General features: G+C 26.9%; 2 protein-coding genes across 4 annotated transcripts; one reads left to right on the top strand and one right to left on the bottom strand.

Moving 5' to 3' along the window:
• Positions 1–374: 374 nt before the first annotated feature.
• Positions 375–10,695, top strand: LOC135928090 (engulfment and cell motility protein 2-like). Of its 2 annotated transcripts, none has more exons than XM_065464422.1 (21): positions 375–562; positions 605–680; positions 722–772; positions 6,370–6,821; positions 6,901–7,006; positions 7,049–7,140; positions 7,192–7,257; positions 7,305–7,386; positions 7,424–7,474; positions 7,520–7,642; positions 7,692–7,823; positions 8,420–8,521; positions 8,567–8,681; positions 8,722–8,864; positions 9,073–9,242; positions 9,529–9,647; positions 9,701–9,805; positions 10,111–10,184; positions 10,231–10,311; positions 10,350–10,394; positions 10,449–10,695. In XM_065464422.1, the coding sequence occupies exons 1-21, from the start codon at positions 420–422 to the stop codon at positions 10,599–10,601; spliced, it is 2,481 nt and encodes an 826-aa protein (XP_065320494.1). In that variant the 5' UTR covers positions 375–419; the 3' UTR covers positions 10,602–10,695. The 2 variants fall into 2 exon arrangements, with proteins under 2 accessions (XP_065320494.1, XP_065320495.1); XM_065464423.1 differs by lacking the exon at positions 375–562 and adding an exon at positions 6,184–6,222 and having other exon boundaries at positions 645–680.
• A 2,398-nt stretch (positions 10,696–13,093) lies between these two features.
• Positions 13,094–27,827, bottom strand: LOC135928368 (NADH dehydrogenase [ubiquinone] 1 alpha subcomplex assembly factor 2-like). 2 transcript variants are annotated; one of them, XM_065464823.1, is made up of 6 exons: positions 27,684–27,827; positions 27,565–27,648; positions 27,485–27,525; positions 27,377–27,445; positions 13,492–13,516; positions 13,094–13,440 (listed from the first exon to the last, which is right to left on the bottom strand). In XM_065464823.1, exons 1-6 carry the CDS (start codon positions 27,799–27,801, stop codon positions 13,409–13,411), a joined length of 369 nt encoding a protein of 122 aa, XP_065320895.1. In that variant the 5' UTR covers positions 27,802–27,827; the 3' UTR covers positions 13,094–13,408. The 2 variants fall into 2 exon arrangements, with proteins under 2 accessions (XP_065320895.1, XP_065320896.1); XM_065464824.1 differs by having other exon boundaries at positions 27,565–27,637; positions 27,684–27,806.
• Between the last annotated feature and the right edge of the window lie 23,595 nt (positions 27,828–51,422).

Here is a 51,422-nt window from a genome sequence, read left to right on the forward strand (position 1 = left end):
AAGAAACGGACGATTTATAGAAAATATTTTAATTCATATTTATTTATTTTTAAATTTGTATCGGCGGCATTTCCAGGATAATATTTTTTGATAATATATTTAAAAAAATTATAGCCCCCACTAACCTAACAAAATTATTTTGCTGGATTTGCTTGAAGTATGTTCCCAAAATTTAATTGTAACAACCATGATCGCTCATTGGTAAATCAGTCTGGACTATTATATTTCAGGACTGTGGATTTTTTAAATTAAAAATATTTTCAATATTTTACTATCCAACTACAGCCCTGGGGTTATCATTTCATATTAAAATATTTTTAAATATTAATTGGCATTTATAAATGTCAATATTTGACGAATGTTATTATGACATGTATAATTTATGAAGTACATGATATGATATGATATGACATATAAACATGAGTGTTCTTCCAATAGTTAATCGCGTACAATCAAAAGAGATTGTTAAAGTTGCTATACAAAAAGAAGGAAAAATACCTCAATTAATAGAATTAAATCAAAAGAAGCCAACTTCTGAAATAATTGAAGAAATTTGCTCAAAGTAGCCATGTTATTTGTTATTTTATAATATTAATAAAATTAGTTGGGATATTAAGGATTGTGCTAAATACTGTTTAGAGTTTTCCGAAAATTCCAATTCAATATTTGTGCATGATAAAGTATCTTACTTTTTTTAAACTTTTATTACTTAAAATTCTAGAATCGTAATGAAATCATAAATGGGACAATATTATCATTGCAATCATCTCCTGTAATATATATTTATATATAATAATTAAATTGAAAACTTAAGTCATTTAAATAAATTTTAATTTACTGCTATTTTTACATTTAATAAAAAAAGTAAAAAGCATCTGTATTCTAATTTAACAACCTAATAAAGAAATAGAATATTGATGATGATCATATTAGCTTTAAATAATACATATATTATATAAATAGTTATATATTCAGGGTGAGACTTTAATGGTTTTCTTGTGATCATTTTATCAATATACTACAGACCTGGCCTGTGGCCCAAAAATATTAATGCTATATTTCCTTCCACCACTGGTGTATCTGGATATTTTTAAGGGGTGTGGGTTTTTATCATATTATTGGATATTTTTATGTCCACTCTTTGAAGACTTTTAGCTGGTTTACATATTTTATATTTTGGTTTTTCATTTTAATGTTTTCCTACTATTTTAAAAAAATTTGTATTTGTCTGAAATCATAATAAATACAAAATGCTTTAATTTTTTATTATTTAAAATACAAAAATTATCTAAAATATTCAATTAAATACTAAATACAAATATTCGCGTTACTGCCTAACCTGTTAAATCATACTTGTTTACTAATTTATACCATTAATTCATTGTAAATTACGTAAGAATTTATAAAAAAAAGAAGTTGTTTTGTTGTTATATTAAAAACTATTATTAACTAAAAATATTTTAGTGAACAAAAGGAATTATAGAAAGGAGTAAAGCATGCAGTGGCTTAGACAAGGGGGTGGGGAGGGTTTCAACGTTTGCATTTGCCCACCGTATGTTTTAAAAATTTTTTAACCCACCCATAGTTTTCAAAAAAATATATACCTGCCTGCCCCGCCCATTTGTTTAGAATTCTTTACCCACCTGCCCATTAGTCTAAATTTTTTTACCCGCCCGCCCATTATTTATAAAAAATTTTAACCCAAGTCCACTTAAAATTTAATAATGGTCATTCTTTCAATTTTTTAAACATCTAATAAAAATATTTCAGCATTACACCTCTACAAAAAGTTTATAATTTAGGAAATTAATTTAAGCATAAAAAAATATTCAATTTAAATTATGAACAATTTATTTGATCAAATAGAATATTTATGAAATAAATGTAAATATAAAATTGATATTATATGTAATTATTATGCAAAAATAATAATGAATCAACATTTTCTGGATTCAAACACGTTCTTTGTTTTAAAAACCTTCCAACAATGCTAAATCCTCTTTCAGAAAAAGCACTAGTTGAGGAATTGCCAATATTTTTTTTTGCTAATCTTGATAGCTTTGGTAAATCTCTTGTGGTTTCCACCAAAGTAGGATATCCATCTGAAGTATATCCTCTTCCTCAAGTGAGATCCGATATGTAAAACTCTTTTTTGAAGTGAGTACGAAGATTAATCTGCCATTCCAAAATAAAATACCGTGCTATTTTCGTAATCGTTTCATGCTATTCGGAATAGTAACAGAACAAAATACTATACAGTTTTATAAACTAGACCTCGAGTTAATATTAGAAACAGATGCATCAAACCAAGAATTAGGAGCTGTATTCATGCAAAAATATGATAATGGTAACGAATTTCCAATAGCTTACACCTCAAGAACTTTACGAGAAGCTGAAAAGAATTATTCTAGAATAGACAAAACAAAAGCAATAATGGCGTAGAAAAATCTCATAAATATTTATATGGACGAAAATTTAAAATTTTAACAGACCACAAACCTTTATTAAAGATATATGGTAATAACAGAGATTTTAGCTCATTAACAAACCAAAGATTATTACGTTGGGTTTATAAATTATCTGTATGCTTATAATATAATGTACATGAATGGCGCTAATAATATAATTGCAGATGCTTTATTGCGAAACCCAATAGAGAAAAATGATGATAGAATAACAAGTGAAAATAAAACAGTGAAATATATAAGAAATCTTACTTATGACACATTAGCTCTATCAAGTAAAGAAATGGTAGAAATATACAAAATCAGATTTACAAGCTTTTAGAACATGAATAGATGAAATAGAAAATTATTACGGTATTTTATTTTGGAATGGCAGATTAATCATTCCGTACTCACTTCAAAAAAGAGTTTTACATATATTGCATACGGGACATCCAGGTATTACAACAATGAAATCCATTACGAGACATTATATACGGTGGGAAAAATTAGATAAAGATGTCGAAAAACTAGTAAAGTGTTCTTCACTTAAATAAAACGATTGGTACAATAAAAAAAGAAATATTGTTATTGATCATAATTAATTATTATTATAAATGTCAAATACTAAAATGTTTTAAATGTCAAAACACTAAATATATTTTAAATGTTAATACTAAATATTAATGTAAAAATTATACTGTTTATAATTAATGTTTTAAAAGTCAAATATGTTCTTACTTGATACCTTTCCATGAAAATACCCAAAAACTATACCATGGACCAATTCTAGTGATCCAATCCCAACCCATCACCGCTTCCATATTCCAATTAATAATCCATAAATCCAATATTTCAACCCTTTCCTCCGATGTCGCCACTATCTTTACCCTACCCATAGCTGCCAACAAGGTTCCATCAAACTGCCTTATTCTCAACCCCTCATTCTCTATCCTTTTTCCAGGCCAAATACTTTGATATCCATTATAACCAATTACCGAACGGGCTGCTCCTGTATCAAATAGCATAGGCACCATTCTTCCCCCCAAATTTATCATGACTCTAGGACAAGGATCATGGACTAACCCCTCTTGTAGCATATTTAATATTCCCACTTGTGACATATTTACTCCTCCCTCTTTATTCGTTTTTCGCTGATTAAATCCCTCCTCCGTCCCTCCTAACCACTCTCCCCGACCTGTACTGCCATTTTTTCACCATCATATAGTCACAAATTCTCACAATCCCTCGCCACATGCCCACCCTTTCGGCATCTAAAACATTCCATATTTTTCCCCTCTAACTCTCCAATATTAATTGCTCGCCCCTCTTCCCCTCTCTCCCGCTCAATAGTCCTCACATTTAAAGCATTTGGACTCATCCCTTTCTGTAGGAAACCCCCTTTGTTATTGTAATTGTTCGCATTACATTCCTCCTTGTTATGCCCAAACCTACCACAACCAGCACATCTTAATCTCTCTTGTCTATTTGGACAATAAGGGGCTATATGTCCTTATTTTCCTCAACCAAAACATTTCGCCTCCCGGCAATCTCTAGCATATGACCTGGTTTACCGCAATTATAACAGCTCTCGAGATTCAAAATTTTGTCTTAATTCTACTCTCCTTCCCCGAGAATTCTCTCTGGGCTCTCTATACGGTCGCAATATTTGATTATTTTAATATTTTGTTTATCAGTGCTATATATATATATTACTGTTTATATCGCTATCCGTCTACCCTTTAATTAAATCTTGAACCGGTAACTAAGTAACTTTGCCCATCATATCCTCTTTTCTATTATGTCCCTCAATGGTCAAAGTTTGTCCTTTAATTCTTACGCTGCGACTCCTTCTCATTCTCCTGCCCTAAACTAAACTACATATCCATATTAATAGTATAACCAACGCTCCAAAAATATTATACTGAACCTCCCAGTATTTAACAAACTTTAAACTTTTCATCACGGCGTTATAAAAAATTTATGATCAATTTCAAAATAAAAATTTTGGTTATCTGTAATGTTAACAAGTAAGATATTATAAGTAACGTAAATAAGCCAATGATGCACATATACATGCACACTTAATAGGTTAATGGATGACAAATTCTTGTAAATTTCTTGTAACAGATTTATGTTTAAAAATATTTAGGCAGCACTTTCTACAATTTTTGATAAATATCGCCTAACAGCTTTATAATTGCAAAAATTTGGGCAGCACTTCCGCGTATCTGGCTTAATTTTTAATTTTTTTGTGAATTTGTCTATCAGAATTATATTTGCAAATATTTGGGCAGCACTTCCGTGTACTAGGCTTAATTTTTAAAATTTTGGGTAAATTTGTCTAATAGATTTATATATGGAAAAATTTGGGCAGCACTTCCGTGTACTATGCTTATTTAGTAAAATTTGCGCGAATTTCTAATATATTTATTTTCGGAAAAATTTGCGCAGTACTTTCGTGTAACAGATTTTTACTGGCCAAAAATTTGTGCAGCACTTCCGTGTACTAGACCTTTGTGGTTACAAACAACCTAATAAAGTCCGAAACTCTCGGATATCCTAACCTAATAACTTCCGAACCAATCGGGTATTTTACACCTAATAACTTCCGAACCAATCGAGTATTTTATACCTAATAACTTCCGAACCAATCGGGTATTTTACACCTAATAACTTCCGAACCAATCGAGTATTTTACACCTAATAACTTCCGAACCAAGGGTATTTTCCTAATAACTTCCGAACCAATCGGGTATTTTACACCTAATAACTTCCAAACCAATCGGGTATTTTACACCTAATAACTTCCTAACCAATCGGGTATTTTACACCTAATAACTTCCGAACCAATCAGGTATACGCGAAGGCGCAAGTAATTGGCCACTAATATTATAAATGTCAAATACTAAAATGTTTTAAATGTCAAAACACTAAATATATTTTAAATGTTAATACTAAATATTAATGTAAAAATTATACTGTTTATAATTAATGTTTTAAAAGTCAAATATTTTCTTACTTGATACCTTTGTTCTTATTCCTTAACCTTTTCTTTTTTGTTTTCAAGAAATCTCAACTAATAATTTTTCCCTTTTTTTCACAAGACACCAGAAATGGATGAATAATTTTTTTTAAAAAAAATATAAAAAACGCAATAATAATTTTATTTCTTTTTTCTCTCTCTCTCTATATATATATATCTATTTAATTAATGCATAATAATAAACAAAAAAAATAATAATTTTTTCTAATTTTAATAGCAATTTTTTATAATATATCACAAGAATGAATGCGCAAAAAAAATCAAAAAATATTAATCACAAATAAATTAAAAGAATGAATGCACAAAAAAAAATATTAATCACAAAATAAAATGCTTATTACACAAAATAACTCCACGCTAACACGATACACATAACAATTATGATTTTCTTTAGTTTGTTTTTGAACAAAAATTTTAAATTTCCTTAACCCGCCCTCCTATTGTTTAAATTTCTTAACCCGCCCGCCCATAGTTTCAAAATTTTTTAACCCGCCCACCTGCCCATTCTCGGAAATTTTTTGGGCGGGCGGGCCGAAACCCCGCCCAATGCATTTCAAACCCCCCCCCCCCTCCTTCTCATAACCATTTTTTATTGCAAATAATTTTATTTAAAACCTGTTTCAATTTAGAAATGAAATATATTTAAAATAAAAAAATAAGAATTTTCAATTTTAAATGATCACATTGTTTAAGGAGTCCGTGCAGACCTCTAGCGACACCCCCTGATTTTAAGTATATTATAGAAAAAATCTTATAATTTAAAAAAATTATTGGATAATGTTGAATTTTTATAATAGTAAGAATGGAACTTTCTTTTTTATAGAAATTTTAATTCCCGAGTTTAATTGCTTATTATTGGTTAATTATTTGTTTATTAAGGCTCGCATTTCAGAAGATGTAATAAAAATATTGAAGGAATATTTATGTGATCAAAATGTGCCAACGCTAAGCATTTCGTCTACGAATATGACATCAACAAATACTAAGGGCATATATCAAGGAACGCTGGCCTCAAAATTAGGAATAATGACCAACTATTATCACATTATCACAAATACCAATAATAATGTTAATAAAAATTTGTCTTTGGCAGGTCTAAACAATGACAATGAACGATACTCTACTTTAAATCATCAAGATGTCGTGGATAATTTACGGAAATTTCTGCGCCTTTGTTCCGATCAATATTTTGCTTCAATATACATAAATGATTATAATGGCCTGTATTATTTATTAATGGCTCTAAATAATGTAATAACGAATGGCTATAAATCTGACAAAGATAGAAGTTTTACCAACCTGTCTTCTTTTTTCTTACTTAATATAAAGGAGTACAAATTTTTAATGAATTTATAGCCATAAAATTAATTTAAAAAAATAATTTCCAAAAATTTTTATTATAAATTTAAGGTCTTTGAAGACAGATTTAACCATGTGTTTAGCTATGAGCATCAACGAATTTTTGCAAAATGGATTACTCGATTGGAATCCAGAGACGCAAAATTTATTGATAAAAGTTTAAATACAGTTTGTTTTTAAATTGACTTATGAAAATTAGATATCTCATTTTTTAAATAATAGAGACATTTTGAAAAATCCTCTTATCATAAAACCTTTCTTGGAAATTATGGAATATTTCTTGATCAACATGTAATTTTATTTTAAAAAATATATATTTTACTATTAAAACCTATATTAAAGACCAGGAAGTTATGATACGATTTCTCAAGAAATAAATATGGGAGCATTTATCGACCTATTACAAATGTAGCATGCTTTAAATTTTATGAAGCTTATACTAATATTATAAATAGCAATGATTATCGTGTACAAATTGGCACTTTACAATTAATCAATGTCACATTGAACAAAGCTCTAGAATTTAAAAAACATGAGGTCTTTTATAATGAATGTCTTTAATATTGATTTTTAGAAGTTTATCAATGAGTTATATGAAAATATCATCGGAGATGTTATTAATAAAGTTTAAGCGGAATTTTGGAATTATAATATTAATTTTTCTTTTTAGGCATTTATCAAAATTAAAATCAACCTAAATAATGAGGTAAGTCAACAATTGTGTATACTGCAAAGGTTTTTACTTTCGAAAATCGAAACTGATATAAATACTAATTTTGATGTTCTGGAACAAGTATTTATCAATGGTAAATTCTTAATTTTATTAGAGATATCAATTTTAGAAGCACAAAGAATTATTAGCTTCAATTAAAATTCATGTCAATGATTATAATGAAATCGATGTCGTACGCGCAAACTCATTGTCCAATTCTGAAGCATTAATTAACATTAATTTAATAAATGACAATTGCGAAGTATACAATCATAATTCACTCTTTCATGTATTTTAGTTAGTTAAACTAATATTCATTGTAATTTGACCTTCATGGTTAATTATAACATTCTTCCTAATTTATTCTTGTAAGATTAATTTATAACTGAACAATTTAAACTTTGATACTGGCACCAGCCATCTCCATTTTTATTCTAAAAAAATTACCCGCCTAGGTCGACTTTTCTAGGTCTTTTTAGGTTTTCACAAATCTTTAGCTAGCACACCCGGTCCGGATTATACAATTTGCTTTTCAACTCCACCCAAAAAAAAACTTTCATTCCTTGAATATTAAAATTCCGGAGAGCAATGAAAATAATTGATCAATCTATGAATAAATTTTCATTTATATAAATGATCTGAAACGACCAAAAGAACAGATATTATTTAACAGCTCGGTTTGAGTGGGGTCATGTAATGATATCTTCGTTTTAAACAATGTTACCATTTAAGTATATATCCCCCTTCTCTCCACAACCTCGGATATTAAGTCATTGATTCTACCATCCTAATATAATAATTTTGTCTAGTAAATATTATATTTTAAAAAACTTTTTTTTGCTAATATTTTACTTTTAGCCGATGTCTGAAATATTGTATACTTTACATCAACCTTACGGGTATCTGGCTATTAAAAATATGAAATATTACTCAACTAATTACAACGCTAATCTATCAAAAGTTAAATATTTTAAATTTTAATTAAGTATTTATATAAATATCTAGGTTATATATGAGAATGTCCTAAAAAATAATTCGTACGGATTTCCAATTTTTAAAACATGTGTTTATATAACCAAAATATTGTGTGAAACACTTAAATTAGGAAAATTTATTAATAGTAATAATCAATAGTTTTATATGCTATAATACCAATGTAGATCAAGAAGATGATATACCACAATATTTTTTAATGTTTTATACTAAACCATATTCTTTTTGCGAATTATTTATCATTATTTTTAATTTATTCCATAAAACTTGGAAAGAAATGAGAGCTTCTTCAATGGAGGATTTTAACAAGGTACGAAACAGATATCATTTTCTAATCGCATCTTTTATATAATCTCAATTGTGTTAAATAATAAAATGTTTATATTTGAGGTCGAAAATATGGAAACGGTCTTTTAAATAAATATTTAGTTTTAAAATAAGTTAAACCCTCATTTAATTTTCTTCATTAATATCTGCTAATTGTAAAATTTTACGTACACTATTTTAAACTTTTGTAGGTTTGTATTGTAATTCACGAGCAACTCAATCGAGCCCTTGCATGCAATCCCATAAGTTTTGACCTTTTAAAACAAAAGTTAAACGAACTATCATATTCAAATTTAAATTCAATTTGGCTTCAAGAACGTTATTATAAAGAGGAATTAGAATCTCAATCACCCGTTATAAAGTTAGACATTTATCAATTAATTTTTTAAGTGAATTATATAAATATTAGAAACTTGTAGGCCTGTACCAAATCCTTGAATAATTATTTTAGAAGACCTGGCAAAAATATAGTTTAGGCGATATTAACATTTAAAATTGTAACTAGCTGATAAATCAAGACAGACATTTAAACAATTAGATACTCATTCAAATTTTCGACTTGAATGACTAAATTTTAACAACTAGGGTCGGGCCTGAATATGGGTGTGTCTGCACGTTTATAAATATCTAATCATATTTTTTAATAGAGAATTAAGGGACCATCTAAAGCCTAAAATTGTAAAATTAGTCCTTGAAAATCGATTTTATTATATGGAATCAGGAACAATTTTTGCTAACTATAATAATAAAAACAATAGGATTAAAGGTATGTTACCATTTTTTGGTTTAAAATAACTTTTTGCTTTTTACAACCTTTAGATAAATATACATACATTCAGTTATCCTCTAATCATAAAACTTTACTTTATTATGTATGCGAGGAAAATAAACTTTGTGAAATAAATCTGAATTTAGTTCAATCAGGTAAACATAATGTTCCTTTGGCTTTAACTTGTACATTTATATAAAAATTTTAATTTAAAAGTAAAAAAAATATTTTTTAATATTTTGCGATTTAAGGGACGAAAAATATTTTCTAAAAATAAAAGGAATAATATATTTTTTGAACTCGAGCTGAAGCCTTTTTTATGGATTTAATTTTGAGTTGATAATAAAAATTAAATCAGGTTTATCATAAAAACTGGCTTACGGTTCAAGTTCTTTTCAAAACCTTGAGCTTTACTAACTTTATATTTTAATTTATTCCGCTTTAATATTATAAATTGAAGTTTATCTCAAAGATATAGCATCTATTGATTGTGGCAAAGATATCCAACAGTTTAAAGATATAAAGAATAAGAAAGTAATTATCTAATTTATTTATATTTTTGTGTAAAATTTATTCCAAGGCACTATTGTCATTGGTATTAATCATTAATTTGAAAAATGATCTGGGATATATTAATCTTATTGCTCCTGATATTCAATCGGTAAAAAAAAAATATTATATGCTAAAATGATATTTTAGTTAAATAAATGGATGGATGGACTATCTTTTTTGATAGGAGAAGAAGTATAATTTATATATATATATTAATGTTGAACATCATAAAAATATTTGCAACAGATTATGAGTCATGAATTCAAAAATGACTTGGAAACTCTTTTGAGTATGGAAATTAAAGTACATTTGTTAGAGATACAAAATATTGTTTTACAAGATACACCGCCTGATATACCAAAAGATCCGCCTCATTATAATTTTATATCTTTATTATAACTTTTAAATATAATTACTTTAATATATATTAATATCATAATGTAAAGATATTACTAAATTTTATATTATAAATTATCAGGATGTGGAAATAAAAATTAAAAAATACGAATTACTTGACATTTTACAATATTTAAAAATAAAAAAAAATTTCATAATGCCATGGTTTAAATTTAAAAAATATATTTTTTGTTGTAAAATTTTACGTTTAAAAAATCAAGGCTATAATATTTGAAATTTTGGGCAAATTATTTTGTCTATTTCGGATTTCTTACAAATTCACACCAAGACGTTTACACAACAGGCAAGACCACGTTTGCACAAGATTTTTTGCAAGAACCGGCAATCATTTCTTGCACTACTATAGGTGTCCGCATTCTAGCATCTAAAACCCATTTTGAATGCATCATTTCCCTTTTGAAAAAAATACTGACTCTCATGACTTGGATAATTTTCTACTGTTTGGTCACAGAGCCATTAAAACTCCTAATATTAATATCAAAATATCCTTTACGCAAGTTAGAAAACTAATGTGTATGGCAAATTTTTCAAGACCAATGAATCAGAATGCCCGAGCTAAGATAAGAAAACATTAAATTACCATTTAAATAAAATTGTGATTCGTAAGAAAATCTAAATATAAAAAGAGCACTACTTGGTAACTTCAACCTAAGCTGTAGCTCAATTCAACATGACAATAAACCAACAATTCCTTAACAATCAAGTATCACACAGCCGTTTGATCTATCATATAATTAAAACTTATTATCAAATGAGTTATCATAAAAAAAGCTCAAAAATTCAATCCTTTAATTTCAAAAGGATGCAACCAACGTGAAGATATATGGTCTATCTTTTTGCAAAACTTACCCCTTCCATATTAATGACCAAATACATTTGCCCCCTCACTTTACTGTGCAACAAATATTGTTGTTAAATAAACGCCTCGATTTGGCCAATTTTTACCTAAGCCTTCCTGCCCTCTATGAGTTTAATCACCAAGCTTGCCTAATATTTTTGTCAAAATATTGGGTTAGCCGTTTTTAAAAATCGAGCCATTATTAGCAACAATGCATTTGGTGATATTTTACAATTTTTTTTTTGTTATCATTTGGGGCCAAACTAATTGCCCTCAACAAAACTAATCGCCATAGGAATAGTCTCGAATAACCACAAAAATTATCTCGACCCGGTTTGTTGGTTTTGCTTCTGTTCTTCTTGAATCACGCAGCTAGGTGTTGGTATAAAAGGTGGCTGTGAGGCAGGGGTTCATGCTGCTCGAATATATATTTTAAATAATCCCTCAAATACATAAATAAAATAGGCTTTTACATTGCCTACAATACACTTCATATGAAACATTTTATCAGGAATCCAAACTATGCTATACGAATACTAAATTATTTGTTTTGTTACAATGCGAATAAAAAATCAATTGAATAATTCTTTTATTCGAATCAAATTATTCAAATAATTTGATAGAAAATTTGAATCATTCGGAATAATCATTAGTTTTTTAATAAAATTTAATCATTTGTCATTTCTATTTACTTATAAATCTGACAGGTGTATGTGACCAACATGTACATGAACTGCTTGAAGGATTTTTATGTTGAAACTAATTTTCTGGCATAAACCGCATGTCTTATAAAGAAGAAATAATAAGAAAAACACCTTAGCATTAAATTAATATGCATTTTAATTTCTTTAACTTGATTGCCATGTTTTTTATCATCAGTATAATAATTTTTAGTTTAAATTTAACGTGTAAAAAAAATGTTAAAAAATCCTGTCATTATATTTTTGTGTAAATTATTTTATATATTTTAAAAAAATATCGAATTGAATACAAATGTTAAATTAGCAAATCGAACATGAATAGTGAACTATTCATATTCGTTTTTGAATAGGCATAGTTTTACTCATAAAACCGAATATTAAATAAATTCCTAAAATTATTGCTTTGAAATATTCAGAAAAAAATATTTAGACATGACTTAATTAAAATGTTGACTTTCGTGCGTGAATGAGTGATAGAATAAATAAAATCAAAGCCAATTTGTTTATTACTAATAAATTTTGATATAATTTAGTTATTATATACCTCGTCCTAGCTAGACTAAATCAGTTCAAATTTCGCCATTAATATTATCAAAGTAAAAGTCACTAATTTAGAAACCAATTTTAGATAACTAAATTTGGGAATCATATGTTATTAAAACAATAGGGGGGATAAAAATGTAATTAATAAAAAGAGTTCTACTTGCATATTTCAGCATATAATTTTTTAAATAAAACTATTTAATCAGATGTAAACATTTTAAATTAGTTTGGAATGCTCTTGGGAAAACGAACACTATATTCGTAACTTATTTAATTGAATAAGGACGAGGTAATAAGATTGGTTGATTTAAATTTTACAACCCTAGTAAAATGTTTATGATTTTTATTTAAAAATCAGCATTATATCTTCCTTTTTATAAATAATTTAAATATTATTTTGATTGAATTGCCAATTTTATTATATCAACTATATTATAAAATTTGAAAATATTTTTATACTGAAAAATAAACCCATATTTATATAATATATTATAAGGCTGATTTATCTAAGGCTAGGATATATGAATCCTTAAATATTTTGCTCTATAATATCAATTGAGATCCTATACTACCCAATTGTTTGAAAATTGTAACAAAATTTTTAAAAAAAATTATATTAAAAATAGAAATGGTTAGGTGTTTGCGCTGTAAAGTTTTTTATAAAATTCGATATGTATAATACATTACAATATACTTAAATATATATCTTATTTAAAATCGGAATATTTTGGAAACGAGCCTTTAAAAAAATATATAGATTATATCATAACATTTACATAAATTTAAATACCTTGTGATTCATTTTCTTTTTTGATCTAAATATATTTTTTTAATTATAAATAAAACAAATTATAACCAATAATTATATAAACAGGGCCGTAACCACAGAAAGTATTTGGGAGCGCAACTCCTCTAAAAAAAGTTTACTCCCTCTCCTTCAAGAAAATTTTGCAAAATTGAGTTTTGTACCATTTAATTAATTTTAAAATGTTTAAATATTACATAAATTATCCTTTATATTACTAATTCATTCATTTATTACTAGTGATGTACACATTTCTTACGAACGAATTCGTTCGTTGTTAATTATCAAAAATCGTCATGTTCTTATCTTATCTAGCACGTTGGTCATAGACCTGCCCAAAATAAGCGAACGTGAATTTTATGAAGGCCCACCCTTCATAAAACTATGCCGATTTTTTTTTCAAGGACACCAACAAACCTTGTACCCAGTTGTAATTTAACAAAAATGAGTGGAACTTACCCTTTCAGATTTTGTAATAGTGAGATTTAGTAATGAGTATTATAAAAGAAAATATAAATTTAGTAATCATTATCTATTTTTTGAATCCATAGAATAACCACATCAATAATATAGAATGAATTAAGAATATATAGTAGTTTCCATTTCATCGTTAATTTTAATTTATTGAGTCCCCGCATTCGTACTGGATAGTAGCCATATCTTTAACTTTTGCTAACGGTTGATGCTGATGTTTTATAAAAGGTGGTTCCAAAAAATAAGCAAACGGGATTCAATGCATAAACTAGGGATAGTGAGAGTCATTAACCTAACATCAAATCCATTACAATATTAGGATGCTTTTTTCCCTCATTCATGCTGACTATTTACTATTTCTCTAATCCTTGGATAACTTATGCCGGCTAGCTTTAGTACAAGAGGTCCTAAAAATAGTTCCTAACGGAATCGAACATCCTTTAGTTCACTTGATTTTCAACTCATTAATTCCCACTATCAAAACGGCTAATAATTTCCATTCAAACAAGTTTTCTTTTTAGTCTCACACTGTTATATAACATTACCCATTACTTCATGTAGGTTCACAGGTTTTTATAAAATTTATGCAAAAAGGTGCACATTGGCTACGTATTATCTTTAGCCAAATATTTTTTTAGCGAAGAAAGATTGATACAGGTGTGTGGAAGAAATTAATATTTTTTTAAGAACTTCTTTTCTATGCATTTTAAAAAGTTATTAAAATTTGGACATTTTTGTCCGAAAGTATTTTGGTTTAGCGTTTTTTTGTACTAAATACTATATTCAGCTACATATGACCAGGACACTTCTAACCGCTACCGGTGTAAAATAGACGATTTAAACTGATTTTTCTTGAACAGAATTTTATTTTATATGTAATATTTCTATCCTATTTTAAATTAAAATATGAGACTCGATGTCTCTGGCTCAGCTTCTACATGAGCGGGAGAGGTAGGAACAGTTTGCATCCTATTTTTTTAAGGAGGTAAGCTGCTCTAATGGGGGTAGGATAAATTTTTTGTGGAGTTATCTATTAAATTTTGAGATGAAATAGGACAAAATTTATTGCTGTAAAAATTAATACTTTTATTATAGTATTATAATGCAATTCATCGACCAAATCTATATATTGCAAACAATCATACACATTGTTTTCCAAATAAACTATCCTTTTAAATGTAATTTAAAAGATTTAGATATTTTAGAAAGCTCATAATGCCATAATAATTAATTCATTGTAAAAATGGAGGTTTTAATTGAATTAATTATCTAAAAAATAAATTCTTTATATTCACAAAATATCGATAGTTGGTAGTAGAGATAAATTAATTTAAGTTATCCTTTATAAATTCTTGGAAAAGAGTATCAATAAATAAATAGGTAAAAATAATGACAATTTTTAGAGGGGTAGGCAAAGGTTTTTGAAGGGGGTTTCAGCGTCTACATGACAGGATTTTCACTGGATGCAAACCCTCTTCAAAAACCTTTGCCTAACCCCCTTAAAAAATTTCTAACGGATTTATTTTTTAGATAATAAATAAAATTAAATCCTCCATTATTTACAATGAATTTATGATTATAACTTTATGAGCTTGCTGCAATATCTATCTTTTAAATGTAATTTAAAAGGATAGCAGAAAGTTTTATTTGGAAAACAATATGTATAATTGTTTGCAATAAATAGATTTAACCAATGAATTGTATTATAATAGTTCTATTATAAAAGTATTAATTTTTACAGCAATAAATTTTGTCCTATTTCATCTCAAAATTCAATAGATAATCCCCGAAAAAATTTATCCTACCCCCATTAAAGCCGCCTTTCTCTACCCCCTCAAAAAAATAGGATGTAAACTGTTCATACCCCTCCCGCTCATGTAGACGCTGGGGGGTTTGCATCCAGTGAAAATCCTGTCATGTAGACGCTGCTCTGGCTGTAGTTTTCACACTTTTATAATTTAGTGGAGGTAGCATAAAAAGTAACAAGTAGATTTGTGGCATCTTTATAAAATGTGATACTAAAATAAGATGGATTGGGAGTGAAATTAAAACTATTACAAAATATTTTTCTACCATCAATCGCAAAAGGTTTAGCTATTTTTTAGTAAATTAATACTAATACAAAGTGCGCTTTACTTAGAAATAGAAAAATCAAATGTCGATTCCATGCATACGTCATTGGTAAGTGTCTCGTTTTTTCTATTATCTTTTTTAAATATATTTACAGAGTTGTAAAAAAATGTTTTTTTTACATGGATCTAGATAAATCGTTTAATACGTATCTAGATGAATATACATTTTAGCAAGTATTTAGATATAGATACAATTTTTATTAAACTTCTTAATTTAGGATTCTCTCGTCATGTTCAAAATTCATTTACAAAAAAAAAGGAACTTGTTTAAATTGGCAAACGCGTTTCCTCAAATCTATAAGTATATCTTGAAGCATTTACTGTAGATAAATGCCTAAACAGCACCAAGTTAGCTAATAAAATAGTTTATAAAAATATGACATTTTCATGATAAGCAAGAGTCTTCGTATTTAAAACGGAATTCGCTATGCTAAAAATGCGTTCGACAGGAGCTTAAAATGGTATTGCCTTGTTGTATTTGATAAATAAGGGTTTATTTCAGGAAATCTATTGGAAATATCAATGTTTTAGTTTGGAAAAATTTCGATAAACAATACCTTTTTTTAATTTTCCACCACTATTCTAATTTCTAACCTGGCATGATCAAATTAAAAAAGCTGGGCTTTTCTACTATATTAAATTGCTCTAATTTTTGTTATCAAATTTTATAAGCAACTTTCATATGTGATTGTAAGACATTGTATGCATACTTTTTTAGAACATATATATTTAGTTGCCTAAATCTATCAACTCTTAATACTATAATTTGCCGTATATTTATTTATTACTTCTAACATAGCATAAAATATTATAAAATTATAATTTATAAAGGTTGAAGTAAAAATTTTGATCTTTTTTACAACATTTTTATTTATATAAGTGGCGTAACTGACCATCGTGTTGTGTTAATAAACAAATTGAAATAGCATAAACTTCTTTTTTTTTAAAAAAATGAATTTTATAACACATTGGCATAAATATTACCAAATTCATATTCTAATTTGTTAATTCAAGAATCCATTTTTAAACATGACAAATCAGGTGTATAAGCATGATAAAAAAAATAACAGAAAGAGTGGGTTCATAATGCCCTTTATCTGACATAAGTTTTTATTACAGCCCTGTATACAAATAATATATTTAAGTCTTAAAGATTGCTGAACATATTTATCAACAGTATAATTTTCATCATAATTTGGTTTAACCTTATATTTAACTCAATCGACCCCTTTAAATTGTTAAAATTTTCTGGAATTATTTAGATACGATAGGTAAAAAAAATGAGAAATGTTTATTTTAGCTCGCTAACACACCTGGTTCTCGAGCTACAGGTCAAAAATAGAAAAATAGGGACATTTGTATCTGAAATTTTTCTAAAATACTTATATCATTGTTGTATCTGTTAATATGTAATTGAAAGATATGGACGTTTTTCAATATATTTTTTCGATAAGAAATATTATTGCTTTTTAAATCACGTGATTCTTTTGTTTATGAAAAAAGATTTATGAAGAGAATATTATTATGATTGCGTTTGTTTTGACAATAAAGAAAATATATAATTGGGAATTTATGATGATTATTTAATGTTTCGATTATATATATATATATAATAATTATAGATGTAAAATTCCCGGGAAAATTGGTTCAGGGGAAATTTCCCCGGGAAAGGGAAAAGGGAAAATTGGGGAAAAAATGGGAAATAACGGAAAATTAAAAAATAACCACAAAATATACTTTAAACCTTTCAATTTTTTTTATGGAATAACTTTATTAAATTTGGGGAACTAAGGGAAAATAATATAATTAAACAATAAAGACAAAAATAAATACACTATAAACATCATTTTTTGAATAACTTTATTAATTACAAAAAGCATGTATCAGAAATTACATTTAAAATTCTTGGGATGCTAATGAAATAGCATCAATATCTTCATGGGATGAAATTGAAATATCATCATTATCACTTGATATTGATAAATCGGAATCTGAACTCTTTTGATGATATCCCGAACTTGATGTATTTGTATGATCCTTTAAATGTATGTTATGCCTTATTGATATTAATTTTTCGACTCTTTCATTCTTTATTCTATTTCTCGTTTTTGAATAAATTTTTCCAAATGCTGACCAGACTCTTTCTGACGAGGCACTTGAGGGTGGTATCGAAAGACATCTTACTGTCACTTGACAAAGGGGTTGATTTGTACACAACCCTTTCCATCATATGAGTGGTGTGGTATGGATTGAGCTCTCTCATATGCCAGCTCCTTTATAGAAACCTTGTTTTGAACAATATTCTGCTAAATTACCCATAATTTTTCCAATATCGCAATTAATTTGGCCTGAAATAATATTTATTATATTTAAAGCTGCTGTTAATTCACGGTCTGTTAATTTCACACGATAATATCGAGGATCCAGAAGATTTGTTGCATAATGATATTCTCGGCAACAAAATTTCTTTCGTTTTTTAATATGCATCTTAACACTTTTCAAATCATTTTCATTAAAAATAAAAGTTGATGAATTGAGTTTATTTTTTATGTCCCAAAATATTTCTTGAACGTCAGATAATACCGCTGAATCCGATTCTACAAATATATTTTTCTTATAAATAAATTCCAAAAAGGTCAGTACAGACTCTAATTTATCCCAGTATCCTTCTTCGTCTAATATAATAAGCCTTCTTTGTTTGTTTGTAAATAAACTAGAAATTGCAATTTCTTGCAAAACTTCCTTATTTTTCACAACACTTTGCAACATTATAACAACCCCCCCCCCCATCTTGTCGGACTTGGAATTTTTAAGGAAGATTTATATCCTTTCAATATTTGCCTTTCTTTAAAAGTTGCTAATAAAATACCATGAAATTTTATATATTTAATTATTTGCTTGGTTTTTTTGATGATCTTTTCAATAAAAGGTATTTGGCATAAATCTTTAATAAGCAGATTAAACCCATGTGCGGCACATCCAAAGCATTCAATATAATTATCTGCCTTAACAAGACTCCAGGCCTTTTTCATATTCTTTGCATTATCAGTTACTAGTGAGATAAATTTTTGACAACCAATTTCTTCTATTACCTTGATCAACTCAGATGCGATATATTCACCAGTGTGAGCACTGGAACATATGTCAATGGATTTTAAAAAAATTGGTTCTGGAGCAGAACTCTCCGCGAATATTTGTCCAGCCATCGCTTATGAGAGTAAAATCTTTAAATTATTGAATTATAATATTTTTCACTTTAATGTATTCAAAATCTAGTAATGTTTTACTAATTGCATGTCTAGAAGGAATTTTATAGGCTGGACGCATTAATTTTAAAAAAGTGATGAAATATTTATTTTCAACTAAATTAAAAGGGCAATTTGACATAAAAATAGCCAATGCCAAAGCACCGTCAAGTTGTGTTTGATTTTGTTCGGTTATAGTGTCGAAAAAATTTTTAATTTTAGATGTGCCAGCATTAAAATTATTGGTATTTTCTTTAAAAGTATTTAGAATGGTTTTATTTATGTTTTTTTGGGATATAATTTTATTAGGATTATTGGAATCTGGTAAACATACTACAACATCCTCTTCAGCAGAATTATTATTATCACGATCAACTTCATTAAATTGTAAACTGTTAATATACCCTTGACATTTTTTGATATGCTGAGACATCTTTGTTGAATTTGGGAAATTATATGTTAATTGACAATATTTGCATATTGATATATAACCTTTCTTGTTATTAGCTCTATCTTTAATAAAATGTTTCCAGATATTGGAAGATTTCCGAGGCATCTATAAAATATTGCAATCATATTAATTTAAATTAAACATCAATAAATCATTATACCAGTTATATAGTATGATTAAAATATATTAAACATCATAAATCATTATATCAGTTATATAGTATGATTAACATATAATGATACTTATAGTGAGCACAAATTGAGCGTTGCAACTCTCCGTTTTAAAAGCTAATATGGTAAAGTGCAGCTTGGATTTTTTTACGGCAAACGTTAATAAAAAAGCAAACTGGTTAGATTTTTTCTATGCTTTTTAATTTTACGCTAAAATTTAAAAATGGATACAAATTGTAGGTATAATTTATTTCATATATTAATTGATATTATATTATTTAGAATATATTAATTGATATTTATATAATTTTAGAAATGATTATTTATATAATTTTGGAATTTATATTTATATAATTTTTGGATACATATTATAATTTTAGAAGGGATGATAAGGTTACTAAAAAATTTTGTACCATACTGGAAACTCAACAAATGGTCTGGAGCCAGCAGCGTCCAGACCATAAGAATTCTATATTAGTATTAGATGGTTTATTAACCAGTAGTTTAAGGTAAATATATATAAATAATGATAAATTATATTTTTAATAGCTTGGGGATGGAATTTCCATTGCATGATACAACTGTAGCATGCATAAAGAAGAAGTTGCAAAACTTTAAAGACCAAGATAATTGTGCAAGGTTTGAGGAGCTTCTGGCTCTAAACTCTCATACAGATGGTATGATTACATTAAATTCATGGAGCCAACAATAGAGGATAGTTTTAGTCCTAAAGAAATTATACCAAAGGAAGGCAAGTGGGTTAAAATTAAATGCATTGTTGGATATATTGACTCTTTTGGAAAGGGTGCCTTGAGAGCCAGTAAAATATATATTTATCTATAAATTTAACATTATAGAATGTTTCTCTATAAAATATAAATCAAACAAATATTTTTTCAAAAATGAAGTATCTCCATTGTATTATACTTTAATGGAAAATTGAATTGTGGCCTCCAAATTCAACAGATATACCTGCAAATCAAACCTCATTATTTAATGAAATTATATCTATGAAAATTGATTTGTTTTTTTTGTAATTCTATTTATTTTATATATAATAAAATTATATTATTCCATATTCTAGTGTCCATTTTTGAAAAATATAATTAAAATTATTTTATTAAATAAGACATTTAATATTCTTATTATGGTGTACATTTTCATAATTAAAGATTGAAAAATGTAATTAAAATTATTTTGTAAAATATATATAAATAAGCAACTATTCAAAATTTATTTAGCAATTATTAGATAGATTTAATCAAATTATATCATAAATTTGAAATTTGATTAGCAATATTTTTAAATCTATTTATTTTTATATCTAGTGTCTTGAAAAAAATATAAAATATATAAATATGCAGACTATTCAATTATTTCACATTTTTATTAAAATATATAGATTATTATAAATATATAAATTAAGGTAGGATAAACAAAGAAACATTTATATACATATGTTTTGCATCCAAGGCCACAAAAAAATTTGAAAACCCTGATTGAATCATAAATTCTTAGGAAATCTAAATAAACAAATATAATTAAACTTCCTTATTTTACCTTAAGGTAAGAAATAAACTCTTTTTGTTTAAGAAATTATAAAAAAAACTTTAATAAAAAACATACTGCTTTCAATCTAAACAAAGATGCGTTACATTAACAAACATACTGCAAACGCTCAATTTGTGCGCACTATTATATATCAAATCTAAATATATCATTAATTATTAATAATTCTATAATATATCACATTAATATTATGTATGAGAATATAATGTGAAACATTTTACCTTTATTTTTGTACTTTTAAAAATATAGATTTGAAAAATTGCACTCAATGAATAAAAAAAATAAGTTTAAAGACTCACGAGGAAAATAAAAATTATTTATAAATTAAATTATAAATCATAATTATTGAAATAAAATATTATATTATAAAATATAAATCATAATTTTTGCAAATAAATAATATATTTATATTAAGGGAAAATTCGGGAAATTTCCCGGGAAAATATGAATGTTCCCGGGGAATATTCCCGTTATTTCCCGGGAAATTTCCCTACCTTTACATCTCTAATAATAATCATAAAAACTATTTATAGTAAAAATAAGTATAATAAATTAGTTTTATTAAAGTAACAAGTGATTGCAAAAAATAACTTTAACTAGTTATATTTTTTGGAATGTAACTAATTACTTTTTAAAATATTCATATATATATTATAAATATATTAAAATAATTAATTTTAAATCTGTTATAATATATTAATTTTAAATTCTTATGAATTAAATTTTGATTAGATATCTGATTCTATATAATGGGCCTTTTTTATATAATAGTTAATAATAGTGCTGAGGAACGCCATTCGTTACCTTCATCTAAAGGTAATGAGTAACGGTAACGCGTTTCTTTTTTTTGAGTAACGGTAACGCAAAACGTTACTTTATATTTTTTCTTAAAAAATATTAATAAAAAGAAAAACATATTTTATTGTATTATAAAATTACTTTTATCTATTTATTAATTCTTAATATTAATAATTTAAGCCGAGTTTTAATTCATATTAACCACATCCAACATTTTTTTTTAAATTCTAGTTGCTAAATTATCAGTCGAAATTAATATTCAATCAAAATTTAAAATTTATTTTAAAAGAATATTATGTCCATAGTACTTACTTCTTCAGATGAAGAAGATTTAACACTTCCCTGGCCCCAATTTGAATTATATTTTAAACCAATTAAGAAAATTAATGGTACCAAGTCTACACTTTGTAAATGCAAATTATGTCACAACGCAAATATTTCAACGTCAATGTCAAGTAGCTCTAACTTAAAAAAACATTTGAAGGTAAAGAATGAATTAATATATAATTATTTTAAACATATAAAAACTTAATGAAATGATTTTAAAAAAATTTATTTAATTTTCATTATAGATTTTATTATTAATACTATATATATATAGCATCTTATTATTTAACCATGTATTCGATAGCTACGGTTCTTTCAATTTTAGAGAGCGAAGAAAATATGCATTTGGGAACACACTCCCACTATAACCATTATAATATCAAAACTTAAAAAAATGGCTTTAAATAATTTTAAGTTTTGTAAGCCACTTATTGATTCAATCCTGGAAGCGGTAGATAAAAGGTATACAGTTCAAATATTGCTTATAATTTATAATTTGACTATCATATTTTCAATAGATTCAAACACATTTATAATGATGAATATATACTATCGGCAATAATTCACCCACTATTTAAATTGGATTGGCCCTGGATAAAATTAGAGGTCAATAAAGGAAGAATGCTGGAACTTCAGTTTGAGAAAAGATATTGATAAAGAAAGAACAGGCTTGATTCCTTTATCCAACATAGAATATTTTCAAATAAAGATAATTATTTTTTGATGAGGAAATGAATGAAGATCTCTGTGAAGATAATCTTTCAAGCTTTTTTCAAAATAAAGATTCCTAAAATATTTTTAATAAATTCCCCGAATTGAAATTTTTGTTTATTAAATATAACACCACTTTCCCATCCTCTGCGCCAATTGAACGTGTGTTTAGCACGGCGAAAGCTGTGTTGAGTACTAAGCGCTCATGTTTATCTGATCAAAATTTTGAAAATCAATTGTTGTTAAAATAAAAAATTGTTACATAAAGATGTTATCTTATAATATATTATTTTTGTATAATTTTAATCATATTATAATTATATATGAAAATTTTATTATAAAAAGATCTTATCTTATATGTTCTTTTTGTATAGTTTTATTTTTTTATATATTGTCGGTGCATTATATATAATATTTAATTTTTTTAAGTAACAAGTAGCCCGTTACTTTTTTGAAAAGTAGGTAACGCGCGTTCCTTTTGTAAAATGGTAACGAGCAACGGTTACGAGTTCAAATGTAACGAGTAACTAACGCGTTTCTTTTTTGTAGTAACGTTTACAGCACTAGTTAATAATGATAAATGAATCAAATATATAGAATCATAGAGCCTGAATTTTGCAAGGGGAAGGGGGGGGAAGAACTATTAAGTGGGTTTTTGTTCCATAAATTTTATTGGTAGATAGACCTTTAGCTAGCTTATATTCTTATAAAAAATAAATTTGGTTTTTCACTTTTTCTATAAATTTTGAATTAGTCTTTATTTAAAAAAATTTTTATTTATTTTTCATTCAGATTCTTGTTTGTAGTGTGATATATTGAATATATTTTGTGGAGAGAGTGGGGTAGTGGTATGTATAGATAGCTTAAAATTATATTTACAAGAACAGACAAATTTCTGAAGGGAAGATTTCCCCTGGATACACCTGTGTACGAATTTAATATGAATTCTGATTCTGACTCATCATTTAGGATGCCATTCAAATGATTCAGAATGACAAATAAAAATTCATCTTTTCTAAAAGAATTACCAAAACAACAGAATTAAATATTAGTGGTTAAACAGCTCGATTTTGGTCAATTTTAAAAAGGGCCCGATTAAGGTTTTAGCCAAAGTAATAGCCTGATGAATTCGCTAATAGATGACAAAAAGATTTGGACCTCTATTTGACAAATCTCGAGGCATACACAATATTATTTTGGCTAGATCTTATTCGTGCCACTTTTAAAAGTCGACCCAAATCGTGCCGTTTATCAGCACTACTCCTATGCCTTCCAAAAAAGGTATATTTCAGCATCTAGTATATCTATAGCCAAGCTATGGATACACATCTTTATTAGAATATTTTCACATAATATGTCTTAATGCATGTAACAAGATTTTTGTTTATCTAAATATTATATAGAATTTTCTATTAAATTAAACTTAATAATTAAAATTAACTTTGACTACCTTCCCATTGAATGATGATATTATTGTTATACATTATACTTAGTAGCAACATAAGATGCTAATAAGATCTTTTTATATTATTAATTGTAAGAAAGTATATAACATTACCATATGAAAATGCCAACCTTTGTGGAATTAAAATAAACTGAGCCATCATCTGAACTAATTAAAAAGAAATTAAATTATTACTTCTTATTAAATATAATGTTGTCCTCATACCAAGAACGTTTTTTCACTCTATGGGAGGCTACTTTTTGAAGAGAAACAAGTGCATCCTTTAGACAGAAATTTTTAAAATAGTTTATTATTAAAGGTAAATTAAAATTTACTAGCCCAAATTTTTATAAAAAAAAATAATTTAATTTCAGCGTAAATACATTTTATTCTCCATATTTTCTTTTAGTGTAATTTTATTTTTATATAAATAAATAGTAAATTTTTTAAAAATTTTGTATATTTTCTTTTAAATACTATTGATTAAGATGTATAAATCATAATTTTTTTTATATTATATAAATAAAAGTGATGCATTATATAGATGATTTATAAAGTAAGTAACTAGTTATTTTTGAAATATAACTGTAGTACCTAGTTATATTTCAAAATATGTAACTAATTTTAACTAGTTACCTTTTTATGAATGTAACCAAGTTAAGTTTAAAAAGTAGCTTTTAACAACACTATAATATATCATAAAATAGATAAAAAAAATCTCTAAAGTTCTATTAAAAGAAAAAAGTTAACTATATTTTTAATCAATAAGGGGAGTTGGTTCTCGAGAATAATTTTGCCTTTCTCTTCCAATTACCAAAAATTGAAACTCTTGCATAAAATAGATGGTGCTTTCCATTATGGTTAATTGTTGCTAACTTACCAATAACAGAATATTTTCACTTTTTATAATAAAATATTTAGAAAGGGGTATCATTTGCATATGGTTTTATATTTTTAGGCCTAACCCAAATTTATTTTTAAAAATAATTTTTGGCATGTCCAACTTTTTAAATATATTTTATTTATTTTTAATTTTAATTTTAATAGATAATAATTTTTCTTCTCAACGTATATTATTAAAAGAGAATATTAAAATATAATTAACATTTTATATCTATATAAAAATATAAAAATATAAAATTAAAAGAAGAGAAATTAAAAAATATAATAATAATATATTTAGGTATGGTCGGTGGGGTTTAATGACCCAGGTATATATATACAATTGGATCGACAAATTTCGATTGATATTCTTTGTCATAAGTAGAAGCCTTCTTTTGGATCACCTGTGATTAAACATAACCTTTGCCCTAATGTTTTATATAATTTTAAGACTTGGGGTCTAAATGATTCACAGATGTCTGAGACTACTGGAACAAACAAAAGATTATTAAGGTGGCTATATTTATTTGTTTTTGTATTTTCAGCTTTAGTAATGGAGTTGACAGAAAAAGATCTGGCAAAAGGATCTACACATGTATAATCCCAAGCAAGGGGTATACCTTGGCTCCAACGGACTAGCATCATTCCATCAGGTCTGGTTTGATTAACACGGCTGAGGCCAGGGTTCCAGCATAGAAGGAATATTTGTTGATTTCAAGTTGTGCTTTAAATTAGTGATCTGCATCGGGCCTAATTTTTCAAGCCCAGCCTGGCCCAAAATTTTTTTTAAAAGGTTTTGCCGCCCCGCCCAAACCCAAAATTTTTTTAAAAAAACTTTGCCGGCCCAACCCTAACCCAAAATTTTTTTAAAAAAATTTACCAACCCGGTCCGGCCCGAATTTATTTAAATATAGAAATTAAATTTTATAATTAATCAAAATAAAAGACATATGTTATATGTTGTTTAGTTTCAATAAATAAAATCAAATATTTTTATTTTACATAAAAAATTCAATATATAATTGATAAATTTAGATATATTTTAAAAAAATTCCAAGGTTCAACCCAACCCGATTAAAAAAAATTTTTTAAATATTAGGCCCAGCCTAAACCCGATTTTAAATAAAATAGGCCTGAGCTCAGCCCAAAGGCCGAGCCAAACTTTGCAGATTTCTAATTTAAATATTTGATTAAGCCTAGGCATTTTTTTTAAAAAAAATAGGCCTAGCCCATGTATTTTTATAAAAAAATTGACCTGGCTTTATATAAAAAAGATTAAAGTGTGATCTGGACCCTGTTAAAAATTTTAGAGGTATAAAAATCTATATTTTTTGCACCTTTGAGGCTCTATATCTCAAGAACAAGGTGCTAGCAAGCTAAAATAAATGGCTTTTATTTCTTATAGATGAAATATTCTAGCAATTTGTAACAATTATAAAAGGAGTCAGCTGAAAATGGGGCTCCTTTGATTGATTTGACATGGAATGGTCCATACATGAAATAGGATTTTTAAATAATTTGTTAAAACAGTTATGTAAAAATTATATTACAATTTTAAAATAATGTAAAAATATATTAGATTTATAATTTAATATCTCATATATCTAAATATAGTTTTGATTTAAATATAATATAATTATTGAAAATAATTATCATAAAATAATTACCTGTTTTTTATTTAATAATTCTACTCTTTTTTTTATTATTAATGTCTCATTTATCCTGTTTTTAATTTCCTATTCTAAAAATATTATAAGCTATAAAAATTTAACTACCTCTTTAGACGGAGGATTTTCTCTTTTGTTTCTCAACCAGGCTATATAAAATATTTTTTAATATAATAAATCATAATTACATTCCCATTCAATGTCTAGCTCAACTGGACTATATTCATCCTTATTATTAAGAGGTTCAAAATACCTTCTTTTCTTTCCATTAACTATATTTCATTATTTTATTTATTAACATAAAAACCTTCCTTTTCATAAAAGACATTTCCTTTGACATCTGTTCCCTTTAATATAGCATTTTTATTTTGATAAAATGAATCAAATTTGCTTCTTATAAGTTTATTAAATGCTTTCAAAAACATGTACTTATATCTTATCTAGCACGTTAGTTATAGACCTGCCCAAATTGACCAAAAATATTATGAAGTCTAACCCTTCATAAAATTATGCCGATTTTTTTCTCAAGGATACCAATAAACCTTGTACCCAGTTGTATTTTAACAAAAATGAGTAAAGCTTACCCTTTCCGATGTAATAGTGAGATTTAGTAATGAGTATTATAAAAAAAATATAAATTTAGTAATCTTATCTATTTATAAATTCATAGAATAAACATATCAATAATATGATTTAAGAATATCTGAATCCATATGTTAGAGGTGTAAGATATAATCGAATGTGTATGTATAAAAACATGTATTATTATTTATTTAAAATATATTGCAAATACGATAAAATAAGTGTGAGGGTTTCTATTTGACATCTATAAGTTATTTCTTTTTTTGAATCCTAAAAAGTCATATAAACCTCGACTTTTTTTAATATTTTTTTTCCTTATCTTTTTAATGTATTCAATTTGAACTCTTAGGGACATGTTCGATTTTTTCCAGTACGACGGATTGAACATGGAATGGATTATTGATTATCATCAACGTTGGATATAAAGAACTAGTTTTATTGATAAGTGATTGTATTTGTACCAGAGGCGTCGCTAGGGGGGGGGGCGCAGGGGCTCGAGCCCCCTGAAAAGTTTGAATAGCCCCCTGAAGCAAAAAATTTTTTTTAATGGCTCCTTAATATCCCCTGGAGCTAAAAATAAATGTTTTTAATTGCCCTCTGAATAATTTCCTTTATAATTTTATTAAGTAATATATAGATTTAATTTTATTAAAAAATTAATAAGACTATCTTAATTTTTATTAAATGAATACTATTTTAATTATTAGATTAGATTATTACATATAAATGTACTATGTCAGCTTGCAATCAAATTCTATGTTAAAAATATAACAATATCACTCACTAAATATTAATTTAGCATTAACAGTTGAAACTTAATTGACTTTTTTTATTTAAATTATTATATAACCCTAATTAAATAAATATAATCATTTATTAATTGAAAATTAATAATTTAATATTTTAGCCGAGTTCAAAATCACTATTCAACTATATTATTGATTTTTAAATTATTATGTCTCTTCCTAAAATTATTTTCAAGCTCCAAATCCAAATAAATATAAGAGATTTATTTATAAAAAGTAAGTAGACATATAGTTTATAATCCTCTATTATATTTATAAAATATTAGGTAAAATGCCACTTTTACAGACGTATCTGACAGTTATATAATATATTACAGTTAATATTTTTAAAATTTTACTAATAAATGCTTTTGATAATAAATATAAGTAACAATTTGCTTACAAATATTTAACGCCATCTATTTATTTATAATTTAAATTAAACATATTATTATTTATCTCACAATGGAATGGATGTAATAAATTAGATATCTTTTCTTCTCTTTTTACTTGTTTTAGGAAAGCTATTTTCTTCTTCTTCAGAATATAGATTTGAGTTAAATTTTTAATACGAATATATTTTTGATATTATTATAAACTACTATTATTTTAAGATATAATGTACCAACTAGAGATGGTGCGATTAATATATAAATTTTAATTGCTTTCATGATATCACTCTGGTTCTTATTTTGTAGTTACAAAATGTTTCATTTCTAATATGGCATTTTTGCCGCGTAAATAACTCAGCTTCAATATATTTGCATAATTTCTTCTAAAGGTTTTTAGTGTTTTTATGTTATCAATTTATCTAACACAATAAATTCTGATATGGGTTACCATCTTGAGCAGGGTTGCCAGGTCAAAATTTTCAAATGGCGGGAGAAATTTGTTATTTTGTGGGAGAAATATGAAAATTGCGGTAGAAATAAAAAATTTGCTAAAAAAGGCCCATAAAATCCCGGCTGGGCCGGGATTTTGAATTGACTTAATTATCCGCCTATTATTTTTTATAATTAGTTTATATAAATACAAATTCGGTAACTATTTTTCAAAATAAAATAACATCTTGATTTATTAAAATATATTAATTTATAAAAAAGAATGTAAACAAGATAAAATTTTATATAAAAAACAAACGATTTTAATTTTGCAATGTAAAAAATATATTTTATGCGAATGTCCCGTAAAACATCCGCAATTAGAAATCTACCTTGCGTGTGTGACATTATAGGGATAGGCGCTTAATTATCACGTATCACGTTTAAATATATAATAAGGTAATATTGTACTCATTTCAATGATAATTATTTTATTTATTATTGTTCAATCACTTCTATATTATAATTTTCCGATGTCTTTACTACGTCATCGTGACGTCATGTCATTGTTACGTCATGTCATCGGTACGTATTTATTTATTTTTTATTTGTTGATTTTATTTATTTATTTTATACAAACAGATGATCCTATAACTTAAATTTTCTATGCAACTGTGAGTCCATATTAAAACCAAAAAGTAATACATTATTTACTATTGTTGATTTTATTTATTTATTTTATATAAACAGATGATCCTATAACTTAAATTTTAACTGAATTAATTCAATAAATTTAATATCTCTAGGCTTGGGAAAATTTTTTCAAAATTATTATGGGTTGGACTGGGCTTAAAAAAATATTACTCAAAATTAATATTGGCTTGGTTTTCAAAGAAGGGATTAATATGGGCTTGGGAATATCTTTTTAAATTATTAAGATCTTGGATGCTTGGAAATTTTTTCCAAATATTGTAGGCTTGAACCTATATTGGGATTTTTTAATGTTAAATGTTAGTCTTATGTTATTATTTTTATAAAGTAATATATTTTACCCGTAGACTAATTGGTAAATCAGAGATTTCCCCTTCATTAATTATAAGTTTAATATCTCTGGGCTTGGTTTCAAAATTATTAAGGATTGAGGTGGGCTTGAGAAAATCATTTTAATCATTTTAAATTATTAAGATCTTGGATATTTTTTCCAGATATTGTAGACTTGAACCTAGATTGGGATTTTTTAATGTTAAATGTTAGTCTTATGTAAATATTTTTATAAAATATATATTTTAACTCAAAGAATAGTTTACAGTATCATACAAAATGTAGACTGATTATGCTATGCAGACAACATATGTATCCCTACTAAACATATCACTAACATTCATTATTACAACAGTCTCAAATAATATGGGAATAATCAAAATTTAAAAAATACAAAATCTTTTTCTTTCTTTCCCTTTTAATTTCTTTTATTATCTTCCCCTTTCTCATCATTTCCATTTTTTAACTTCACCTTTTAATTTTCTTTTTCTTTACCTTCCTTTCCCTTTTAATTTCCCTATTTTTTTTCCATTTAATTTTCTCTTATTTCCCTACCTCAGGCTACACACTCCAGCCGAAAGCTGGGCTTATCAAAAAATAAATATCATTTAATTCTTAATTCAACTCATATTCAAGCATAAAAATTTAACTATCTCCGAGGCGAGAAAAAATTTTCAAAATTATAATGGGTAGAACTGGGCTTGGAACCTCAAAATTAGTATTAGCTTGCACCTGACTTGGGAATATCTTTTACAAATTATTAAGGGTTGAACTGGGCTTGATAAACCTTTTTAAAATTAGAAGATCTGGGATGCTTCCTAATATTGTGAGCTTGAACCTGGCATGCCATCTATCGTAAAAAATGAATAAAATCTCATTCCCCGTCTTTTGACAGGCTTTCTACTAGTTATTATAATCAGTGCAGGAGAGTGTATCTACATCCATTGCAAAACAAAAATATTCTACAAAAATAAGAAATAATACAGATTCAACTACGGTTGCAGCAATTGTAATCACTTATCTTGTAGTACAACATTCACAGATCATTACAATGTAGGTGGAATCTTTCCTCATAATATTTAACAACTCCAAGATAAATAAAAACTTTACTTGTAAAACAAAAATGAGCAAGGATATCATCAATGTTTTAGAATCTGAATTCAGGAGGTCAATTCTTGACGATTTAAAAGATGGGCATACATATGCAATTCTAACAGATGCAACTAATAAGGGAAATATTAAAATATTTCTTTTGATCCTTCGCTATTTCAACAAAATTATTTTTCCCCTCAAATAGTGAAAAATCCAAAGACATAACCATATAATGGTAAATATAGCAGATTCGGGATTATTAATAAATTACATGTCAACTTTCTGATCTGATAATGCCTCAGTGAATTTGGAAAAAACCAGAGTGTATTTACAGAATTGAGTCAGTATGTTGGTTGCGATATGTTCCTAATACCCGCCATCTTATAGAATTTTAAAATTTTATAAACCTATAAATATTTCCTAAATAAAGATTATAAAAGCTGTCCTAACATTTTGAAAATTTTTTTCAGTAATGAATGGCAGAGGTATATTTAGGTGATTTCACATGTAGGAAATCTACTACATACTGTTAATGTGCAGTTGCAATCAGAATAATCTTAACAAAGATTCACAAAATTATGCTGCAGATGTGTTTTTCTTTACAGTTAAAAATTGACAATAAATTTTATGGCGCCATTGCTAAACCTATTAAAATGTTCAAATATTTTAAAAATACAGATAGACATTGATGTCTTGTTTGAGGATATTGTAATGCTCTCTATTATTGATTTACAATGTAAAAAATATATTTATTTTATGCGAATGTATAAATACAAAAATATTGAAAATTAAATATAATGTTAAATATATTTTATTTGAGATTTAAATAATGGAACTAAACGTTTACCGTCGTTATTGAGATATTTATAAAATTTCTGGAATGACATATTATAAATTTGTTTAACCTTTAGCTCGGCCTATAATGTTGTTAAAGTAATCCTTTTTCTAGACAGTCCTCATCAGGCTAAAAATGCGCTCGGATGAGGCATTAGAATGAGGTAAAGAAGACATACTCGCAATTTTTTTCTAAGCATAAGGATTTATTGTTATTACAAAAAAATCTACCCGTTTCTTCTCTCTTTTAGACAATCTAACTTTAAGTATTCTGGCGAATCATAAAAAATAGAGAGAATTACAATCTCCTCAAACAAGACATCAATGTCTTTCGGTATTTTTAATATATTTATTAAATTACAAAAACCATCAATTGACGGTTTCTGTTCCAAGGTCATAATATTTATACATTTGTAAATAGTATTATTAAAATCAAATTTTGATCGTAAATATTCTAAAATTGTCTTAATAAAAATATCTGCGTCTTTAAAAATGTATTAATTAGAATATTATTTGAACATTTAATATTTTTAGCAATAGCGTCATAAAATTTATTATCAATTTTTAACTATAGAGATGAACTGAGCTGTAGCATGATTTTGTGAATCTTTATTAATAAAGAATATTCTGATTGCAACTGAATATTAACTGCATGAAGTAGATTCCTACATGTGAAACTAATCCCAAATATGCTTCTGCCATTTCATACTTGAACAAAATTTTCAAAATTTTAGGACTTAAAATCTTTATTTAAGAAGTATTTTTTTAAGGGTTTGTAAAATTTTAAAATTCTATCGATGGCAGGTATTAATGACAACCACCTAATAGGTATATATCGCAACAACTCACACCATTCCAAGTCAGACCACTTCACCAACTCTTTTAATTCATTAAATTTTTTAGTTGATGACTAAATTCGTTAAAACATTTTATCACAATTATTTCGGCATCCACAGATAGTACATTCATTGCCTCCTTGCAAGAATCATGTAGTGTATGGCATATACATTCAATTGGTATTAATTCATTATTGTGCTGCCTCAATTCGGTAAATACATTTTTATTTTGAAAAATTTATAGAGGCATTATCATGGCAGAAATCTGACATGCAATTCATTGATAACCCTGAATCAGCTATATTTACATTATGTGGTTAGCTACATCGTTGGATTTTTCACTATTTGAGGAAATTTTTTTAACAGTTTTATTGAAATGTTCTTATTCTTGTTGAAATAGCAAAAGATCAAGGGAAATGTTTTAATATTTCCCTTATTAGATGCATCTGTCAGAATTGCATATGAATGCCCATCTTTCAAATCGTCTAGAATTGACCTCTAGAATTCAGGTACTAAAACTTTATTCTACCACAAGTAATGTTTGCACTTATATTGGAGTCGTTAAATATCATGGGGAAAAGATTCGACCCACATTGTGATGATATAGCTCTGTGAATGTTGAACTAAATGATAGATGTATACGATTTACGCAACTGTAGTTGCATCTGTATTATTTATTATTTTGGAGAATATTTTTGTATTGCAATCGATGTTGATATACTCCCCTGTACTGATGAATGAAATGATGTTGATATATTATTGGATAAAAATAAAACAGGATAGAAAGAAATTTACAAACTAGACATGTTTTTCGAATAAATATTTAAATATTTTAAATTACTGTCTCTCAAAATTATTATTTATATATTAAAAACGTTATAAACTTTTTAAAAAAATTGCGAGAGAAATTAAAAAATTGCTATAAATTTTTGCGGGAGATTTCCAATTACTGTAATGGGAGAGAGATGTCTGCGTGTAAACTAAAAAAATGCGGGAGTCTCCCGCTGATGGGGGGAGACATGGCAACCCTGATCGTGAGTGTCATGGCTAGGACTGCAAACATCTATTATTTGTGTAGCTATGTAATTTAAGATTATTACTACAGCTGCTGAGATCATATGATCGCGCAATAATGAACAACTGTGTAGTCGTTCATATATCTTTAAAAATGGAAGATAATCTTTTAGAAATTTAATATCATACAATAATTTTCACGATTACTTATCTAGCTTCCATCATGTCATCTAAAAGGAAGCTCTAACCACCATATAGTTTTATGATTTGTGATCGTTTATATTCTCTTCTTCAAGAATTGTTTAGTCCATTCTATAAAACATTGTCTAAAATATGAGCTATATTTGTTTCATGACCATTTGTCAATGTAAGTTGCTAAAATTATATTATATTATGTAGTTTTCAAAAACCATTATCAATTGAGGCATATATATGAATTAATTAACCTTTTATATCATTTATAATTCTTTAGACACAAATTTTTTTATATCAACAATCGAAAATTTTTTTTATTGTAATAAATAGATTTTGTATTAAAAAATATTATTTTTAAAAATGTTTTGGATTATTTTAATAATTTATATGCTAGTTTATTTTGCATGCAAAATATAATAAATGACATTATGAATAATTATTCAGAGTTAGTAAATTTTAAAAAAGTAAAATATATTAATATAAAACCCAGCCGAAGCCCGGGCAAAAGCGTGCCGAAGGTCCTAAAATTGGGGGGGGGGGGTATGGGAGACGAAGCCCCCCATAAAAGTTTTTTAGTTGAGCCCCCTGAGATTGTAAAGGCTAGCGACGCCCCTGATTTGTACTGGTATTTTTTATTTTATTTAATCATATGTTTATTTCTAGGTTCTCATAATGCTAAATAAAAATAAAATTATCATAGCCAACATAACCCTTCCATAATCAAATTTTTATTTAATCAGGCATGGACTTTTACCTCGCTTTTCCCAAGGGCGTTTAATAAGTGGTTTTGCCTCTTGCGAGTACAAGTAACTGAAGCCTGTCCTAAAACGTGGTTGGCCCTCGAGCCCCCTAAAAAATTTGAATAGGCACCTGAAGCAAAAAAAAAGTTTTTTTAATGGCTAACTAATATCCTCCTGAATTAAAAATAATTATTTTGATAACCCCCTGAACGTTTCTTTTATAATTCTATTAAGTATTATCTATAGATAGATTTGATTTTATTATTTAAAAATTAAAAAGGCTATTTAAATTTTTATTCAATAAGTGCTATTTTAATTTTTAGATTATATTTATCTATATATATTATAAATTATATTTTCACTATGTCAGCTTGTACAATCAAATTCTGTAAGATTCGAATATCAATCATAATGTTTAAATATAGATTTAGCGTTAACAGTTGAAGCTTAAATGATTTTTATTATTTAAATTTTTTTATAACCCTAATTAAATAAATAAAATCATTCATTAATTCAAATTTAACAAATTACTTCATTGTATATCAATATTTTGTTTTTTGGGTCAATAGCTTTCATAACAATATCTGGTAAATTATATATTAACTTTCTAGTGTCTTTGATATCACAATCTAAGATAAATTCTATTTTATCAATAAATTTTTTTATGTTATTATTATCCTATTTCGGATAATTAATTTTAATTTATTGATATAATTTTATTATTACAAATTTGAAAATCTATTTTAAACTTTAAGGTACTATATTTCTTTTATACTACACATGTTTATGTTCTCCTACGTGTTTTTGAATTCAATAATCATAATCTTTTAGAATCCTATTAATCTTGTTTATATTAGTTTCCATTTAGTGTTTGCATCTACGGTATCGTACCGCCTTTACTATTTTTTAGTTATAATTAGGTATTTTGTCGGCAAACTTTTCGCTAAATTTCGCTTAACCTTATAATTTGTATGCTCAAATAATAAGCTTAAAGTTTATATGCTCAAAGCTTAAAGTTTATTTATCTCAATTGGCACAGTATAAAAAAGAAGCTTTACTCTCTTAGGATAAAAAAAGATATAAAGTAAAATATGAATTATTATTTTATAATGTTCTTTAAAGAAGTAACAAACTATTACAATTAGTTTCTAAATGATTTTGTCTAGTTTATCATGTGTATTATTTGGTTAATCAGGCTCACCCTACCTTTTATGAATGATGAAATTGTTTTACATCTGATATTTATAAAATTGTTTTGCAATTAATATTTATAAAATTGTTTTGCATTTAATATTTATAGAATTGTTTTGTATTTATTATTATAAAATATTATTTACATTTAATATTGATATTAAAGATTATATTTTCTTCATTTGTGTGATTATTTAATGAAATTATATGTGTATACTGAGTATCAATGTTTGTTATTATATATTACTAGGCGTGCCCGGTCAAAAAACCGTTTTTTTTTTAAATAAAAGCAGATTCATGTTTAGCTTTTCAAGGAGATTCAGAAAATGGTATTAATAAAAAAAATTTAAAAAAAAAATTTTTTCGAAAAAATTTTTTTTTAGCTAAACTACGCGTCCCCAGTCAAAATACAGTTTTTTTTAAAAAATCAAAACAGATTCATATTTAGCTCATTAAAAGAATACAGAATATGTAAATATTATATATTAAAGTATATAATAACTTAGTGATTTTTGGAAAAAACACTTTTTTTTTCGAAAACACTACGCGTCCCCGGTCAAAAACCCGTTTTTTTTAAAAAATAAAAGCAGATTCATGTTTAGCTTTTCAAGGAGATTCAGAAAATGGTATTAATAAAAAAATTTAAAAAAAAAAATTTTTTTTGGCTAAACTACGCGTCCCCGGTCAAAATACAGTTTTTTTAAAAAAATAAAAACAGATTCATATTTAGCTCATTAAAAGAATACAGAATATGTAAATATTATATTTTAAACTATTTTATAACTTAGTGATTTTTTGAAAAAACACTTTTTTTTTCAAAAACACTAAGCGTCCCCGGTCAAAAAACCGTTTTTTTTTAAATAAAAGCAGATTCTTGTTTAGCTTTTCAAGGAGATTCAGAAAATGGTATTAATAAAATTTAAAAAAAATTTTTCGAAAAATTTTTTTGGCTAAACTACGCGTTCCCTGTCAAAATACAGTTTTTTTTAGAAAATCAAAACAGATTCATATTTAGCTCATTAAAAGAATACAGAATATGTAAATATTATATATTAAAGTATTGAATAACTTAGTAATTTTTTTAAAAAACACTTTTTTTTCGAAAACACTACGCGTCCCCGGTCAAAAAACCGTTTTTTTTTAAAAAATAAAAGCAGATTCATGTTTAACTTTTCAAGGAGATTCAGAAAATGGTATTAATAAAAAAAAATTTTAAAAAAAATTTTTTCGAAAAATTTTTTTTTGGCTAAACTACGCGTCCCCGGTCAAAATACAGTTTTTTTAAAAAAATCAAAACGGATTCATATTTAGCTCATTAAAAGAATACAGAATATGTAAATATTATATTTTAAACTATTTTATAACTTAGTGATTTTTTCAAAAAACACTTTTTTTTTCACAAACACTACGCATCCCCGGTCAAAAAACCTTTTTTTTTTAAATAAAAGCAGATTCATGTTTAGCTTTTCAAGGAGATTCAGAAAATGGTATTAATAAAAAAAAATTAAAAAAAAAAAATTTTTTTGGCTAAACTACGCGTCCCCGGTCAAAATACAGTTTTTTAAAAAATAAAAACAGATTCATATTTAGCTCATTAAAAGAATACAGAATATGTAAATATTATATTTTAAACTATTTTATAACTTAGTGATTTTTTGAAAAAACACTTTTTTTTTGGAAAACACTACGTGTCCTCGGTCAAAATACAGTTTTTTTTTAAAATAAAAGCAGATTCATGTTAAGCTTTTCAAGGAGATTCAGAAAATGGTATTAATATAAATAATTTTGAAAAAAATTTCCCCAGCCCTACCAAAGATCATGATAATTTTGGTAGTTGATAATTCAAATAAAATATTTAAAAAAGCCAATGTCTAGCCCATATTTAAAATTAAAAAATTTTCAAGGATATCTATTTTAAATTTTACCCAAGTTGATTTCTATCACAAATGTAAATTATGATATTTCTAATACCCTTACATTGCAACATTTTTACCTCTTTTTCTCTTAAATATTAATATTTTTATGAAATATATTAATAAAGCATATTTAGTATCGTATACACCTAACTAATTAGTAATTACCCATCAACCCCGTCATTCTTGTTGCAGTTTTACTTTACAAAAAAAATGCATTATGCAAATTGTAAACAAAAATAATGTTTTATTAAAATATCCCCGTCTATGTAAATGAGAAAAAAACGCGTGAGATTTGTAGATTTTTTCATACTTTAACAGTTTTAACAAGTGGGATGTAGAACTTTTTATTATTCGCTAGGGAGACTATGTAAATGTTGATTAAAGAAAAAGGATATATAATGGAGAAATTATGATGCGAAAAGGGGATTATTATTTTAACTAAAATTTACTTTTAATTATATTTTATTTTATTTTTTTTATGATTTTTACTATTATAATTTTGAATAAAGAATTAAAGTTGATTTTATGATTTCGTGATTCCTAATTATTATTAATTTCCTTTTTATATATATATATTTGTTTTCTATTTTTATATTTAGGTTTTGATGCACAATGACAATCTTGTCATTGTGACAGTGGTGCCGAAGAGCGGAGGAGACCGGCCCTTAATAACCTTCAGTCTGTGACCGGCAACAAGGAGATGTGTCAAACTGTATTCTAATACAAAAAAAAAAAAATTCCAGAAGAACGTAAGAAAAATATGTAAATAAAGATGAAAGGGAAAAATTATGTGGTTAATATTATGTTTATGTAGGATATAAAATCTAAAATTAAAGACAAAGGTAACATTCATAGTAGATAGAGATAATTGTGTTTAGTTATTTAAAGGTGATAATTAGGAATTTTATATTTAGAAGTTACTGGTAAACTAAAAACCAATGGAATTTTGAAACTAATAAAGACTATGATATTTTAGATTTTACAATTATTATCAAGTGATCACTAGAAATAACTTTGACAAAGAAATAGAAACATAAATGGCGAAAGTTAATATTTAACTAATAGGTTGCGGAGATATAATAATTAAAAAATTCGGTGAATAAGATTAGAATATAACTTTATTGTTAGGAAATAGTTGATTAAATTCTTATTGAAGATTTACGTTTAACTTTTATTTTAAGGGCTGCGAGAGATAAAACAGCCTCAAGGATTAATGTGAATTAGTATATTAGGTTGTAGATTAACCAAAAAATCTTCATAGAGAGAATCGGCTTTTCGTCATTAGAAAATTTATGCCGCAATCGAGCTCAATTTGAGATCGGATTTTTATTTTTTTGAATCATAAATAAGATTTGAGACAATTATGCAACATTATTCTAATAATAACAGAAAGAAAAACATGCTTTAGAAATATACATATCAGTTTTCAACAACGGTTGTGCGAAAAATTATAATGATTAGATTTCATAAGTTCTTCAAAGACGTGGGGTGAAAACCATAGTGATTAGAGTTAAGAGGTTGTTCATAAACGTAAGTATGAAAACTTATATGATTAGATGTCATTGATTTCTCAACAACGTATGTATGAAAAGAGATTTATATATTTCAGCAGTTTTTTTTTTAAAAAAAAACTTGAGTAAAAGAAAGATTTTGATATATAGTAGAATAGTATTTTTAGATATAAATTTAGGATAGACATGGCTGAAAAGAAGATAGGATCAATAGCTAAAGGATGAGTACAAGTATATTTTTCAATGGAAATATGGGTCTAGGCTTCATTAAGGGGAAAGGGGTGATAGAATTTGATATATTTATATAATTTATTATAGATATTTTTGCTACGTATTATAAATTTAAGATTTAGTATAATTTACACCATTTATTAAAGGCAGAATGAGTTTAGAGGAGATAAATGTAGATATGTAAATAGATTATTTTAGGTAGAAGTAGATTAGATGTGATTACCCGATATCTCAACAAGGGCAAACTGTCGTAGAAGACCCGAAAGTCTGAAAGATAGATACGATTACAAGAATTAGAGGCAACAACCAATCAATTACAAGAGAAAGGGGGAAAACAAGCAAATTGATATAAAAGAGGGTCAAGACGAACAAGAATTCGTGAAAACCATCGTTTATCGCAGACCAATCGTTTATCGAGATAAAAGGCTAATCGTGGATTACAAGAGAATGATAGAAAACAAGTTACGATGAAACTGGATGGCATCGATAATCGTGCATCAAGCGTGGATCGGGGAAAACAAGCCTTTATCAAGTTCGTCAGTGGCCTACAGAGATAAAAAGCTGATCGTTTCACAGGGTGACAAGCGACAGATAGAATTCAAAAATTTCAAGCGACAAAGCCTTCGTTAGAACTTAGAAGACAGCAAAAATTAAGAAGAATAAGTCGAGATCGAAAGAAGATTGATTATTCGCAGATTGGTGGGTCTAACTTAAGTGGAAGGGTGTTGCAGTTTTACTTTACAAAAAAAATGCATTATGCAAATTGTAAACAAAAATAATGTTTTATTAAAATATCCCCGTCTATGTAAATGAGAAAAAAACGCGTGAGATTTGTAGATTTTTTCATACTTTAACAGTTTTAACAAGTGGGATGTAGAACTTTTTATTATTCGCTAGGGAGACTGTGTAAATGTTGATTAAAGAAAAAGGATATATAATGGAGAAATTATGAGGCGGAAATGGGATTATTATTTTAACTAAAATTTACTTTTAATTTTTTAATTTTATTTTATTTTTTTATGATGTTTACTATTATAATTTTGAATAAAGAATTAAAGCTGATTTTAGGATTTCGTGATTTCTAATTATTATTAATTTCCTTTTTATATATATATTTGTTTTCTATTTTTATATTTAGGTTTTGATGCACAATGACAATCTTGTCGTTGGGACAATTCTGTTCTGATTAAATTAAATTAATTTTATAAAAAAATTTTTTTTAATATATATATACAAATATTCAAAATATAATATTGATGGGGGGGCTCAATGGTTAGAACGTTTGCCTTCCGAACGATAGGTTGCGAGTTTGAATCTAGTGTTGCCATAAAAAATTTAAAAAAATTTTTTTTAACATTAGCGAGATAATAATAGCTCTCGATTTATTTAACATTAAGATGATAGGAAAGTTGATAGAAAAAAAAAATTTTAACATTAGGAGATAGGAAAGTGAAATTAACGTTAAGATAGGTAAGTTGATAGAAAAAAAATTAACATTACCAAGATACGAAAACGTTCATTTTTTGATTACGGCTATTATATATATAGATTTTTTACTATGAAAATATGACTTCACATTAATTCATTATTTGATATATAATTATAATATATTATAAGATTTAATATATTTGCAAAAGTCATTATAAGAATTTGTTTTAATTTTAATAAATAATTTAATGTTATGAAAATGGAAAATGGAGTAGAATTTGTAATATTAATATATAAGAGGTATATGACTGAAACTTAAAGCTAAAATATGAGATTATTAGATACCTATTTATCAACATTAGTTTCACATACTTCTCAAAATAAAAAACATCTTAAATAAAAATTACTCAACTTACTGATATAAGATTTTTTATAATGAATAAAATTAATAGAGACTCCTAGATCTACATAAACCGGGCTATTTATGAAACTTGTGTAATTGTGGAATGGATAGATTGCAATATTTATTATAAATCTCAACAAAGTAAAATATAACTTATAAATACTATCTAATGATCTTATATAAATTAAGATCTTATATAAATTAAACACTATTTTAATTCATAAATTACACTCTTAAACTTTACAGTATATGAAGAGCTAGTGGCTTCTTCCATATTATGAACAAAGTTTCTCACATTTTTGAACTTACATTCGATGTTCTTAGAATTATTTTCTCCTGCCTTTATTTTGGACAACAATATTGTATTTCTCTATTAGACTTTCCAGTTTTTTTCAGTTCGTAAAAAATAAAAATGTGATTTTATAAAAATAGAAATAAATTACTTCATCTTAAGTCAACTCTTGTGATTGCATTATAAATGTATAATATTACCTTTGTTTAAATGACTGTCTTGAAAGTTTAATTGTATATAAGTATAATATAAATATCATGCAGTGCAATTTCATCACCCACCAGGAGTTGAAGCTTGGATCATGTATTTTCACTAGTATATAGATCCCATACATGATGTCTACCCGTTTTATTATAGTGGACGGTACCACTATGTAGTCAGTTAGCAAAGTGAAGAAGGAAGAAGTATAATAATGGTGATGTATTAGTTCCGTTACCGGCAGAATAGTGTTAAGGAAAAAAATAAAAATAAAATAATGTCATAATAATAATGTACCTGCATCCTTAAGTAGTATTTAGTGAGGCAACAAAAAATAATAACCCTTATATCTTGGTAAGTATTGAGAGTTTATGTTAAGTTTGCATGAAGAGTCTCTTCCTTGTGTGTTGTTCGGTGTGCCAAATATCGTATGTCCTGTAGATCCTGTATGTGCTGTGCCAATGATATTTGGGTTCGTCCGAGTTATTGCGTTATTATTATAACCAGTGTACCTTCTCATTGTCCATTATACAACTAAATAGTCTCGTAATTGTTATCGTTATCGTCGCCGATATCGTGTGTCCAGAAAAGAAAGGTCGTGGGTTAATAAAGGAAGTTAAGTTATGTTGTTGTTGTTCAGGTTATTATCATTATCAAACATACTTTATTCTATTTATTGCACGAAAGTAGAGGAGAAGAACGGTTTCAATATTAATTTAGGCCATATTTTAACATGTATTGTAAATGTTCTATTAGGTGTTTCTTGTTTTTGCTGAGTGCCATGAAATCTGCAAACGAGAGGTTAATCAGGTCCATATCTTTCAAACATTTCGCCAACCAATAGTATTTAGGAGTTTTCTTCCTATCGTCAGGGCACCATTTCAAGGATGAGAATATCATATTTTCCTGCGAGTGTCTTAAGCTATGGCCTAGTAATTCTAGTCTCCTCAAGGGTATGAGACGATTGATTGGTAGGATGTCGCATCTATTCCAGAGCGTTGTATTTGATGTGTTGTATGGGTAACACATTTTGGTGATTCTTCTAAGGCATTTGTTTATAAATGTCTGAATTTTGTTTATATTACTTTTTGAGTCCTGCCAAGTCTCCATGCCGTAGGTAAAAATGGGTACAATTAGGGACTTGAAGAGTCTTATTTTTAAATTAGTTGATATTTGGTTGGATGACCATAATTTCGTCAGTTGATGATAGCGGAGTCTAGCATTATTCGTTCTCGATTTCGTATCTAAAAAAGTGAGGCCTAATGATGTTATCCTGGTTCCTAGGTATTTAAACTGACACTAATTCTATCGTATTACCCTCAAAGTTAATGGGGTTTAAGTTACTCGCATCGGTATTTGAGGTGATCAGCTTGGTTTTTGTGTAGTTAACTCTTAAACCATATCCATCACAGTTATTGACAAATAATGATAAAATATTTCTTAATTTGTATTCTGAGTTGGCTAGAATACATACGTCGTCGGCATAACATAGAAAGTTTAGAGAGTTATGCATATCATTGAGGTGCTGTTGATCACTGTAATATGTGTTGAGTGCATATTCCTGTTTAAGGGATTTATTTAGGATATCAATTACATTAAAAATAATCGGTGAAAGGAAGCATCCTTGTTTGAGGCCCCTATTTGCTTTAAAAGGTTGTGATTTCATATTTAGATGTTGAGGAACTACGCTATGATTGTCGTAAATTATCTTAATTAGCGCTATCAGATGCTTATCTATTCCAATGTTTTCCAGCAAGGGCCATATCTTATTCTGAATTATGGAGTCAAAGGCTTGACTTAAATCAATCATTAGGGCAAAGATGGGGGATTTATGTATTCTGGCCTTTTCCAGAATGACCTTAAGTGCCATAGTCAACTCCGTAGTATTTCTGCCCTTCCTGTATGATGTGATAGCGTTAGAAAGGAACCTGTTAATGATTGGTTTAATCCTGACCGATATGATGTATGTGAATATTTTTAGTGTGACTGGAATCAGTGCAATACCTCTGTAATCCTTAAGGCAGTTTGGGGACTTATTTTTAGGGAAGTTTAGTATAATTGATGTCATCCATTCATCAGGAAACTTACCCGTATTCCAAATCTCCCTAAAGAGGGGAAATAGTAAGCTGGCACTTAGGTCTACCTCTATCTTCCAGAGTTCTGCAAAGATCCCATCAGCTCCAGCAGCTTTATGCATTTTTAGACGTTTGATGGCACCACCGACTATATCGGACTTGTTCAGATTCTGACTGGGTGATTGGAAGGGGTAGTCACATCTAGGTTTAGGCCATCTCGTTCTATAGAGGTTCATATAGTGGTCTATCCATAAGTCTAATTGTTCCTTAGGGTCAGTTATAATCTTGTTATTTAATTGTAGTCTTGGTAAAGGATTGGTTTGGTGGTGAGTAGTTTAAGAGATTGGAAGGCCTTATAAATATTATTATTATCAAAATTGAATTGGATAGAATTCGATAAGTTAGCAATAAACAGTCTTTTGTCAGCCCTTATGCGGTGAGTAATGTACCTCCTATGATGTCTTGCGAATTGGTGGTGGGATATATTTGTTGTAAGATTCTTAATTATTTGTATTGTTGAAGGGGTGAGCCACTCTCTGCGCTTGGTGCGTGGTCTTAAGCATGATGTTATACTACCTAATAAATTCAGCTTAATGTCCTTCCAGGTCAGATTTGGGTTTATCATACCATTTACTGTATTTCTCCATGATGTTAATTTAGAGACGAACTCTTCTTTCACCTCTAAGTCATTTAGTTGCGCCAAGTCTTTTCTAGCTATGAATTTTACAGTGGTGAGACTGTTCTGTCTAGTGTGGTTTGGGAAGATACTGTTGTTAATTTTGAGTTCACAACCCAGTGGATAATGGTCCGTAAATGAAGATCTTAGTGGAAATTACAAAGAAATCCATCTGTGAGGTAGTGCCAAAGGAAGGACTCTTGTAAGTCATGATGTGATAAGTTGGATGATTGAAGAAAGTATTTCCAATTTTCATGTTGAAAAGCTCACAGATTTCTATTAACCTTTTACCGCTGGGGTTCGTATTATGTATTATTGTGGCGTTTCCAAGGCAGGAAGAGTTCTTAGATTTGCCTACCGAAGCATTGAAATCGCCTGCTAGAATGATGCCATCCCGATGTGGTAGTTCCTTTAAGACATTCTCCAATTCCATATAGAAAACACTATCATTGTGAGGCGCGTATATATTAAACAAATGAACTTTTTTGTATCCTAAGTTTAGGGTAAGGCAGCATATTCGGCTGGAGATTGGGTTGAAGCTTACGAATCTTATTAATTTATTATGTATCATAATCGCCACCCCAGCCCATACGTGTTCAGCATTTGAGCTGCAATATAAGGTGTAATCTAAGAGGTTCCTTACCTCAGTTACTTTAAGGTGGGTCTCCTGTAAAAGGAGGATATCGTAATGTTGGTCTTTCATGATTTGCCTAAGTATAGTTAGTTTATCATTCAGGGATCTTATATTTAAAGAGATCATTTTAATATTGTGGTCCTTCATTGAAAATTTTTATTAAAATTTAATTATGATTACCGTGCCGATTCTGTAAGGGAGAGAAGGGAAAAAAGGGAAAAGGTAATATATATATATTCATTTCAATTATGTCATTCTGATGTAAATATAGTTTATAAAGTTCCATTACTTATTTGTGTGCTACCTACAAGATATATTTCGAGTGATAATCCTTATCGGAGATAAAGAGACCAAACTATATATTTATTTTCATTTTATCATTTTTTGTGCCACTCATAAGATATATTCCGGATGATATCCTTGGTTTTAAATATTGTAAAAGAGGAGGGCAAGGCCATCCGATCAGGTTATTATCTTATATTATAAGGTATTTAGAAAACATAAGCATTAGAGTGAATAATGATTTACTCGTTATATGTTATATTTAATAGTATAAAGGGGAAAAGGAAAAAAAATTATTTTTTTAACCGGTAGAAATTATATTTAATATAAACTTAATTTTTATTAGAATACAAGATATATCAAACCAATTATCAACTAACAAGTAGTACGGGTTTGGGACTTTGCTAGTTTTCAAGGTTAATGAAGCAAGATTAATTATTTTATTTCTATAATTCATTCCCTTAAATTTAAAAATTGCCTAACTTAGAACATATATTCAAGACAGGGTGAGAGACTATCTAATATATGCAACTGGAATTTAAAAGTTTTATCCCTATTAAGAAGTTTGGGATGGAGTTATAGCCAGGTATGAGATTTGGCACAACCTGAAACCCCCCTCTCCCTACCCTGGTGGAAATCCGTTTGTGGTTCTAACTATGCTGTTATCTAATCATAGTTGAGTGTCATACTACATAACGTATAAGTTACCAGTTAAAGTTAGGTTAATTATGAAATTTATTTAATCTTTTACCTATATTTTACAGAGAGACCGCCTTGTAAGAATAGCAATCACACACGATGATAGATAGATTATATATAAGAATTGTTTAAAAAGATCCAATTAATATATATATATGGTATCTAAATTAAATGAGTATAGTATATGATAATAGATTGAATGAGTATTTGAGTAAGTTTCGTATAGTAATTTAGCAGAAGGAGATGAGAAGTTTTTGTTCCTGATTTCTTTCTTTTCCTCTCCTTATATCCTCTTTTTTTTGGAAAATAATAAACTATTATTTTTATTATTTTTTCCTTTATTATTTCTTCATAATGTGTTTAAAATTATACCTAGTTATAGGGCTACACATCAATAATTAGATTATGAAACTAGTAAAAAATGGAAGCAAAAGAACATAATGTGAAATATAAGAGGTAAATACATGCACAAAAACAAGGGAGGAACATAATGAGAAAAGAAAGAAAAATAATAAATTTTCCAACGAAAAGAAAAGAACATAATAAGGCAAGAGAAAAAACATATATATTACATGAACAAAAACATAAATCACACCTAAAAAAAAGAAAAAAGTTATGCAAAGAAAAAAGAACTTCGGCGCCTAAAATTTTTTTTTTTATTAAACAAAAGATTTTCTAAAAAAATTTAAGAAAAAAATTTTTTTTCATTAATTACTTTTTGAGAAAGTTTTAGGGGGTCATGGGGAAAGATTAATATAGTACATTTTAATTTTTTTTTTATTTTACTATTATTTTTTTATTTTTTTTATTTTGTTATTATTTTTTTGGAGAGTTTTTATCCTCACGATATCATTCAATTAGTTTAGAAACCTCATAGAAATTTATTAAATTTAGCATATGTGAAGCTAAAAAACATTTAAGAGCTTATAAAGGATCAAAAAAATTAACTAGAGCTGAAAGAATTTAAATTAACTAATATATACCTTAGCTAATATATAGTGTCAAATGAAAAGGATTTTTGATTTGGAAGAGTTTTATTAATGTTATTCTATATACTAATCTAATATGCCTTAGTTTGATATTTAAAACACACTATTAATAATGTATTATTGCCCCACTAATTAAAAATAGATTCTGAAACGGATGGGGGGGGGGGGGAATATATATACATTTAATATTAAAGTAAAACTAGGAATAGATTAAAGTAAGTTACTCTATGCTGAGAGATTTCAGTTTATTATTATAAAGTGATTAAATCAACAAATGTTAACCGATAAATTATCAAAAATGGTAGCAAAAAAAAAATAATATCAAAAATAGTAGCAAAAATAATGTCAAAAAAAAGGTAACAAGAAAATAAACTAATGTAAAGTTAATAAAAAAATGGAGAACTTGGTTTAAATTATTAAAAAACAACTAACAGATAAAATAATGGGTATAAATTAGTAAAATAGTATCTGGGAGATAATATATTATTCTTAATAAGCATCTTGGTAAAGGGGAATTGAGGGTGAAAGTAACAAGGGAATAGATAAATCAAGGCTTAAAGGTAATGTCAAAAAGGTAACAAGAAAATAAACTAATGTAAAGTTAATGAAAAAATGGAGAGCTTGGTTTAAATTATTAAAAAAACAACTAACAAATAAAATAAGGGGGATAAATTAGTAAAATAGTATCTGGGAGATAATATATTATTCTTAATAAGCATCTTGGTAAAAGGGGAATTGAGGGTGAAAGTTACAAGGGAATAGATAAATCAAGGCTTAAAGGTATAAAGCCCAACCATAAATGATTAATTAACCAAACAGATATGTAATACATTTTAGAATTATATGTTAAAGTTTAAGGTCCAGTAGTTTAAGTTTAAGGGATGCAGACAAAAACTAGTCACAAACTTAATTCAAAAGGGATAATTCCTAGTATACGATATAATGATCAGTTTCCATTTAAAGTATAAAAACAAAAATGAAAAATTATATATATGAAAATAAAGCAAAAAAATATAAAGGAATATATACATGAAAAGTACATGATAATCTGGAAATATCAAAATAGATAATATACCTGAAAGAAATAATACATGATAATGTTCAAACCTGGAATACCTCAAAAATAAATACATGATAACCTGAATTTTGATATTTCAGCATACATTTAGGTTTCAAAAATGCATAATCACAATACAATTTGTTCTAAGATCCAGCTAGTGTTGTTCGAATTGAAATAAATTTTAAAACAATAATTTTTTAAAAGAAGCATGAGACATGGAACAATTGAATAAATTAGAATCAGCAATCATTTATATCAACTACGGAATATCGATTGAAAAAAATTCTGCAATGGCAAATTTGATATGGATATTGTGTTTCGCCCAATTCTTAACTAATTATCATTTCAAATTTTATTTTTTTCAGCGGGTAAAAATTGGACCTAACTTCATTTTAAATTACATAGCATCAGAATAATGAAATCATGAAGGTTAATTAAATTACAACTAAGCATAAATAAACAAGATATATCTGATATTGACATTAGATTCCTATTAAACAATTAAAATGAAAAAATGGTGTTAATTTAATGAATCAGAAATAAAAATTAAATCTGAAAAATTAAAAAAATCTTTTATCAAATTTTAATGAGACACTTTTTAGTAACGCCATTTTAACTAGTAATAAAAATAAATATATCTTGCAAAATTATTTCGAATTAAAAAAATAGTTATTTAAAAAAAACATATGAAAATAACCTAACCAATAAGGTGTTCAATATTTCTCAACATGATGTCTTTGTTCAAATGCGTTTTTCGGCCGACATTTTTTTAACTAGACTTTGTATTTAATGGATTTTCTTTCTTCTCCTATTAAGTTTTTTAACGGGGTTTACCCCTGATGTATATTTGGGGATTTTTTTCTTGGGGTTTTTTCCTTTGAGATTTTTTTCCTTATCTGTTATTTTATAATATTATTAAACAAATATCTAAAATGATAAAAATATTTCGAATATTTGATTGGCAATTTATAAAAACTGTAAAAAAATACGGTATTATAAAAAATGCAAATGATAAATATATATTTATGAGATATTTATAAAAAAATTATAAAGGATGATTATTTTTTCATTAAAATAGAAAAATAATTTAAATTATTTTAAAGCAACCGTTTTTCCACCCTCCCGGACCAGGTATCGAAAGCCAAAATTAAAATTTTTTTTTATAAAAATCTAATATAGCCAAGGGCCTACATATGGACCTAATAACTGCCAATAAAATTTATGGGAAAACCATCCATCTATTAGTGCCCCATCCCTTTAGCAAAATATTGGCTTAGCCTTTAGTTAAACTGTATTACCTGATATATCGTATGAATGGGTCTGATATATTTATTCAATGATTGGATAAAAGTGTTTTATATGTATATTCAACATGTGAATATTAGGGGCATCACTAGCTTTTACAATCTAATGGGGCTCTCAAATTACCAATTTTTTTTGGCTAATAAATTATCATTTTTTTTTATCTAACATTCTCAAAATCACATTTGGCAATAAAAAAAATCAAAACTTTGGGGGAACTTTTCATATTTTTGGCGGAATCGAGCCCCAGCACCCCCCCCCCCCCAGTGACGCTAATGTTGAATACGTCATATAACTATCTTAAATTTTTAAAAATAATTAGTCGCTTGATTTATCATAATTTATTTAACCGAAATGAATCAAAATAAATCAAATATTTTAATAATTGATAAAATTTTATTATAACATTGGAAAGTAATTGTTATATAAAAAGGTGAAAGTAGTTATAAGCTGATATTCTCATTTCTTTTATAACATATTGTTTGAAAAAAATGTCAGCGTCGTAAGTTTCAAAGTAGCCAGGAATTCTTTCGTAATTTGAATTAATACTATTTTTGTATGACATTACAAATTAATATTATTTTCACTACTTTAAACAACTAATACTGTTTTAACTGTACTAAAAAAATATACACACTGAAAGAAAATTGGAGATTGTTTCTTTTTTTAAAAAAAAATTACACCAATACGATAAATATTCTTTATATAAAAAATAATCTAAAAATGAATGTTTTATTACAAAAATGTTATCATATATCTATTTGTTAATCGATAAAACTAAAATTATTTAAATCTTACCAAAGTATAAACAAATATAACTTAAATCCGTAAGGTATAAAACTAATCATATAACATTCCTCTCTTTAAATTGCTCTCCTTGTTATGCTTCTTCATGTCATACTTGCTCATTTCTTGCACTTATCATACTTGTTCATGTCTGGTACATGTCACATTTGTTCATATCTTGTTCATCATTTGTTGTGTGTTTGTGAGTAGAATGATGAGAAATGAAATAACATTGAATCGTCCCTTAGAATATGAATAATAATAATTGAATATGTCATTTCACGTTATTTCGAGTTGAAATTTTTATAATTTTTCGCTTATTACTTATAACTTGTGTCTCCAAGTAATTTATATATTCACTCACATCACATTCATAATATAATCCTTAAAGTGACTTGGTAATTTTTGCTCTTAATGGTCTTTCTTTCCTTTC

The sequence above is a fragment of the Gordionus sp. m RMFG-2023 genome, chromosome 4, assembly GCF_954871325.1.
Source record: "Gordionus sp. m RMFG-2023 chromosome 4, tfGorSpeb1-WG-v2, whole genome shotgun sequence".
Lineage (NCBI taxonomy): Eukaryota > Metazoa > Nematomorpha > Gordioida > Chordodea > Parachordodidae > Gordionus > Gordionus sp. m RMFG-2023.

What these genes read in the sequence shown, in the direction of transcription:
- LOC135928090 (XM_065464422.1), top strand. Translation starts at nt 420, where the DNA reads ATGAGTGTTCTTCCAATAGTTAATCGCGTACAATCAAAAGAGATTGTT. An exon ending in TTTATCGACCTATTACAAAT is followed by an intron (nt 7,258 to 7,304) that starts GTAGCATGCTTT and finishes TATTATAAATAG; the next exon opens with CAATGATTATCGTGTACAAA. An exon ending in TCGGAGATGTTATTAATAAA is followed by an intron (nt 7,475 to 7,519) that starts GTTTAAGCGGAA and finishes TTTTCTTTTTAG; the next exon opens with GCATTTATCAAAATTAAAAT.
- LOC135928368 (XM_065464823.1), bottom strand. Translation starts at nt 27,801, where the DNA reads ATGTTTTTGAAAGCATTTAATAAACTTATAAGAAGCAAATTTGATTCA. An exon ending in TGTCTTTTATGAAAAGGAAG is followed by an intron (nt 27,649 to 27,683) that starts GTTTTTATGTTA and finishes AATGAAATATAG; the next exon opens with TTAATGGAAAGAAAAGAAGG. An exon ending in AAAAGAAAATGAATCACAAG is followed by an intron (nt 13,441 to 13,491) that starts GTATTTAAATTT and finishes ATTTTTTTAAAG; the next exon opens with GCTCGTTTCCAAAATATTCC.